Below are 71,637 nucleotides of genomic sequence, written 5' to 3'. Positions count from 1 at the left end.
GTGAGACAAGAATCCGTCAAAATCCTTGAGGAGAACACAGGCAGCAACCTCTTCAACCTCAGCCGCAGCAACTTCTTCCTAGAAACATTGCCAAAGGCAAGGGAAACAAGGGAAAAAATGAACTATTGTGATTTCATCAAATTCAAAAGCTTTTGCACAGCAAAGGAAAGTCAACAAAACGAAAAGACTACCAAATGAATGGGAGAAGATATTTGCAAATGATATATCAGATAAGGGGTTAGTATGCAAAATCTATAAAGAACTAATCAAACTCAACACCCAAAGAACAAGTAATCCAACCAAGAAATGGGCATAAGGCATGAACAGACATTTTTGTAAAGAAGACATCCAGATGGCCAACAGACACATGAAAAATTGCTCCACATCAGTCGGCATCAGGGAAATACAAATCAAAACCACAGTGAGATACCACCTCACACCAGTCAGAATGGCTAAAATTAACCAGTCAGGAAACAATAGATATTGGTGAGGATGTGGAGAAAGGGGAACTACACTGTTGGTGGAATGCAAGCTGGTGCAGCCACTCTGGAAAACAGTGTGGAGATGCCTGAAGAAATTAAAGATAGAGCTTCCCTATGACCCTGCAATTGCACTACTGGGTATTTACCCCAAAGACACAGATGTAGTGAAAAGAAGGGCCATCTGTACCCCAATGTTCATAGCAGCAATGGCCACAGTTGCCAAACTGTGGAAAGAGCCAAGATGCCCTTCAACAGACAAATGGATAAAGATACGGTCCATATATACGATGGAATATTATGTCTCCATCAGAAAGGATGAACACCCAACTTTTGTATCAACATGGATGGGACTGGAAGAGATTAGGCTGAGTGAAATAAGTCAAGCAGAGAAAGTCAGTTATCATATGGTTTCACTTATTTGTGGAGCATAAGGAATAATATGGAAGTCATGGGGAGATGGAGAGGAGAAGTGAGTTGGGGGATTGAAGGGGGTGAGGAACCATGGGAGACTGTGGACTCTGGGAAACAAACTGAGGGCTTTAGAGGGGAGGGGGATGGGAGGTTGGGTGAGCCTGGTGGTGGGTATTACGGAGGGACATATTGCATGGAGCACTGGGTGTGGTGCATAAACAATGAATTCTGCAACACTGAAAAGAAATTAAGAAAGAAAGAGAGGGAGGGAGAGAGAGACAGACAGAAAGGGGGAGGATATGGTATACATATATATAATAGAATACTATGCAGCCATCAAAAAATCATGATCTTGACATTTGTTGCAACAACGTGGATGGAACTGGAGGCTATTATGCTGAGCGAAATAAATCAATCAGAGAAAGACAATTATCATATCATCTCACTGATATGAGGAATTTGAGAGGCAGGGTGTGGATTAGTTGAGTGTAGGGAGAAAAAAATGAAAGATATGGGATCGGGACGGAGACAAACCAGAAGAGACTCATAATCTCAGGAAACAAACTGAGGGTTGCTGGAGGGATGGGGTGGGAGGAATGGGGTGGCTGGGGGTGGACACTGGGGAGGGCGTGTGCTATGGTGAGTGCTGTGAATTGTGTAAGACTGATGATTCACAGACCTGTCCCTCTGAAACAGATAATGCATTATATATTAATAAAAAAATAAAATAAAATTCCCCCCCTAAAAAAACACATGGAAAATATCTCGATCCCATTGTTATCATTAAAAATAAATGTTAAGAAAATGAATGTAGTCATTTATATAGTCATAGAAAGAAGACGAATGTTTTGTAAAGTTAAAACAAACAAACAAATGATGGGGGCCCTTGGCCGGCTCAGTCGCTACAGTGAGCAGCTTGATCTCAGGGCTGTGAGGTCGAACCCCATGTTGGGTGTAGACTCTACTTTAAAACAATAGATAAATCCAATAAATAAATAAAATATATATATTTTTTTAAATCCCATTCCTAGTGAGAGAGATAAAGAAAGCAAACACACAGAGGAGTTAACACTGGTTATTATTAGAATGGTGAGTTTAGGAAAGGATTTTTCTTTTTTTTCCATTTCCTCGATCACCTTCAGCTTGTCTCTACTAAATATATTGCTTTTAGTTTTCTAATTTAATTTTTGAATCAGTATTACAGGTGTAACATTCCAATATATTTAATAAGTAATAATCCCCAGTAAAATCCCCCTCCTGCTCCACCCCCACCTGGCCTTCCCAGGCCTTCCAGTCTCTTCCATATATTTATATATAAATGAAAGAGAATAAAGATGTACATAGGTTTCAAACAAGGAAAACCAGTCCACATGGCGAGAGTATCATCAAGGAAACAAGAAGGGAGCTAATACTCACTGGCAGACACTGAGTTTCTGCACAGAGGTATCTGCGTGTGAGCTGATGTGCTCATCCCTCCGCCAGTCACCACGAGCGCCACAGATCCCCGTGAGATGGGATCCAGGCTGGCAGACCACGTAGGGACATCACGGCAGCATGAAGCTTCGTGCCTGCCTTATGGACTTACCGAGACAACTGGACGGAGAAGACGTAACCAAACTAATACATCATGAGCCACGTCTTCCAAAGACTGCCAAAGCCAATCTGAGTCCAACCAAGAATTTCGTGACGCCCCGTGCCATTCTGCCATTGGAGCACAAACTTGCCTCGTCAGAACCCAGGAGCTGCCTAGAAGGAAGGGGAAAGACAAGTAGTGATTTGGCCCTTGTCCACGTGCCAGGGCACACAGTGAAGAACAAGCAAATCTGGAAGCCAGAGGAGGACGCTGAAGGCCAAGGAGCCAAGTATGCAGGAGTTGCCATGCAGCTCCCTAGCGGGCACGGGGCATGGTGTGATGGACTAGTCACGCCTGCGAGCGGGGGTGCGGAGGTCCTGGTTCCCACCGCGCACCATCATCCAGCCCCAGGCACCATCCAGCTGACCACCCTCCACGCTGGGAGCAGCCACCACGGGACACACAGCCAAATGTGCTGAACCGGGCAGCAGAGGCCACTTCACGGGCGCTCCACCCACACAAGTGACATCAGACTGCTCTCAGATGACACACAGGCTAAAGATTCTTTTTGAGTCCAGAGCATTCCATGAGCTAAGATTTCATTGGAAACTAGGTGACTAGGTCGCTTTCTCTGAAAAGCTGGTCAATATCTGTCCCATGTGAAAGTGTCCTTAAATTCTTTTAGGATGTCTGTTTCCGTTGAATGTATCTCCTATTTTCTGAGACTGATGGCACATGTCCTATTAAAATGGGAGTCCAGGGCTCCTGGGTGGCTCAGTGGGTTAAAGCCGCTGCCTTCGGCTCAGGTCACGATCCCAGGGTCCTGGGATCGAGTGCCGCGTCGGGCTCTCTGTTCAACAGGGAGTCTGCTTCCCTTCCTCTCTCTCTGCCTGCCTCTCTGCCTAGTTGTGATCTTTGTCTGTCAAATAAATAAATAAAATCTTTAAAAAAATAAAAATAATAAATAAAAAAATAAAATGGGAGTCCAGTCTGTCTGCTGGCACAGAGGATGAAGCCCAGATCATGCAGTGGGATGAGTGCACATGGCCACCAGCAGCATATCTCCATATCCCCTGGTGTGCACCAAGTCACACGAGTGTGCCCATATGCCTCAACACACACCTGCACACCCACACACCATACACACACTACCCACGAGCACATAACACAAACACACACACACACACAACCTCATGACATCATACATACTACTCTCTCTCTCTCTCTCACACACACACGCACACACACACACACAAACATACCACACATGCACACACACCACACCGCGCACACACACAAGGCAAACCATCACCTTTCACAGTTTACATGTCTTCCTCTCACACACAATCACAAACACAAAGGAGACAAACACTCTGTCTATTTTATCTCTGGTCTCTAGAGTCTCCTGGATCCTGATTCTATGTGACTGGCAGCAGCATGGTGTTTCCTTAGGAAATGTTGAAATCTGGGAGCTGCCACCTTCAAAATTAAAGGTGAGATTTCTCTCTCTACATAAGACCTAACACGAAGTCATATTTTCTCCGGCTTCTAGCTGTCCCATCTCCCAAATCCACTAGTCTCAGGCTATGTTTACTGCAGAGGAAAATGAGAAAATACGTAACCACAGCAGGGAATTGGGGTGACGGGCTAGAGGGCTCTCTCTTTGGATTTGAACCGTGGCCCTTGACCTGCAGCGCCAGGAGGCCTTGAGTGGGCTGAGGAATCTCCGTAAGCTTCAGTTTTCCCACTTGCAAATTCAGGATGATATTGGCAGTAACTTCCCCAACAGTTGTCAGAATTAAGTACTATAATGGGCTCCACCATAAGCTGGACATGTCCCTCGGGTTCAGTGAGTGCTAAATAAACGTTAGCTCTTTTTATTAGTTCCCAAAAGATATCAGGAACTGTAGACACCAGACGATAACCCCCCTGACTTCCATGTGGACATGAGCTGGAACAACTCCTGAAAGAAGACAGGTCACAGTCTCTTCAGCTAACGAAAAGTGATGCAGACGGTGCGTTCATGCTTTCTCCTGAAGAATGCCACATGTGGTAGAAACCTACATCTGGGGTCTGTGCCTGATTCGCCCTAATTACATTCTAGGGTCGTACCTGGCACAGCAGTAATACGAGCCAGACAAGGAGATCAAGGAAAGGAGCGTAGGATTGAAAACTTCACGGGGAATCCATGGAAACCCCCCGTCAAACTTTTCAACAATCGTCAAAGAAGACTTTAAGGCAAAAAATTCTCTCTTAATATTTCTTCATATTTGGGATGATTTTCAGTGCATCCCTTTCCTTTAAAATGGGGCTTAAAGAGAGAAAATTGATTCTTCTAAATTCATCCTAATCCTTTCTATAGTCAGAAAGAGAAGAGTGGCTTATGTTTTTACACATGGAGAAGTACTAGGAAGAGAAGAATCTTGCTCTCTGACTCTGGATGGTCTATCTTCAGTAACCTTACCGAGGCCATCATGTTTCTTCCATTAACAGGTAGAAGTGGCCCCGGGGAAATTTCCTGCCTTGATGAACAGTCACCCCTGGGGAGGCCACACAAAAAAAGGGAATTTCTACCCCCATCGTGATACTCCCAAGTTCATTTTTTCTTATCCCTATGAAGACTTGATCCCTTCGGGCAAATGATGTGGAGGAAGACAAGCTTCTAGAATGTAGCCTCAGATCTACACCAAGACAACATCCTTCCAGAAAACTTCAGGACAAATGCTGCCTGCTATGGTCTGAATGTTTGTGTACCCCCCAAAATTCATAAGTTGAAATCCTAACTCCCTGCAAATGATGGTATTAGGAGGTGGTCTTTGAGAGGTTCTTAGGCCATAAGCCCTCACGAATGGGATTAGTGCTGTCTTAGAAGAGACTTCACAGAGATCCCCAGCACCTTCCACCAAGTCCAGATGCCATGAAAAGGCATAGACTATGAACCTGCCTCTCATGCAGCCATGCTGGTGCCCCGATCTTGGACTTGCCAGCCTCAAGAACCGTGAGAATTCATTTCTGTAAGCCACCCAGTCCGTGGTCTTTAGGTATAGCAGCTTGAAGGGACTAAGTCACTTGCCAGTTAAAAGAGAGGCATCGAAGCTTCCTGGTTTAGGCTCATTTATGGATTTGTTCAAGTTGTTTCCCCACTGGGGAAGAACATGAGGAAGCCATGGGGTAAGTTTCAGCACCTGACCACCAACCTCTAGGCTGGATAAGGGCCCTGCACATGCACATGCATACCCACTCCAAGACCAGTAGAAACAAGAGAGTGAATCTGAACAGTCAGAAGAAGTAACCTCCAATCTCAGAGGGGAAACTTCAGATCAGAGCACAGGGAAGTGTGTCGAGGGCAGTTAGAATCGGATCTCATGCCAGGGTTTCATGACACCTTCCCCAACTGGCCTTGGCCTGGGACATATCTAAATTCCTCTACAGAAGGCCCTGTTGATGGGGACGGAGAGCCTGGCTCAGGTAACCTAGGTCCAACTAAGTTGGTCCGGGAACAACATGCACCAAAGGAGACCCACAGAGAGAACGTGAGCAGGAAGAGATAAGGAGAGGGCACAAACAGGGAGCTGGGAAGACCCAAACACTACTAGACGCTTGACCACACAGGGAGAAAGGAAGGAGACAGTGTAAGGACTTTCAGTCGTCCCTGGGCGCTGTCTGCAATCTAGCCTCCGTTCTTGGGGAAAACTTTTTAAAGTATTGGTCACATTTCACAACACATAGCAGAAGATTTGGTGGCAGGCCAATCTTCTCTGGCATTTCTGTAACTCTGACACAACTTTGTTAGAAAACCGCTTTTTTAAATTTGCTCTGTAATCCATGATTCACCTTCTGGAAGTGCAACATTTTCCAGAAATTTCAGTGTCTGATTGTTATCTCAAACACAGTTTTTACAGAGAAAGTGAGGTTTGCATTTGGCAAGCATATACAACCTCCACAAATTCTTTTCTTCTCCCACTCATGATAGAACTGCTGGATCTCAAATCCCTCATGCTGGTTCTGGCTACGTTATTAATGTGGAGAATGCTGTTCTAGCATTGTGTGCTCGAGAGGGAGCAGAGACTTTGAATAAAACAGGACCAAATGATTTGTCGTAAGAAGGAGAACTTAAGGGATATTCCAGAAAGACACAAGAGACTCGTCTTCAAGATGTTGTACTCTAATCCCGCCACCTAGTCTCACTCTGTCTCCTACCCCTCCCCATTCCCTGTACACTGAAATGAAATCAGCTCTTGGACTTATCACTTATGGTCCACAAAATCACCATTATCTCTATCCTTTCTTTGTGAGGATTCCATTCACCACTGAAACCTGGATGTCTCCTTAGAATACTTCTTCCCCAACAGCTCTCTCTTTTTTAAATATATATGTTTTATTTATTTATTTGACAGACAGAGAGATCACAAGTAGTCAAAAAGGCAGGCAGAGGGGGGGTGGAAGCAGGCTCCCCGCTGAGCAGGGATCCTGATTCAGGGTTCGATCTCAGAACCCTGAGACCATGACCTGAGCTGAAGGCAGAGGCTTAACCCACTGAGCCACCCAGGTGCCCCCCTCCCCACGACTCTCTTAAATACCGCCCTCCCAACCCCATAGACTGGATCTGAGGATGGGTGAACAGATGTCTTTCTTGCCCTTCCTTACAACTTGCAACCATTCTCCCTCATTCCTCCCCAAATCACCTAGCTTTGATTCCCACATGACCAGATGACAACCATACCATCCTCTATTCGGCTGTCACAGTCATCTGAGGACCCCTGGGACACTCCTCCTCATTCCATATTTAACTCCTGGCTCACTGTCACTTTCTCCAAATCTCTATTTTTAAAAACTCACCTTTCCAATTCCCTGATTCCTGAGTTTCATGACCTTCTGTCCTACAATGATCTTGTGCACAACACTACCTTAGTCACTCACTTTCATAGTCATCACCTAGACCTTGTCATGACCTATAGCTTCATTCCTACCAGAATCTAATGTCAACCATCCCATTTTTTCCAACCACCCCACTGCCTACCTCTGCACCTGACTCTCCTTAAAAACACACCTCCGTGAGTCCTTTGACCCCCAACCAAGGCCTACAATGCATAGATTCTTCTCAGGTTTCAGGAGTCCTGCTCAGTCATGTCTTTACTCTTCTCCTTCCCCAGGCTAGATGTCACAATCATTCATTATAACCATTCTCTTGCTTTCTCCTCCTTTTCTTTACATTCTGTTTGACAGACTGGCTTGGCAAAATTTTAAGCTTTGTTCAGTCGGGATCCCCACCTACTTTGTACCTGCTCCCACACAGCCACTTGGAGTAGAGGGAAAAGACACAATCATGTTGATGGTCACGTTCAATTCCTAACCACTAACTCCAAATGGAAACTTAACGTTGCTTGGCAATCACACTGTTTTCCCCTAGTCTGTTCAATTTTCCGCTCCCTGAGATGGTTGTTTTACTCCCTGCCCTCTTTCCTCAAACTTCCAACCCCTCTCCCTCATCTTCTCAGCTGATAATCTTGACTCGTACCTCACTGACAAAATAGAAGCCAGCATAAGGAAACTTCCACCAGTTGGTCCTACTGTGTCTACTTGTTGGCGTGACCACCCACATGGCTGCCTTGCCCTCCCCCGGTTGGTGTGGAGAAGAACTTCCCATGCTTCCGGTGAAAGCCGGCACCTCCCTGAGGAGGACTCTCCCATCCTCAGCGATGCTTGCCCACATAGCTCTCCACCTCCCTGTGTCATGAATCCCGGCGGCCATAGACTCTGCTGTTCTGTCACTTATCTTTGAAGAATTCTCAACTCCACCTTCTGCATTCTCTCTTTTCTTCATAGTAAAGTTCTATGAGAATTTTCCAAATTCACTGCTTCTAATTTTTCTCTTCCCATTATCTCTTGACCACACTCTAATCAGACTTTAGCTCTGACCACTCAACCAAAATGTCTCTTGTTGAGATCGCCACGTATTTCTACATTGCAAAATCCAGTAGGCAATGCTCACTTGTCTCCTCTCTCGAACCACTGGGGGCATCTGACACAGGAGCTCCCTTCCTCCTATGAGCTAATTTCTCTTCGCTTGGCTTCGAAGATGTGTCACGCACCTGGCCCTCTTCCTATGTCTCTACCCACTCCTCTTCTATTCATTCTTCTCTCTTTTGGAGGAATCCCAAGGCAGGTTGAGAAGGCTAAGAATATGGGGTGAACAGCCTCTTTGTGTCAAGGAAGCTTGGATTTGATTAATCAAGGCTGAACTGATCTGAGATAGAAGCACTCCCATGTTCATTGTGCATTATTCACAATAGCCAACATGTGATAGCAAGCCAAACACCTGCCAGTGGATGAATGGATTAAAAATGTGATGCATTTACACAATGGAATATTATCTGGCCATGAGAAGGAAGGCTATCCTCCCATTTGGGCCTTGAGTACATTATGCTAAGTGAGGTAAGCCAGAGAGAGGAAAAAAAGTGTTGTATGATATCACTTATATGTAATAAAGTCAAACCTGCAAAACACAGAGAGTAAAATGGTGGTTACCAGGTGATGTTGGGGGGTAAGGGTGATGGTATGTAGGGGTACAAACTTATAATGAGTATTAAGTAAGCCACAGAGATCTATGCACAGTATAGTGAAAGTAGATAACAATATTGTGCTCTGGTCATAACATGTAACAAACATTGCTACACTGGCAGTGATATTGTACAATATAAACAAAGCAAAGTTACATGCTATACATCTTAAACTTATACAACATTACCTGTTAGATTTATTCAATAAAAAAAGAGAATCAGAAAATAAATAAACAAAAATGTAGCAACTTCAAACAACCTCCCAGTTCAGATCTCGAAGTTGGTATGTGGTCTGTAATGAAACTGAATGGAGGATCTGTTAAGAATATGACCTCAGGGTCAACATTTTAAGCTAGGTCAAGCAAAGGATATTTTCATCTAGGTGCATAGCTTTTAATCCAGTGGTCCTTAAGAGCTTTCACATTCCATGACTGGATGAAAATCAGTTTATTGAACTTTGTGAAAGCATATTTAATATGGGGAGGGAAAGGAGAGACACGAAGGGGACAGACCAGTCCCAAAATGGCCACTCGGTTGAGTAACCTTTATGTGGTTGTAGAAGAAAGAGCCCCAGGGTTAAGAAGCAAGGTCTCACCAACAAGTGGGATTCCTTTGTTGTGGGGAGGGAGGATAGAGGCTAATATTACCTTAGCTTATCAAAGTGACCTTTTGGAAGAGGTTGAATATTTGACAGGCTCACAGAATGGGAAACACCCCTAGGAAAAGGGTAAAAAGGGGCAAAAGAGGTAGTAATTTGCCAGAACTGAAGAACTAGCCAGAGCAAAGACACAGACGGTAGCAGTCTTCTGAAGGAGGTCGGCCAACGTCAGACCAAGGTTACAGTGCCCAAGGCCGTGGAATGATTCACCATGGTTTATGTTCAGCCCCATGACCGAGCATGGTCTCACCAGACATGAAAATCTTGAAATACAGTTGGTCCTCATTATTCACAGATTCTGTGTTTGCAAAGTTGCCTACTTGCCCAAATTTACTTTTAACCTCCACATCAATTCTCCTGGACTTTTCACAGTCATTCATGGACATGTGTAGAGCAAAAAAGAGTGACTTGACGTGTGTGCTCCCAGATGAGGCTGAACAAGGTGACATGCGGTATCCCTATCTCAGTGCTCACACTGCAAACAGGTGGCCTTTGCAAGGTCTGGGTAGTGCTACACTGTTTGCATTTTTGTGTGTTTTGCGGGTGACTGCACTGTTTTAAGTGGCCCTCAGGCACAGGGCTGAAGTGCTAGTTGTCCTCAGTGCAGAATGGCTGTCATAGGCCTTACGGAGAGAATAAGCTTAGTTCAGCGCTGAGTTGCGCCTGTGAGCCACGAGCACAGTGTGAATGAGTCAAGAATACAGAATAAATACAGTGTCTTGAAACACATAAAAAACAAGGTTGTCAGTGGACAAAAAGGTGACCAGAGGCTCTCAGGACCTCACCCTGTATCTCCCCAATGAGCCATGGCTCAGTGTCAGCTGATTCAGAGTTCACAGCAACCTTACAACACACGATGACCTCAAAGGATGAGAATCAACTGTGTTTCCATATTCTCAAGTAAACGGCTCGTTGTCCTTGCACGCTGAGCTCCTCTGGGTGCCTTGGCTGCTCTGTATTCACTCACGCAATCCTTCTAGACCTACTTATTAATGGAGCCTCTACAACATGGCAGTCTACCAAAACGACTGGTTGATTTCCGTGCTTCCCTCCAGGAAATAAAGTCCCCCATGATCCACAACTCACCAAATGAACTTTTATTCAGTAAAAGTTGTGTCATTAACAAGTATCATTTCATTCCATTTCCCATAACATGCAAATAACATCTGCTTATGTTTTGAAAATTGGAAATCAAAGAGCATATTGGAAATACAGCCTGGTCTTTCAGGTCTTCAGTTTTCTTCTAAAGTCTTAATCACATGACTTACTTCCTTAAAATAAATCTCTTTCTCTATGTATTAAAAAAAATAGGAAAGAAAGCAATTGTAACCTTTAAAAAAAAAAGATTTTATTTATTTACTTGTCAGATAGAGAGAGAGCACAAGCAGGCAGAGCAGCAGGCAGAGGCAGAGAGAGAACCAGGCTCCCCACTGAGCAAGGAGCCCAGTGAGAGACTCGATCCCAGGACCCTCGGATCATGACCCGAGCCGAAGGCAGCAGCTTAACCGACTAAGCCGTCCAAGTGTCCCAGCAATTGTAATCTTATCATCCAGATGATCTCTTTAAAAATTTAGGTGTACATTTTTTAGACCAGGTATATTATTACAAACAATATCTACAAATGTCGTAGACACTTCATATGTAATTGGAGGGGTAAAAAGCACACATTGCAATTCTTTCATGAGGAAAATAATTGGTCTCCCAGCGATTTCCTCGAGTAAAGATCTGAAGTGTTGTTCATCTGCAGAGAATTTGAGAATCGGAAGGCAGGTATCCATCAAGTGCAAATTTCATAGAAATGCCAACAATTATCTAGAAGGAAGTTCTAGCCCCGTGACTCTTCCTGCCATGGGTCTGTCTCCACAGAGCCCTGAGTTTATATACTGTCATTGCTTGATTCTAACTTATCAGATAGCTGCAGGATGGCCGGTCTAGGGAGCATTCCCGAAAGGGAAAGGACCACTCAACCCTTGTCAGAACACCGCATCTTTGCTTTTGGCCCAGAGAACCGCTGCAAACTGTCTAGGACCTATGTGCCAAGGGAAGAAAACACTTCCCCGCCCTTCCCATGATAGCAGAGCTTCCATCGTGGGTGAAATTTTTCACAGCAGTGCTTTGAGTAGAGCTCAGCTTTCTGGGCAGGGGAAGAGCGGTTTCCTCTTGGACTGACATGGTTCTGTATTTACCTAACTATGCGGGCATCCGTGTTCCCGTACCTGATCTTTTCTAGATAACGAGCAAGCACTGATTGGACTCCTGATGCTTGTTTCCCGCTCCTTCCCATACAGTGACTTGCTCTCCAGGGTCCCCTCTGAGAAAATTATCTGCCTGGGAAACAAGTCAGCTACTTTACATTTCCCATCAGTCGTCATGACAATTTATAACCGTTGTATCTCTGATGGTGTAATAGAACGTATCAGAGCTGGAAGGAAGTTAAAGATTGAGGTTCATAAGTGAAAAATGTCAGAACACACACCAAAGACTAAAGAAGGAGGTGAGTTGTACAAGGCTATATTTCATGAAGTAAGGTCATATACGTGAATAAAACTCATCTTTTTTTTTTTTTTTTAACTTCTACTCTTGAGATCTTTATTCTATTCTGTACTTGCAGAAGATTATTTTTAAAAGAATCCCTGTTCAGGACACCTGGGTGGCCCAGTTGGTTAAGCGACTGCCTTCAGCTCAGGCCATGATCTTGGAGTCCTGGGATCGTGTCCCACATCTGCTCTCTGCTCGGCAGGGAGTCTGATTCCCCCTCTGACCCTCCCCCTTCTCATGCTCTCTCTCTGTCATTCTCTCTCTCTCTCTCAAATAAATAAATATAAATAAAAGCTTTGGAAAAAAAAATCCCTGTTCACAGAAAATTCCATCCATGAAATTTAGTGATTCTCAAAGGAAGAAGTGTCAAAATATTGAACTGGGACAAGACAGAATTTGAGATTTCTAATGTTAATTAAAAGGGAGACCTTTGGGGAAGCCTGGGTGACTCATTCGGTTAAGTGTCTGCCTTCAGCTCAGGTCATGATCCCGGGGTCCTGGGTTCAAGTCCCCCATCAGGTTCCCCTGCTCAGCAGAGAGCCTGCTTCTTCCTCTCCCTGAACCTGCCCTTCCCCGCCTTGTGGTCTCTCTCTCTCTCTCTCTCTGACAAATAAATAAATAAAACCTTAAAAAAAAAAAAAAAAAGGAGACATATGTTCCAAAAGACTGAAAAACATTGTTTCTGTAAGAGAACTCCAAGTATCAAAAAGATTCTTGGCAGGAATCTTCAGGTGCATGTGTGTTATGTTTATAAGGTCAGTGAATTTTGGTGTGGTGTTTCCCACTTAGCTATGAGTAAGAGCTGACAAGATTGAGGGATGATTGAGGGATAAGAGACCTCATCAGTAATCTGGGGATGTTTGGGCTGTAAAAAGACTGTTCAGTATTTGCTTGAAACAAAAGATACCATCACTGATGCATTCCAGTGAGACACAATGTGACTAATTCACACCTCCTATAAAGAAACCAGAGTTGCTCAGAATATTCTGGAGTTGGGGTGCTGGGGAAGGGAGTTCCCTTTGTAACCTGCCTCAAGAGGCTTTTGTCTGCTACATACTATTTCAACCATGCTTTAAGGTCTTAATTTTTTTTTTTTTTTACATTGAAACTGAAGATGGAACCGGCATCATTTCAGATATTTCTTTGTTTCAAAAATTACTTAATATTCTAGATTTCAGTCATATGTGAAATTTAAGAAACGAAACCAGCAACCAAAGAAAGAAAGAAACAAACAAACAAAAACAGACTCTTAACTACGGAGAATAAACTGGCCGTAACCTGGGGTGGGGGAGGGGAGGCCGGAGGGGGGCTGGGTGAAACAGGTGATGGGGATGAAGGAGGGCACGTGCTGTGATGAGGGTAAGGTATGGAACTGTTGGATCACTGTACTGCACACCTGAAACTAACATAACATCGTATGTTAACTATACTGGAAATAAAATTAAATTAAATTTATATTCTTAAATCAAATGTAATGTTATATCTACCTCTCAAGGCGGCTCTGCCAACTAATTGATTAGAATAGCCCTTCATAAATATTTATCATACAAATAGTTGTTATTACCATCTAAAGAGCACACCTTTATAGTCGTAATTCTTAGCTCCTAGGAAAATATCATAAATCACAGAGGAATTTGATTTTTTCTCCTGTCCTGCCGGTAGATTTCAATAGTCTCCCAAGGAAATGGCTTTCTGGAGAGAATGTGGTTGCAGAGATCCTGTAACCTGTAACTGCATTGCTCTGCTGCTCTCTCCCTACGTTCTTCTGAACACATTCCAGCTACAACTTTTGGGGCGATCCCTGGGTTTGAATAGAATTGTGTCAAGACAGCAAATCAGGCAATGGCTATAGTTGGGGTCACCTTCCCAAGGCCTCCGCCGAGCGAGCCCCCCAGCAGAGGATGGGCTAGAAAGCTTGCAAGGTGGAACTTCCCACCGTGGGAACCTCTGGACAACTCGAATGCACTGGGGCTGCCTTCCAAGTTGCTACAGGGATTCTTACTTTGCCCAGAATTCAGGAAATCTAGGAGAGCTGTCAGCTCCACAACACACAGTTCCCTCCCATCTCCTGCACCTTCCGCCCTCGGCTATCAGGGCCCGTGAGCCTTTTGGAAAAGGGCTCCTGCTTCCTACCAGGGACCTGCTGGATCTGACCCTCTAATATACCACCCGAATTTTTTTTTTAATTTTTTTATTTCTTTTCAGCGTAACAGTATTCATTGTTTTTGCACCACACCCAGTGTTCCATGCAATCCATGTCCTCCCTAATACCTACCACCTGGTTATACCATCAGAAATTTATCACTTCCTGAAGTGATTCTCAGGCACTCTAAAATTTGAAAAACATGCTTTACAGGTTCTTACAGCCAACTTCAAGGAAAAGTATGAACTCAGCCTGACAATAGATCCAAGTACAGCTTCATTAAGCTGGAAAATTGATTAGTGTTAACCTATTCTCTTCCTCGGTAGGACTCATTTTCTCCAGGGAGGCGACCCATGAGGACCTCAGGTCCCATAAGGTTCGCATACCTTCTCCTTAAGATGCTTACTTTCCTGTGCTCCCTTGGTTTTAGGTACTCTTGTCACTCAAATGCAGATTTTGAAAATGCAGCCACTTAACAGATGGCTGAATTAATTAATTAGCACCTATCATGAGCCTGGTCTCTGGTCAACAATAGTAAGTTAGAAACCTTCCCATCAAGGGTTCACACTTGAATCCCCTCTTCCTCACTTCCTCTGGCAACTGCTCAAGAACAAACACCTCATTCCCCACAGTGAAATTCTAGAGACTCCCTAGTCCACTGGGTTTTCTCTGTGTTCACTCAAGCTCTTGAAGTACCTCAGATGTTCCCCCAGAGGATATATGGGTGACAGATCAAGTAGGCTCTGTGTGACCACCTCCCATTCAACCATAACAGCTCTGACTCTCTCTACCTATGTTTTATATCATGGCCCCACGGAATTTCCATTAAGACAAGAAAGAAAAGTGGCAAACCATCACCCTAGAACATTCCCAAGTATTTCAAGTCTTCGTCTCCAGCAAAGACTTTCCGATGCCATATATGCCACTCATCCCTCTTGTCTTGTTTGGCATTTCTGGTTAATCAGAGGGAACACCTCCCATGGTGCTTACGCATTATAAACTCTCTCCCCACTAGCTAAGACTTGATTAAAGGCAAATGCCCTCAAGGGACCCAGAGGCAGTCAGAAACACTAATATTCAGCAGAACTACTGCCTTTGTATTTCACTTGGAAGACAATTTTGGAACCATGTCAAGTCAAACAAGGAACTTACTTGAAAATCTCAAAACTTAACTCTCCACCTCCCGAATTCTCTCTTTCATTTCAACCTATCCCAGGCTGATGTCTGTGCTCAGCAATTCCTCGAGCTGCGGGTCCACACCAGCTTCCCCTGAATTAAAAGATGTATCCGTTTTCAATGATACTGTTTACCTTCCCCATCAAGTGCAGCCTACTTCAAGTTCATCCGATTGTTCACAACCACTTAGAGGTTGAAAGAGAACAAAACATCCCTCTTTGTCATCTGTTCAGGATGGGCATTAATGCATATGGTTCTATCAACATACACATTTAGAGGCAAAAGACTCAAGCCCCCCTGAAGACCACATTTTAAGACAGAAGTAGGAGAGGGAACCATGTGGGGATGGAAGCACAGTTTTCTGAGGGGATAAAGTGATTTCCACGTCCCTGAGAAACAGTATAGCATCATAATCTGGCTGAGTGGGGCACATGGGTGGCTCAGTTGGTTAAGTGTCTGCCTTCGGCTCAGGTCAGGATCCCAGGGTCCTGGGATCGAGCCCCACATCGGGCTCTCTGCTCAGCGAGGAGTCTTCTTCTCCCTCTCCCTCGTCCTGCTGCTCCCCCTGCTTGGGCTCTCTTTCTCTCTGCCAAATAAATCAATAAAATCTTAAAAAATAATAATAATCTAGCTGGCCCTGTTTGTGCTCCACCCCTGCAATGCTCTGTAGGTCACAGCGGGTTATAAACACCTGCTTGGTCTTGGGGTAGTTCCTGTTGATGTAATTCTTAACAGATAACAGTTGGAGATCTGCCCCTATTATTTACTCCTCCTCTTGTAAATGAGGCAAACGGGGTAGAGAATTATAGAAAGGGCTATTTCTGGATGAGGCAGTTTACAGAGACATGGATTTATCCTTCCAGAATTCTCTCTGGACTTAGCCAACATCTCTGCGATAATTTGGAGAGGCTTTAAGTGTTCCCCACATTGCCATAGGGAATCTTTTCACTTAGGAGTTGAAAAAAGCAAAGGATTTCAGTCTCCATGACCTCCAAATGGATACAGCGGTCACTATGGGAATCCCAGAAAGGAAAGCTCAAACAAGGCCCAGACTCTCGTCTGTTTTGTGCGCTCAGACATCGTGTTGGACATCGCCAGCCTCATGTTCCAGATCTGTCTTTTGCAAGACAGATCTTGCAACTTCCCAAGATTGTAATATAGATCCAAGTTCCCAATTGCGAAGACATTCTCTACAACTCCAATACATGTGAGGAGAGTACAATAATCATCTTGTTACCGTTCCTGAGATCATTAAATAAAACTACTAAGTGTGCCTAGCCCAGACTGCAGAACTTGCTCAGATCCCCTGAAAGTTAGTAACAGCATTAGTAGAGCTTGGCTCCTCGGGAAAGACCTCGGTAAACCAGGGCATCTAGGAAGTGCGGCTGGAGAAAAAAGGCAACACGCCCCAGTGGAAACTGCTCACGTCCTCCATCTGATGCCTAAGCTCACATTTCCTCTCCTGTCCGAATAAAGGCACCTCCCTCAGCCAAAGGCACAGAGCAGCGCTGCACTGCGTTTTCTGGAAATGAGACAGGAAGGATATATTTCACAGAAGATTGCCTCTAAGACTCGGGAGTGGTTTACGTACACACAAGGACATGAAAGAAATCTTCGAAGATGACCTCCAAGAAGATAAGCCGTGTTTGCCTGTGTTCTGACATCAGACTGTCCCGTGCAGCGAGGTAGTTCTTTCACAGTTCCTGGACGGTGGCAGGCATGTAGGCACACGTGGAAGGTAAACACCCAAAGAATAGTACAAACACAGGTACGTCCTTCACCATCACATTGAGAAAACCACACCACACCCTAAGATGTATTGTGGTCAGGCCCCTTCAGGTCATTTACTCCGAATTTTGAAAGTGTGGAAAGTACCTCCAAGAACAATTAAAAGAAGGAATGCAGCAGGGTTGAAGATATGGTGGCAGCAAATCTCTGCTCGAACAAAACCCATTAACTGCTCCTGAGTCTCCCCGTACATGTCCGCAGGTTGCGCACTGCACACGTCCAGGGGGCACCATTCAAATTGATGCTGATGAAAAGGACACTCCCTGGAGCTGTTCAGTGTAGGAGCCTGCATGGTGGTGCAGAGCAGGCTCAGAAGAGCCTCTCCATCATTTCAGGGATGGAGCAGAAGGGAGGCGTGAGGAAGACAGAGGCTTTGTTAAAAATTGACTTTGTATCTTGGTTCCTGTATACACTCTGGGTACTTTTTTTTTTTTTTTTTTAGATTTTATTTATTCATTTGACAAAGAGAAAGCGAGCAGGCACAAGCAGCAGCAGCAGCAGAAGGAGGAGAAGCAGGCTCCCTGAGTTGGGCTTAATTCCAAGACCCTGGGACCATGACCTGAGCTAAAGGCAGACGCCCAACCGATGGAGCCACCCAGGTGCCCCTCACTTGGCACGATTACGGGTGAGTCACATAACCACTCTGAGTCTTGATTTCCTCTGTAAAAACGTGACAATAAAAGGGTCCTACAAGGTTGATGGGTTAAATGAGGACCATGTAGATAAAAGTGCCTGTCCCATGGAAGGGACTCAGAAATGACAATTATCAGTATTGTCTCCGACTGCCAAGCAGACATTGAAGGAAACAGGCACCCTCTGTTTTAAGGAGAGATAATTATAATAACAGCACTGAGTATTTAAGTAGTGTTTGACATATTACTATCAAAATAGCCTTTTTTTTTTTGTAGGCACTATGAATAGATCCACTTTATAGATCACCGTAAGTCACTTTCCCAAAGTCACCAAGTCAGGAAGTGAAAAGACAAAACTTCAAATCCCTGCTTTTTTTTTTTTTTTTACTGAAAGGTCAACGCCCCCCGTCTCCAAATGATTCAGCAAGAAACAAATGGGCTGGGGCGGGGGGCGGGGGGCGGGGGGTGGAGAGCATTTTGAAGGAGATTCCGTGAGCAGAGTAGGGTTAGCCCCTGAGCTGGTTTGGCAGCGGGTTTTATGAGCTCACTGACAGAGAGCTATTTCAGATGCCTCCTTTTTCCATCCGCCACCTTGGGACTGCTTTTGCGCAACCCAGGGACAAGAAGACAGAGCTCAGCTCTCCCAGGCCATGTGGACATTACGAGAAGAGAAGAACAGAAACGTGGAATCCAAAAGTTGGCTCCAGCCTTCATTCTATTTTGCCAGGAAACTTGTGTTGTTTTCTCCTCTTGATGAGAGGTGTGGGTGATGTGCCCAAACTGGAACCAGTTCAATTACAAACAAAAAGCCAGATTTCCAAGGGAGGTTACGATCTCTTCCCCTGGCCTGGCCCAGAGCTGGAATTACCACTCCACACCGAAAATAACACGCTTGTGGAAACCAAGGACTCGGACATCTAAGTGCTTGGGTTTTTCTCCTGCTGTGTAAAGCTTTGTATGTTGATTTTCCTTTCCTGCCTAAAATTGAGATTGTGGTGACTGCACACCTTTTTTTTTTTTTTTTTTAAACCACCTGAGCTACCCAGTACCCTCTGATATGCTTTTAACAAGGGAAGGAGGTTGCATAGAGAAAGCAAGTAGGAGAACGTTTGCCACAGAGTAGGTTGTCCATAAATTAGGAGTGCGTAATAATCCTAGATGTTTCTCTACTATACCTCATGCAGCGGAGTTCAAACACACGAGGCAAAACCTGATAGAAGCAAGAGAAGAGACACGCCTGCAATTATAAGCAGAGATTTCAAAACCCATTTTCAGTAATTAATAGAACAAGCGGAAGGAAGAAGAACAATAGAGGGCAGAACAGAGAATTTATGCCATTTTAACCGACCTTAGTGCCAACACCTACTCCCGAGCATGGCAGTGGCCTTGGAAGGAACAGCCCAGGTCCCCGGTGCAGGGAATCCAGGTCCAGACAAAGAATGGACTTCACTCACAAAGATCACTGTTATTTTGTTTCGGCCAGCCTTGAGGATGGGCCCCACAGACTGGCCTTTTTCTAGCCTAACTCAGAGCTCATGGCAGCGCTGAGCCAATGGCCCTGGGGTGAGTGAGGGGTGGGATTTGTCGCTCACGTTTAAGGTACATGTATCTGTCACTGCTGCTCACGGAGTCCAACAAGCCATCGACTAACCAAAAGCGTGGACGTCAGCTCACTAGAATTAGGAACGGTCAGAAAAAAAAGATGCTCTGGGGAATAGATGCTCTAGGGAATAAAGGCTCTGAAAAGTTCTGAAATTTTCCCGGGAACCTAAAGGTCATGCAGAAGCAGCCCAGGGCTGGGTGTGTGCTCAAGAAGCTTGGGAGGAGGCCCTAAGCATTCACCTCTGACTCACCTTCAGGCTCCGGGCAAGCGGGAAACGAAGGTGAAGGCTGGGTTGTAGGCTCGAGGCTCACGGGGTGTCCTCACAGGGTCTGCTTCAATGTCCCGGGCATTTGTCTACTTCCAGGCATTTTGGGCTTTGGAAGAACCATGAAACAAACTCAACAACGAGAGTCAGCAGGAACAACACGATCTGGGGAGGACAGGGAGGCTCCTTGACGGAGCTGTCATCCTATAATATGCTAAATGGCTGCTTTTCACAAAAATTACAAGCCAGGCAAAGAAACAATCAAGCATGGCTCATTCACAGGCAGCAAAAACAACAAAAAGATGCTCTTCCTAAGGCAACACAGTCTGTGGGCTGAGGAGACAGAGACTTTACTTATTTTTTAAAGATTTACTTATTTATTTGAGAGAGAAAGAGAGCAAGCAGGGTGTGGAGCACAGAGGGAGAGGGGGAGAGAGAATCGCAAGCAGACTCCGAGCTGAGCACGGAGCCCTGCATGGGGCTCAATCTCACGACCCTGAGATCATGACTCGAGCTGAAACCGAGAGTCAGATGCTTAACTGACTGAGCCACCCAGATGTCCCAATAAAAACTTTAAGTCAACCATCTTTAATATGCTTAAATATTTGTATATCACATGTCTGGTTAAGGGTCTAGTGTCCAGAATATATAAAGAACTCTTACAACTCAATAACAAAGACCACAAATAAAATGGCAAAGGACTTTATTTTGGTTTTGACTTTGTTTTTTTTTTTTTTGTTTTTTGGTTTTTTTTTGAGCAAAAACATTTTATTATTTTTTTCCAGTGGAAAATCTTAATTCATTTTTTAAAATTTTTTATTATTATGTTCAGTTAGCCAACATATAGTACATCACTAGTTTTTGATACAGTGTTCAACAATTCATTAGTTGTGTATAATACTCCAGGCTTATCACCATACATGGTCCCCTTAGTACCCATAACCCCGTTACCTAACCCCCCCATTCCCTTCTGTAACCCTCAGTTCATTTCCCAGAGTCCAGAGTCTCTCATGATCTGTCTCCCTCTCTGATTTCCTTCCATTCTGTAGGCAAAGGACGTAAATAGGCATTTCTTCAAAGAAGATATATAAATGACCCGTAAGCACAGGAGCAAATGCTTGACATCTTTAGTCATTAAGGAAATACAAATCAAACCACAGTAAAAGACCACTTTACACCCAAAATAATGGCTATAATTTTTTAGAAATGAAAACAACAGATAATGGGAAGATGTGAAGAAATTGGAACACCCATGCATTTCTGGTGGGAATGAGAAATAATATTTTGGAACACTATGGCGATTTCTCAATAGTTCAAATGTTACTGTATGGCCCAGTAATCCCATTCCTATTCATACCCAAGAGAAATGAGAAAATATGTCCCCACGAAAAAATCTGCATGAATGTTTATAGCAGCATTATTCACAACAGCAGCCAAAAGGGTGAATCGGTGCAAGTGTCCACCAACTGGTAAGTGGATAAACAAAACGTAGTATATCCCATGCAATGAAATATTATTTGACAATAAAAAGAAACAGGTACTGATCCGTGCTACAACTTAGATGAACCTTGGACATGTTATTTTACTTGAAAGAAGCCAGTTGAAAAAAGCTACACATTGTGCGGTCACACCCACATAGCCTGTGGCAACCACCTAAGATATGTTTATTGGATGTCCGGTGGTGACAACCGCTTGTAACTCCTAGACTGGTTGGCATCAAGGGCATTTCCTCCTTCCACCTAAAGGTAGAAAGGTATCACAGAACACTTGTGGTTTTGTTTTATTAGTTGTTGTTGTTGTTGTTTTTTTAAGATTTGTTTGAAAGAGAAAGAGACAGAGGTAGCAAGAGAGAGCATGAGCACGGAGGAGAGGGAGAAGCAGGCTCCCCACTGAGCAGCGAGCCTGATGTGGGGCTCGATTTCAGGACCCTGGGATCATGACCTGAGCCGAAGCCAGACGCTTAACCGACTGAGCCACCCAGGCGCCCCAGAACCCTTGTGTTTTAACCATGTTCTCTTTGCATACAAGAACCACAGTGGCATCTCAACAGCCAATAAGAGACATTTAATGGAAAGTCATGAAATGCAAAGGCAGGAACGATAGCAGGCTTAACACGTGGAACCTGGTGCGCAGATCCCTCAGGATCCAAATCAGCTGACAGCTCTCTTCTCTCTCCCTCCCCTCACTCTCTTTCCAGGGAGGTGTGCATCTCACCTCTCCTCGCTGAAAATCTGCTCATCCTTCCTTTATTCTGTAGACCAGCTTCCATGCCTCTCTATTCACATGGCACAAGATGGTAGGCCAACATGGTCATCTCGACCCCCTTGTCTACATATGGTAAATTCCTGAGTGAGGGTCTATGTATTCCTCTGTGAAAGTGATGTCCGACCCAGGTCCAGAAAGCTATAGCCACAATAAGGGGATCAAATAGTATAGCCTGACCTAGCCATGTACATGATGGTGGGGGAGGGGAGATCCTCAGAGAGGGGGGTTTCGATCTTGTAGGCTCTCAAATGGGTTCTCTTCCTTGTGAGGGTGTCTGCTTCCAATAGGTCAGGGTTACAAATGTACAAAGGATAGATCTTGGATTCTGTGTAGGTGTGTGTCCTTATGATGTTATTGTGACGTTCCCTCCTGCCATATTTTTCTCACGGCAAGTTGGTTCTAAAGCTAAAATTCATAAATGATTAATCATCATTGACACAGTCATCATCATTACTCAGCATAACTGATGTACAATAAACTACAGGCATTTAGAGTATGCAGTTTGATAAATATATTTATATATATAAATATTTATATATAAAAATATATATATATATATGAAACCAGTACTACAATCAAGATGGCAAACATAACCATCTTCCCCAGAAGTTTCCTTGCACCCCCTGGAGACGCATCTTTGAGGCCCACTCCCTCCCTTAAACAGCTACTGATCCACTTTCTGTCACAATGGATTCACTTGCATTTTCTGAAGTTTTGTGTAAATAGAACCACAGAGGACACACTCTTTTTGTCTGGCTTCCCCATTTATCACAATTGTTAGATTCGTCCTCGTTGTTGATGTACAAAGAGCCCCATTCCTCGTTGTTGGGTTCATTGTACCCCATGATGTTGAGGCTTTCTTCAACATTCTCAACACGGAGACTGTCAGGGTTCACAGGGATACAATAAAAGTTTACACTGATTACCGGCAAGTGTATGCAAGATAGATCTGAGCCAAGTGTGGAATAAAGGCTTCACTCGAGTTGCTAAAAATCAGCAGAGCTGATTATGTTGCGTTTGTGTGAGTGATTAACGAAGACTGTGGTTTGAATGATTTCTAGGCTATTCAGCAGGAGGCTCTGAAAACCCGAGGGTGGGAGGGAATCTGCGGGGAGGCGGGGGTGGGGGTGGGGGCACTGGTCTTAGTTTTCACCCAGCTGTGTGACCCAGGAGAAGTGACTTCCCATGCCTGAGCCTCAGTTTCCTTATTCACCAAATAGGGAAACTGGACAATGCTGTCTCAGCCTTAGCAGTTGTGGAATCTCCTTGGCTTGACAGTGTCGGCACATGAGCTCCCTTCCCTGGGCTCTGCTGCATCCCAGGCAGATCAACCCACGGCCAAGGTGGAGCCACTCTTGTCCATTTCACTGGGAACTCAACATGCCTGGTAGGGGGTGCGTTTTTTTCCACTTAGTGTCCAATTACACCAGGCTTCTTCTTTCAAAAGCCCTGTGCTGCCAAATTCGGCTTGTGTAGCCAGCTGCAGCTCTGGGCTTGGCATTCGTCCTTGGCACGGAGGAAAGGAAGAGCCCTCTTCTGGAGCATCTCAGATCTACATTGCTTCTGGCTGGCACAAACATGCCTGCCCGGGCTCCTTCTGCAAACTTGCTGTCCGGGGGCCAGCTTCCTCCGTCTCTGGGCACTCTGACGGCCCTCCCCTCCTGTATTCTCCCGAGACTTAGCAGGGAGGCAAAAACCAGGGGATGAAGAGGAAAGGATTCCCAGGAGAGGGGAGGATTCCCAGGAAAGGAGGTCAGCACGAGCCCTGCGGCAGGGCTGATGGAGGAAACAGTGAGGCAGAATCGCTGTGTGGAGATGGAGGGAGACAGGAGCCACGTTACCTCAGTACCTTCCTGACACACCCAAGGTCCATGTCATCACACTCTGCACACAGAACATCCACTCCTCCCTCAGCATCTTACTGATCTGCTTCCTTAGGTCTCCCCAGCAGCCTGAGGACCACAGCAACCCCCAACCCCCACCCATTTCACAGAGAGGGAAACTGATGTCCCGAGGGAGTGGATGGTTTCCCGCAAAATGGAAAATCAGGGAGCTCAACCAGAGCCTGTTCGGGCTCCAAACCCCCAAGCCTGCATGCCAGAGACACTGACTGAGCACTTTCCAAGGAGTCAAAGATCTGCAAGACGTGGCCTCTTCTTCAGGGACCTCTGTACCGTAGCAAAGGAGTAGAATGGTGTTTCCAAGAGAGGGGTCGAGGAAGGGCTGTAGGCACGAGAAAAGGAGCAAGAAGGCTCCCAGCTGCAGAGAGCGGGGAGAAACTCGCTTTTCCTCGGTGCTGCCCTTGCTGCCACCCCACCGAACAAGCCGCCCTTGAAAGCTGGGGAAGACAGACAGCTTAAGTTTCTCTTCTTGTTTTGAGTCATGATCAAAAAGTACAGAAAAAGGAAATAAGCAAAAGATATTTAGAGGGAGGAAATGCCCTTGGGCTTTTGTCTAAAAATTTCTGTTCACACTAACTTTGCTTTTTTTTTTTTTAAACTTTCAAACACCATTTAATGCATCCTAGTGAGAGACGGAGAGACACTGAACGACTGACTTTCTGGTCTGGTAGCCCAGGAAAGGGTTAACTCTGATGATCTCTGCAGTGGAGAAGAGCCTGTGTTGCTTTTCTGACAAAAGAGAGGCCCATTTCTTCCTGTCCACCTTCACCCACACTTGTTTTGGAGCGAGCTTATTATATCCCGTCTGCAATCACAATGCTTTTCGAACCACTTGTAACAAAAGTGCTACTACTCACATGTTCCTGCTCTGCGGGAAGCGGAGTGCTAAATTCTCCAAACATCTTTCTTATGGTTCACAATTCTACCACCCTGGTTTTCCAGATGAGAAAACTGAGTCGTAGGTTAAGTAACTGGTTTACACTCACAGAGTTGCTACGCCAGGGAGCCGGATGGAAGTCGAGCAGAACCTGGATTGGTCCCTCGTTGGAACCAGGACCACCGCTCTCTGCTGCCAATTACCTTCTTCCACGGTTTCTAATCGCATCACTCCTTTGCCTAAAATCTGTGGTGCTCTCCCCTCACCCTAAGGGACAGGCTTCCTGGAGAATACGAGCCGAGCTTCTCAGAATATCGTTTCCCATCGAGTTTTCTATTCATTCATCTGTGTAGTCATTATAAATCAACAAATAATAGCAAGCCCTGACATTGGCTTGGAAGCACTTTTACATACCATCTCCCAAAAGCCCTGAGCAGCGGCAGGTGAGCAAACAGGGTTAAGCAGGGACCGAGGTTTGTCAAGTAGCCAGACATTCCTCCCTTGTTCTCGAGAGCTCCGTGCTTCCTTCCTCCTTGGGAGCTGCCAGGTTCCTTCATTCCTCTCCGCCTGGCCCTGCTGTTGCTTCTCCCAGGACACCCCTTACCCTGCCTGGGGAACATATCCAAACCCTTCTGGGTTCCTTTCTTTCTTTCTTTTTTTAAGATTTTATTCCTTGGGGGGCCTCGGTGGCTCAGTGGGTTAAAGCCTCTGCCTTCGGCTCGGGTCATGATCCCAGGGTCCTGGGGTCGAGCCCTGCATCGGGCTCTCTTCTCGGCAGGGGGCCTGCTTCCTCCTCTCTCTCTCTCTCTGCCTGCCTCTCTGCCTACTTGAGATCTCTGTCTGTCAGAGATTTATTTGAAAGAGAGAGCACGAGCAGGGGCAGAGGGAGAAACAAACTCCCCACTGAGCAGGGAGCCTGATGGGGGACTTGATCCTAGGACCCCGGGATCATGACCTGAGCCAAAGGCAGGCACTTAACCGACTGAGCCACCCAGGCATCCAAACACTTTGTGGTTTCTATTACTCAAATGACCCACCTTTCCTGGGCCTCCCTTAACGACCTGAAAATACCCACCACTGGAGAACTGACTACATTGTTAGATGGATTTGCTGGCCGGATGATCTTTCTCGGCAGACTAGGACCTCCTCTAGAGCAGAGATTATGTGTTGTGAGATTATGTGACCTTAGTTAGGAAGCCAGGATGGACTAGTGATGGATGACGGGACCGCTGAAGAAAGACGGGATTCAGGGCAAAGCTGTGTTTCTGTGCTCCCAGGATTCATGCAACACTGAACCAGCCTTCACCAAGAACGACTACAGTATGAGTAAGGGCAAAGAGAAATGGTGAGCAGGGCAGAAACGGTAGCGTGTGGTGCGGGGGGGGGGGGCACTGAGTGGCTCAATAGGGTAAGTGTCCGACTCTTGGTTCAGGCTCCGGGCATGATCTCATGGGTCATGGGATGGAGCCCCGTGTCCAGCTCTGTGCCGGGTGGGGAGTTTACTGGAAGATTCTCTCCCTCTGCCCCTCACCCCTCTCACTCTCTCAAATAAATAAATACATAAATAAATATTTTTCAAAAAGGAAATGGTAGTGTGTGTGTGTGTGTGTGTAGAGACAGAAGAGGAATAGATCTATACTCTGTGTGTGTATATGTGTGTATGTGTGTGTAATGTATATGTATGTGTATGCATATGTGTCTTTGTGTGTATGTATATAGTGTGTGTGTAAATGTATGCCTGTGGACATATAATAGTGTGCAGATTTGTGTGTGGCCACAGTGTGTGTGTGGACGTAGACATCATGCCCTGTGTGTGTGCCGGAATGCCATGCAAGCAGAGATCTCAGGATTTGCTGCTACAAAGGTCACTCCTCGCACACAGCATAGACACTTTGTAACAAGAGAAATACCCTGAGGCTGGGCTCCCTGCTGGGCAAAGTGGGGGTGGGGGGTGGGGGGGGCGCCCTGGGAAAGAAGCTGGAGACTTAGGAAGGAAAGCAGTTTGGAGAAAAAGCACTAAGATCAAACAAGAGTGAAGAGACTGGTTAGCAAAAGCGATTACCCTTTAAAAAGAAAAAAGCTGGGTGGAGGGAAATCACTGGAATTGATCACTGGGAGGAGAGCAGTGAACCAGGAGCAGACTCTTCAGGAAGAGGCAGGGGTAGGATGTCTCGGGGTGAGGAGGGAGAGCCCGACAAACACAGACTTCTCTCTTTCCAACACCTTAGCCTTGAAAGGACAAGGGAGCAGTGTTCCAGAGTGTTCCAGGTCAGGCAGGATCAAAAATTCAAAACCGGGGCTATATTTGGGTCCCCGGGGAGGTGGGAGAGCTCAAGAGTGTAGACGGGAGGCTCAGGTCCCCCCAGGACATCCTGAAGCCCAAAGCACCCGCCGCAGCCAACTGTGGTCACGCAGACTCTCCCACGGGGACTCCGGGACCTGGGATCTGGGATGATCCACATTCACAGAGAGGACGCCAAGGCAGAGAGACTAAGTCACTTTTCCAGAGTCACTCAACTAGGTAAGGCCCAGAGTCAAGCTTCCCCCCAGGGCAGTCTGGCTGTATGTCCCCGCCAGTGTCCAGCGAGGGAGACGGAAAACAGAGATCTTGACCTGGGTTGTGCTTTCCTGCAGCCTGCCTGCTTACACTGCCTTTGAATCCAGGAAAATTCACATCCAGGTAATGACAGGTGGGGGTGGGGGGGTAGCCTCGGTCGGTGCCTGAGGGCAGCGGCAGTGGCTGGGGAGGAAGAGCAGACAGAAGCCAAATCTCCAGCAATTGTGGAGAGTTTCAAAAGCATCCAAAGACCTGAGTTCAAGAACTGGCTCCTCCTTCTAACATTCTAATAATGGAGAGCAAGTCACCTCACCTGTATGGGTACCAATTCTCCCTCTGTAATACAGGATGGTCATCGTAATGGTAATAATAGCAACCACCCGACCTCCCTTTGAGCTTAAGGAGCAAGAGGAACAATGTGTAAAAGCATCAGAGTGCATGCAAAAGTGAAGTATTTCACTCTCATTGTTTCGAGCTCTTCTGAAAAACCTCTCTTCCTCTCCACTCCCCTACCCTCGGCTGCCAAGGTATTAAAAAGTAATCAAACATCAACTGAGAGAAAGGGTTTCTGGGCCCAAATAATTTCCATGGGTACAATTGGCCAAAATGCAAAATTCCCTTACACACTGAGGCCACGGGAGACATTTTACAACATCTCTGAGAGCGAGCTGTGACAAACGGTCATTGTGGCAGATCTGTCGGCAGCCCAGAGCTGCTCAAGACAAGTAACACTTGCACCCCGTACTTCATACCTGTCCGTCCCCGCCCGTCACTTCTCCTGTCCTTCTTCTGCGCGGTATGTCACCCGTCCTACTCCGAGGCAGCAAGTTCCACTTGCCTCTGATGGCCTTTTTGCACATTCGCAAGTCAGGTCAGTGTAATCCATAAGACCCTGCTTGGAGCCTCTGCCCACCGAGGAGGCAGGGGCCTTTGTGAATAAACCCAAGGAGCACATGTATTGGGAGGGAACAGGAGACCATCTGCAGAGGAGCTGGGCATTGTGACTGCAACTTGTCAGAGATTGGGAGAGCTGGACACCCTTCCCGGGAATCTCACGGGGCAGAAACCCAGGTCCTTAGGCAAATGCTTCACCTTTAAACAGGATAATTCGATTCGCATATGAGCCTAAAACTACATGCAAAGTTGCCCTTCTTCATACTTGTCTGCCTAAATTGTCTTGATGTTTTATTTTACCCTATATAGCTCTGTTCCAAAGATAAAGTGAAAACAAACAGGCAGCAGCCGCTTGGGATGGGGTACGTGACAGGTGACAGGTGTGTGGTGGGTCACAGGGACATTGAGGGCAGTAAGTAATCTGGGAGAACATCTGGAACACAGTCTCCTTTTACAAATGAGGAACCAGGGACCTGGGGCCAAATGTCACTTTTTCTCCATTTAACAAAGGGGTATGCAATTTGCATGTATGTCTTTGCTTAAGAAAAGTGAAAACCCCAAAATCCCCAATTGCAGAGCTGTGTGCATGATGGTCACTACATGGATATGTAAGAAACCAGAGCTGACTCAGAATCTCTTTCTGTATCTATCAGCCCTTCTCATGCACACCCTGGACTCGCTGGTTTTGCAAAGCAAGGCACTCCGCTAATTCTAGTCCTTCCCCAACACCACTGCCCTCCAGTTAATCAAATGGTGGAGCAGGGTTAATCTCTCTAAAACTTTAGAAGGTAATTCTTTGAGTTGCTTGTTATGCAGAAATCAGCTGAAAACCATTCAGAACAATAGTGATTCTCCCTCTGTGGAATGGCTAGACCCAAACAAACAAACTAACTGACCCCTTCTGCCGCCTCTGTCTTGTCTCTCCTACAAAGGCCCCACAAAACCCCCCACCACCAGACTCCTCTCCTTCTGTGGCTGATGGAGGTCACCTGCCGCCCCAGCTCCCTCTTTCCATTTTAGTACTGATCGGTCTAAACGCCCAGGAAACAGCAGGCAGAACTTGTTTGGTTTACATTCTGTTCTTTCTTTCTTTTTTAAGTACAAATAATATTTCTTTCAATATAAATATATTGTTACATGAAAAAATAGAAAAAAGCATAACAATTGTGATCACTGTCCAGCAGGAACATGTTTGTTGCTAATAGAGTCAGAGATCCTACACTCCCTAAGAAGACGTTATTTTAGCCCATTTCTATGACACTTTGAAACACAGGACCTTCCTTGTCCTACAATCAAGTCCTTTTTGAGATGATTTAAATATGCCAGTGATGAGCGGCTAACATATCTGGGAACCAAGGCTATTGAAGTGAACTAGACTTTGACTCCAAGAATACAATTGCCAGATACAGAAACCATATAAATTAATCAGACTAAAAATACATCAGACTTTAGATCTCCAGCAGGTAATAAATTACTTACAAAACCAAAACAAGACACAACAGCTCAGGTGTGTTTCTTCTGATTCAAGTGTAAAGTGCCCTGAGGCAGTCCTGGGTCCGAGTGAGGGGAGGCACCCCCTGCGCCACCCCACCGCAGCCTGGGAGGGAGGCTGTGAGTCACTTGGCATGAGCGGACCGCAAAGTCCCCAGGAGTTTGTCCCAGTGCGTGAAGTAAGGAGCAAAGTTGCAGTTGAACTGCGAGTGGTGCAGGTCGTGGTGCCTCACGCCACCGTACCAACCGAAAGGCACGAGTCTGTGCGTGGACCAGGGGAAGTCGTAGCCGGAGTGGTCCTCCACCGACAGCCAGATGTTGAACACGTGGAACACCAGGACGGTAAGCGGGTGGCACTGGAGCAGCGTGACGTTCACCATGTCGAAGAAGCCCAAGGAGAGGAGCTCCCAGGCGCTCATGTACTGCGTGGCCAACGCGAACGAGGCTGCGTTCTGGTGGTGCATCTTGTGGAAGGTGCGGTAGAGCCATGGCACCTTGTGGTGCAGCACGTGCCACGCGAAGAACTCAGCATCAAAGAGCAGCAGGCAGCCCACGACGTGGCGCGCCAGCTGCAGCAGCTCGGGGGCTTCGCGGGGCCAGGGCGCCGGGCCGCGGGCCCAGTACAGCAGCGTCAAGGGGAGCACAAACACCACGTGCTGGTAGAGGGTCTGCCCCAAGCAGGGCAGCAGCTGTCGCGCCGTCGGCGAGAAGTCCGGGTGGATCTTGTAGCGCCGCAGCGCGGGCACCCAGGGGCACAGGACGTCCAGCACCACGAAGGGCAGGCAGAAGCCCACGTACGTGGTGATGGAAAATAGGACCGCGAACAAGGGCGACTGCGTGAGCGCCTCCCGGGCCCGCACTCGGTCCCAGAGCGGCTGCAGGAGCAGCTGGCCCGAGCTGCAGAGGATGGGGAGCTCGGAGGCGTTGTGGCTGCTCATGCTGAGGCTGTGCCGGGGCGGCTCAGGTCCCTCCGACTTTTCTCTGCGCTGCGCCCCGCCCCGAGTGATGTCAGCAGCCCTCTCGCTCCCCTTTCCCGGCCGGGCCCATCTTGCAAAAATAAACAACCCCACGGAGTCGCGCTTAGTTGCCAAAATGCGTATCTACAGCTGCGCCCGTAGCGGCTTTTTCCGGGCGCAACAGGCTTACTTATTAGCTTTTTCTATGCGAGCAGATGTATGTGCGATTTTTTTTTTTCAACTGACGTGCCGGGTACACTCGATACAATACGCAGATCTTCAGTGTAGTTTCTACCAATTTTGACAACTTAGTTCCTCTGTCATCATCACCCCCAGACAAGGTAGAGAATATTCCCGCCACCGCGCTGAAGAGCTCCTTGGCAATCAGGGCGCAATCGCTTGTATTTTTAAGTGCGTACGGAGAACTGCGTCCATGTGCTTTCCTAAAGAAGCAACCATCACTGCATTTTTAAAAACTTTTTAAAGCGACGTACTTTCCTGTATTTCGGATCCTTTCTGTCGGCACACCTCCTCTCGATCTAATGCGCTGCGGGCTGCACACGGACCCTCCCGCAGGGGGAACCTCGGGCGCCCGGGCGCGCGCGGCGGCGACCGGCGGACCCACCCGCACGGTTCCAGCGTCTCCGCGCGCAGCTCTCCCCGCCCGCTCGCCGCCGGCTCCGGATCCCACCGAGCGCGGACTCCCTCCGGGGGCGGCCGCTCGTTTCTTTGTCCGCTGCGCCCGCGGGGCCCAGAGCAGCGACTCCGACGAGGAGGCACGGGGACAGAGCTGGGACCGCGGACCGCGGCTGGGAGGCTTCAATTTAAAAAAAAAAAAAAAAAAAAAAAAAGAAGAAAGAAAAGTTCTGGATTTTACGATCTAGAGCCTGACCAGATCTGGCTGCAAAGCCGCCGCGTCCTCATTTGGAATGGAAGCGATGAAGGCAGTAAACCTCCCGCTTTGTTCCTCGGCGGCGCCCGGGTGCGCGCCTGCAGCCCGGCGGGACGCTGGGCCCAGAGCCGAGGAGGGCGCGCCTGCGCTGCGCTGCGCTGCGCTCCTCTCCGCCGGCTTCGCTAGACCGGCTGCCGCTGGTCTCAACCTGCGAACCTCCGACAGCCCCTGGCGCCGGGAGTGGCACTGCGCGGCCGGCCCCACCTCGGCGGCTCTCCGGGGGGCACCGGGCCGGAGAAGGTCGGTACTGCGCGAGCTCTGGGGCCACCCGGGACCGCGTAGAAAACCACCTCCGCCTTTGACCCGGGTGGCTGATACGCGACTCAAGAGTCCCCTAGAGGGTAAAAGTTGGGGACGAGCACTTGGAAGGCGGGACCACGCGGAACTAATTGTAGCTTCGCGTCCTGTGTCTGTGAGGTTGGGGTTCACTCACTCCCCGAGGCTTTGCATGTTGTCGCCCAACTGCCACCCCTCCCCACCCCTTACCCCTCCGAAGGAAAAGAAGAGTAGCCACCGCGGAAAGTTATTTCAAGCATTAAAATGGGAACATAACAACAACAACAACGTCTGCCAGGCATGAGCTAAGCGTTTCACTTGAAGTGATTTCCTCCAGGGTTGGGAACCCCAAGCTGTTAGCCCTGTGGCCTCACAGAAACAGAAGCCCGGTGCTCGGCACACCACCAGCTTGCAGGAAGACGCATATTATTTTAGCTTTGTGCTCCACATTTTATCTAAAGAACCAAGGAAGTTTACAACTAAAATCCAGTGAAATCGAGTAAAGAGAAATAAAAGATGGAACACCACATATTAGGAGGAGAGAAGAAATATGACAAATAGAGCACTAAGTGTGCTAAGTATATTATGATTATAAGGATATTATGATATTCTGCTTGTGTACTGATGAGACAGAGGTGCAGAAACAGCTGAGTTTCTTGACAGGCAATGCAGGCAGGGAAAGAGTGGATTTTCTAGTTGCTTGAACATCTAGATGGTAATGGAGCTGGGTACGATGCAGGCCCCTAGCCTCCCTTGCCATGAGTTTCTAGCACACAGACACCCTGTCGGTTCTAGGCTCTTCTTCAGCCTTGCCCTCCCCCAAGACTCTTCCCAATTCACCTTTAGGGCAATCCAGGAACTGCCTCCTTTCCCATTCCTTGTACTCAAGGCCTGCCCTTGAACTTTGCCCGGCTTTAAGAGAAGAGGAAGGGCTTGGTCTCCTCCGCTCTTGGACCCCTCAGTGCTCCAAAGGGACCGTCAGAGCTCACGTTCTCGGACTTACAGATGAACTCTGCTCAGAGGTGAAGTTATCACTCAGATTTGCCCTCAAAAGAAATGAAGTCAACCTTCACATTTCCATTCAGCACACGCTGTGCTCTCCCTTGTGGTCTCGGCTACATGCTTGGGTGCTTGGGACACTCGTGTGGATTTCTGAAGTGGGTGGCACGGGCAGACTTGCCGCACTTGGATTTGGCTCTGAGGTTGCTGTCAGGACCGCCCCCTTTGAGCCCCCAGCCCCAACCAACCCATTCTTTGCCTTCTTTGGTTCTTGCATCCTCGATCACAAAGCCTGTTAAAGTCCTCTCCGTGGGCCGGTGGCACAAAGCCCAGTGCAGCCAGACCCAGAAGCCTCTGCGGTCCCCTGCTCAGCCCAGGCTCTCTCCTCCTGCTCACAGCACTCTGCAGAACAGCTACTGGCTTCCCTGCCTTGCTTGCCCGCCCATCAGCTGCCCCGGGGGACAGAAGTCTGTGTCCCATGTACCAATGCAACCATCTCGGGAAAAGTAGTTAAATCTTATTGTCTGCTCCATGTCACAGGGAAGAAGCCGAAAAAGGAAACACAATGTCACGTGGAACAAAGACAGCATCACTTGGTGGACCTGAATGAGACTGAACCCTGTTTAGTCTTGAGTAAAGTGGTATCATTTCCTGAACTGGCAAAGGTGCACCTTTAAGCACTTCATGTATACAACATATGTTTAACAGCTTGCAAGATAAAGAGTTCTTTTTAGGGCACAGGTACTATCTTTTAGGATTTTTTTCCCCACAGTGCCAACTATCATACCTTGCATGTAGTGAGTATTCAAAAGATATCTGGGGGGCACCTGGGTGGCTCAGTGTGTTAAGCGTCTGCCTTCGGCTCAGGTCATGATCCCAGGGGTCCTGGGATTGAGCCCTGCATAGGACTCCCTGCTCTGTGGGAAGCCTGCTTCTCCCTCTCTCACTCCCCCTGCTTGTGCTCCCTCTCTGTGTGTCCCTCTGTCAAATAAGTAAATAAAATCTAAAAAAAAAAAAGAGGGGGCATCAAAGGTATCTGTGGACTCGATGCTTGTTTCTGAAGATACTAGCTCTAAACCGAAGCTAACAAAGTAGAATCCGCCCCCCGCCCCACCTAGAGCCCTGGCTGGTTTAGCTCCTTACCCATGGGGATGGCTTTCCACAGACGAGGGTATTTCCTGAGCTCTGGTGGTGCTAGGACTATTTCTTGTGCTTCTCCAGTTGACTTTGATTTCCTGTGTATCCTTTTTACCTGGCGTGCTTTCTGACAGGGCTGGAGGACAGGATTCTTGGCTTCTCCAGCTACCCCAGAGTTGAGATCGTTCTTATGAGTGCAGCCATTGAGTCCGTGTTTTTAACACCATCTTGCAGTGACTCGGGACTCCGCACTGAAGACTCTGGATACTACCCCGGCACCCACCAACAGAGCATGTACTTGCATTACCAGGGACATCCTCTCTTTCCCGATGTGAACTTGATGGTTTTTTCTTTCCCAAATTAGTCAAGATGTTCTTGGATCTATCTAACTGAAACAGATATCAGACATGAGAAGTATTATGATGCCTTACAGCTGTAACACGTAAGACTGGTAGAGGATAGAGTAATTCCAAAGACTGAAACAAAATCCCTTGAGCTCCTGGGTGGTTCAGTAGGTTGAGCTTCTATCTTCTGCTCAGGTCATGACCCCAGGGTCCTGGGATCGGCTTCCTGCTCAGTGGGGAGTCTGCTCCTCTCTCTCTCTCTCTGCCTGCTGCTCCCCCTGCTTGTACTCTCTCTCTCTGTCAGATAAATAAATAAAATGTCTAAAAATATTTAATCCCTTTTTGTAAAAATGAAACCTTCTTGTCAGAAAAGTCAGGACTAACTAGAGTTGAATAGAAAGTTACAGCCAAGGTGAAAGCAGAAGCTTTTGTCAGTTTCAAGGTAGATACCTGTGGAGGACTTTGGTGCTGGTGCGAGGGACTGAAGTTTCACTTAGAGGGAAGTTGCCAAAAAAGTCAGAAGACACGCCTTACCCACACCAAAACAGAAGACGCTGGTGAAGAATGTGGGAGATGTTAGCTCCCCCAGGAGATTCCTCGACGCTTCTTCCCTGTGACATGGAGCAGACAACAAGATTTTAACTACTTTCCCCGAGATGGTTGCATTGGTACATGGGTCACAGACTTCTGTCCCCCGGGGCAGCTGATGGGCGGGCAAGCAAGGCAGGGAAGCCAGTAGCTGTTCTGCAGAGTGCCGTGAGCAGGAGGAGAGAGCCTGGGCTGAGTAGGGGACAGCAGAGGCTTCTGGGTCTGGCTGCACTGGGCTTTGTGCCACCGGCCCACGGAGTGGACTTTAACAGTGGAGATGGTAAAAATCATCTCCACTAAAAGGCACCCAAGTGCCTGTAAAGAGAAAATACTGCACCTCATCAAAAGATTTGCTGCAAAAAAAAACAGGCCTTGTAAGAAGGTTTTGAAAGTCAGAAGGCACAGTGTAAAATGCACAATATATTTTAGTACCACTAAAACAAGTGGGCAGAATGAGTTTGGCTTGCTTAGTTGGGAATTGAACGTAAAATCTGCACCTAGCACTATGTGATATCATAAATACTCTTGAATGAATTACTGACAAGTTGTTTAAAAATCAGAGGGGAACCTGGGTGGCTTAGTCGTTACGTGTCTGCCTTCAGCTCTCTTCGTGATCTCAGGACTGAGCCCCCCATGCGGGTGGAGGTCCCTACTCAGCGGGAAGCCTGCTTCTCCCTATCCCACTCCCTCTGCTTCTACTCCCTCTCTTGCTGTTTGTCTCTCAAATGGATAATTAAAATCTGGAAAAAGGCACAAAAGCCCTGTGTTGGGCTCCTTGATCAGCAGGGGGTCTGTATCTCCCTTTCCTTCTGTCCCGTCCCCAGCTGTGCTTGCCCTTGTTCTCTCTCAAATAAACAAATAAAATCTTTTAAAAATAAATTAATAAAAATAAGTAAAAATCAGAATTATTGTCATCTAATGCTGCCTTTCGGGGGGGGCGCATTTTGTAAATATCTTCCTATATTAAAAACTAAATGGCAAAAGTTAAAACTACAGTATATCGGGGCGCCTGAGTGGCTCAGTGGGTTAAGCCATTGCCTTTGGCTCCGGTCATGGTCTCACGGTGCTGGGATGGATGAAGCCCCAGATCAGGCTCTCTGCTCAGCAGGGAGCCGGCTTCCCCTCCCCCTCTTTCTGCCTGCCTCTCTGCCTACTTGTGATTTCTCTGTCAAATAAATAAATAAAATGTGGGGCGCCTGGGTGGCTCAGTGGGTTAAGCCGCTGCCTTCGGCTCAGGTCATGATCTCAGGGTCCTGGGATCGAGCCCCGCATCGGGCTCTCTGCTCAGCGGGGAGCCTGCTTCCCTCTCTCTCTCTCTCTCTGCCTGCCTCTCTGCCTACTTGTGATCTCTGTCTGTCAAATAAATAAATAAAATCTTAAAATAAATAAATAAATAAAATGTTAAAAAAAACCCCTACAGTATATTTTGAAAGTTTACATTTAATAACAGTAACACCTCTAACACAAACATAAAATAATTTTCATCATTTGGAGATCGTATCAATAGTTTTGGTCCTTCATAAGCATGAGGCCTCATTTAAAGCCTCCCCTGCAGCCCCTTCCATGCTGAGGTTCTGACCACCCTTTTACCCATTAGGCAAATTTTTATCTTCACGTCACAGCTGGGGCACAGCTATTCTTTGAGGACATTTTTTGGATATTATGAATTAGGCCAGAATTGGTCATAATCCTGGATAGAAATGACCAGAAACATGATTGGCCTCACCGGTCCTCAAATTACCATCCAGCACTCAAGAATCAACAAAATTCTGTCTTTCCCAGAAGAGACCAGAGAAAGCCTCCTTAGAGAAAGAGAAGCTTTGGAGGCAAAGCCAAGAGTGCCCTCTGGTGGCGAATGGGAGAAATGACTTTGTTCTCAACTGTAACCTCACTTGGCAGCTTTGTGCCCCGCCTCCCAACCCAGGGACTGCGAGGTCTTAGAGTGCCAAGTTGGCAGTGTATTAATTAGTCTTTTTGTCCTAGGGATCTGTGGACATCTTTGTGGGCTGCTCAAAGGAATTTATATCAAACCAAGCTGAAGAATCAGAAGTCCTACCAACTCGCAACCGGACTTCTAATGAAAGGCACAAGCTCCTTAAGGCAAAGACAAAACAAGATTGTTTTGTTAAATAATAAAACGGGCACCTGGGTGGTTCAGTGGGTTAAGCGTCTGCCTTCGGCTTGGGTCATGATCCTGGGGTCCTGGGATCAAGCCCTGCATCGGGCTCCCCGCTCAGCGGGAGTCAGCTTGCTCTCTCCCTCCGCCCTTCTTCCTACCCCGGCTCGTGTTCTCTCTCGCATGCATGCTCTTTCTCTCTAATAAATAAAATCTTTAAAAAAACAATGAAATAAAACAATGATGAAACATTAACACAGCCTAGGGTTACAAGGATTTAAAGGACCTACGCGGCAATGTCAGGAACAAGAGGCCACCAACAAAGGCAAATGCGCAAGGGAACTGGACTGTACCAGGAACAGCCACATAACATCTTCACCTCTAGACTGGCCTCACACTGAAGAAAACTCCCCAGAGAAAAGTCCAGAAAGGAGGGAAGAGAGACATATGCCAGTAAGAGGCGGACTCTATAGAATGGACCCCTCTCCCCCTGCTCATCCGTGTCACCTCGTGTGTGAAAGATGGACTGACTCATTCTCAGGGGAGTCTGGGGGGTGCCGCTGTGGCATCAGCCCAAGCTAGAGACAGCAGGTCACCTGCGGCGCTGAAGGCATTCTCGGTGGGGCTGCTCTCTCCCCTAGTGCCAGAAAACAGCAAACGAAAACACCTACTCACTGTCCCTTTCTGTCTTCTCCTATCCAAGAATCTTTTACCTGGTTGGCCAACCCAGTTTGCTTTGGTCAAAGAAAGGCGGCTTCAGGGTACGGTGGGGGGACCTAAAGCCCGTGAGGAGAGTGGCACCTTCCCGGCATGTATACCCATCCTTTGCATCCAGCACACTCGGACCCTTGTCTGAGGGAGCCGTGAGAAAAAAGAGACTCTGCTTCAGTCCTTGGACCCTCCCGGATGTTCCGTGTGCATCTCACTGCATTCAGCTAACTGGGAAGGTCTCTCACTGTTCACACAGCTTGTGGGTCCGCATGTATTGACTGACTCACTACATTCCAGGCTTTGTGTTCAATTTGGGGCATACAGAAAGGGAGGAAGGTATATCTTCTCCCCTCAAGCTCAGAGAGTAGTGGGAGAGATCTCATTGGACACACCCCACTGCCCACCAAGATCTATGCTTTGGGGACCCTACGGCATGAATGACTTGTCTCTGCCTTCTTCAAGAAGGGAGTTAGAGGGACAGTCTCTGAATCCATGGTCCCACCTGCGGATGGGTCAGTCTCTGCTTGCTTTCCACACAGCATCACGAGCTCCTAGGACCAGTGTTTCCAACCGATCCCCCAAACCCCTTAGTTTGTGACCTCTCTCTCCTCACTATGGGAGGGGATCAAAGGGTCACGGGCAATAAAGGAGAACACAACATACACACAGTCCTTCAGGCCTAGGAAGCTACTGCGTTTTATTGAAAAGTTACTCAAATAAGACTCTTTAAATGTTACAAAGTAGTGTCACGCTGTCTGCATACATTAGCCAGTTCCCAGTATCGTTTATTACTGCAGCTAAAAGAGCTCTGTCAGAATCACATCAATTGTCATTCTGTCCATCCATCAGCACTGCAAAGAAATCGTGCATCAAGAAAAGCAGGTTCATGAATAAGGGCTTCCTGAACTCGGGACGCGAATCAACAGTATTGAAAATATGGACACATACAAAACCAAAAAACAGAAAGAATCCCTGAGCATTCATCTGAAAACATTCACACTCACATTTCTTCCATGTGAAAATGGTTAGGACACTCCTCCCAGACAGCCCCTGGGCTTCTGCTTCCCCCACGGGAGCACCGACCTAAGGCAGCAGTGAGCTACGGCAGCTAAGAGAATGCACTGATTTTGCAGAAAAGAGGGGTACTGTCTCCCCACATGACTTGTGTTCTCACCCACATGGACTGACAGCCCACCACCCAATTATAAGTTTATGAATTTAGATGGCTGCCTGCATCGGTCTTTGAGCTATTTAAAATATAGGGTTTGGGGTTTTTCTAAATGACTGTCATTTATTTTCTGAAGATTCCAGCAAACTACTTGGCTTTGTCTGAACAATTTAAACACTTGCTAAAAAATGACTTATCATGGTTAGGTTTCATAAAATTCATTCTAGAATCTTTCCAACTGGCCCAGCTGGGGTGTCACAGGATTAGACTCCGTGCCTAGCACGTGAAAGCATGAGAACTTGTCACGTAGCTCCCTAGTGACCACAAGGCCAGTGGGCTGCAGAGCCCTTTAAGGCAAAGAGGTAAAAACTGAGTGCACGGGGAGCTTTTTCAAATCAGTGTCAGGTCATTTACCAATTTACAATGGAAACTCCAACACCTGCCCGGCATGGCCTGTGTGACGGTAAGAAGGCAATGTTGTGTATGTTAAATTCTAAGGATGCCCAGAACTGTTAGGACCTTTTACAAGTCAGTGGTATTTTTAAAAAGCCTTCAAGAGGCCACCCTCGATGAGGCCATGATTAAACCAAAAACTAATCCTGGAGGCACTTGAAAAACATCAATCATAATTTGATCAGAGACAAAAATGCAGACAGCCTGGGAAAGACAGACAGCCCTTTCCGAGAAGGGAAGCGCACGCGCTGTAATGCACGGTCCCCTCCCGTGGCCTCTCACGGGTATTTCCTCATCAGATCCACTATGTCATTATAGAGCCGCCACGGGGCATCCAAGCCCCAGATAAAGTCCAGGTGCTCCCACTCCGGGATGAACTTGTTGTGCACCAAGTTGGTGATCTGCAACAGTAAGAAGCTGACGTCCTTGACGTCCGCCAGCGAGTCCTGGCCCCCGCTCCAGACGGCCGTGGGCACCGGCATGTCCTTCACGTTGTACAGCGGGGGATAAGTCTGTAATAAAACCAACAGACGGCTTCGTTGATGTTTTGATTTACAGAAACACAGCCAAATAATCCCTCGTTAGATGCTGGTTCCTAAATGTGACAGCGGGAGACCCAAGTTTTGAAAACCGTTCTCAGTTTACCTTTCAAGTTACTGTAAACCAGAACCGAAACAGTAAGAATGACAATAAGCATTGCACCTGTCACATGGGCGTCACGAGATGAAACAAAACAAAAACTGCCTCACACTTGAGAGCACCCAGGCACTCAGAATATGGTCCATTTCTTTGTACGTGGAAGGCAAGGCTTAAGGTGATGGAGTCTGGCCCGGCCCCCCCAGCTGCTGGAGAGCAGACAGAGGCTAGTCTGACTCAGGTCTGTGTTCCCAGCCATGACGAAGGACGTGGGACTGTGACAGTTGTTACAGAGTCAAGGAAAAGGACCAAGAGGGATGGTCCAGGCCTCAACACCAACCACAAAGCTTGGGTTGTTCTGGAAGACAGAGGGAAACCAACACCATCTGTTTGACCCTCCCCAGCATTTACTGCAGCACCCAAGCCCCCCAGCAGCCCTATGGCTCGAGCTGGCTTCCTTGGTGGCTTTTCAGAACGCAGTTGCATTCTAAAGACTTTCAAAGCCTTTACCTGGTTGTAATGGAAATAATTCCTGGCGCCGCTTCCCCAGTCAAAGGCTTGGAACTTCAGGGATTTAATAAACTACAAAGAAGATAATTTGGGAGAACATGTTATCTGATACAGAAGTTTGAAAGAGCCTCTCAGGGGCTTCTTAGTTAGCTGTATCCTCAGAAGCCCATTTTACACTGTACCCAGACTTACTATTTCCAAAGTGTAACTTAAAATAAAATGGCATTAGGGGGGTGGGTAGCACCTGGGCGGCTCAGTCTGTCAAGCATCCAACGCTTGACGTCGGCTTGGGTCATGATCTCAGGGTCCTGAGATCGAGCCCCACGTTGGGCTCCGTGCTCAGTGGGGAGCCTGCTTGAGATTCCCTCTCTCCTTCTCTCCCTCTCCCCACTCTCTCTCTCTCTCTCAATAAGTGAAAAATAAAATCTTCAAATCAATCAATAAATTTTTTATTTGGCACTGCAATCGTGATAGTGATGTCTGGTGACAGAGGGTAGGCACACTTGCGGGAACCACCGCGTAACGTAAAGACTCATGAAATCACTGTGTTGTACACCCGAAACCAGTGTAACACAGTGTGTCAACCAGACTGCAAGAAAATAAATACGAATTTTACTTCAACTGGAATGTAGCTACCATATGACATGATAAAGAAGCTACACACATGACTGTACTTGTTAAACTTCATGCTGACTTTTACTGAAATCTGAATCTTCAGCTTTTTCAAAGAGTTAACTATCTTATTTGGGAAAGAAATACATACTACATACGATGTATGGACTAAGACTTAGATGTAGGAGGGCATGTGATGGCAGGAGCACTGGGAGTCGAACTCAACTGAAGAATCGCTAAGTTCTACCTCTGAAACTAGTAACATTCTATATGTTAACTGATTGGATTTAGATTTAAAAATATACATATTTTTATACTGTCCTACAAAGAGTATTAAAGTTCATAAACTCTGTGGCTGAAAAAAGACATGGATTAATATGTATTTATATTAATTAATATATTGATGTCTGTATGAAAAATATTGATTATATATTAATATGTGTACATGGACTAACAAAACCACCAAATTATACTTATGTTAATCTGTGAATTAATATATTTGTTTATGATCCCCATCAGTTTCCACATATCCACACATCCAGCCAACCCAACAGCTCTAATGTGAGCCCAACTCCCCTTACTTTTTTGAAACAATATTTTTAAAAGGTGTCATTTTACAGGGAACTCCTGATTCAGATGCAGACAGTGACTGTCCCTCATTTGGCAACTGTTCTCCAAGACACCCACAGCATCTTGGTTTGGAACTTAAATGGTGAGTTATTTCATGTTTCAAAACAAGTCAGGGGGTGCCAGGGTGGCTCAACTGGTTAAGCGTCTGCCTTCAGCTCAGGTCATGATCCCAGGGCCCTGGGACTGAGGCGCCATCAAGCTCTCTGCTCAGCGGGGAGTCTGCTTCTCCCTCTGCCACTCCCCCTGCTTGTGCTCTCTCTTGCTGTCTCTCACTCCCTCTCTCAAATAAATAGAACCTTAAAGAAAGAAAAAAAATTGTAGGAAGGAAGTTCCTGTAAAAATATGTCCTGAGGTAGAAATAAGTCCCTTATACACCGTTAGGTGGGGGAAAGCAAGTTAGAATAATCAGAAGAAAATAATTTACTTAATCTATTTCTACAACAGTTCTTTGTACCTGCATGTTCAAGGAGCTCTTTCTGAAATGATCTGTGGCAAGAGGCAGACAGTGGGATGCAGAGACACTTCACAGCTCTGGGTACACATTTTCTATCTCTGGGTCTGGTTGCCGAGTCTTGTTTTTCATAATGGGAGAATTATTACCTTTTTCTTATACATAATTTCTAAATTTTCTAGAATGAACAAGCAGGCATTGCTTTTGTGGCGATGTGACGAAAACAATCAAAACATCATTTTAAAAGCAAGTGGCTCCCATTTACTCCCACGGCTGGTTTGGCTCTGGCGTGTCCCGATGGGTTCAGTCCTATCGTGTTCATGGCTTTGTAAGGACGTCGCAGCCTCCCTCCCAAAGCTGGATGAACTCGCCCAGAGTGCAAGGGCACAATGGGAGGAACCCAGGACTCTGGAGAAGGAAACCAGCTCCCATGGCTGAGCAGCCTGGCTTTGTGCAGGACAGGAAGGGCTTGCCTCTGGAGGGGCTGGCAGAGAAGTACACCTACCTGGCCCCAGTGAAGCATATTTTGCACAGAGGTTCCGGCAGGAGAGTGTGCTACATACACAGGCACTCTGGACTGCAAAAGAAACACGGTGAAATAAAGAATGGACACAGCATTAAGGAGGCATTGACACTAAACCTCTTTTGCACTTCAGAGCCACAATCTCAAATACGGGAGACTACAAGCAGGGGAAAGAGTTCTAGTTCTCTGATGACACGTACGCCCTATAAAAACCCATAGAGCCGCACACACACAGAACACGGACGAAGGACACAGAGCAACACGGTAACTGACTGTAGGGCTGAGCTGACGGGTCATTCTGACTTTGTTCTTCAAACTTTTCTGAATTTCCAACATTTCATGTAACAATCAGAAAAATTAACACTACTGTAAAAAACTCCCTAGAGCCTTCATTCTAGAATTTTAAAGCCTGCTTTCAAAATGCAACAGACAAACAACAAATATATTTAGAGATTCCAGCAAAGGGACGCCTGGGTGGCTCAGTAGGTTAAGCCTCTGCCTTCCACTCAGGTCATGATCTCAGGGTCCTGGGATCCAGCCCGAGATGGGCTCTCTGCTTAGCGGGGAGCCTGCTTCTCCCTCTCCTTCGGTCACTCCCCCTTGCTCCTGGTCACTCTCTCTCTCTCAAATAAGATTTGGGGGGTGGGGGAAGCATTAGAAACACGGGCATACTGCTGGCCGAGGGTCTACATTTTATAAAAAAGGTAAATAAAAGTATACACACATACACACACGCACACACATTTAAATACACTCATAGTCATCTCTTAAAAGAAACAGATCACTAGAACGATTACAAATACCAGGACTTAAATTATGACAAGTCTCCTCGTTCAGTAGGAAGTTGCTAACGGCAGGCCTGAGGAGAGCAGCAGACAGCTCCCCGGGCACCTGCTGGAGATCCGTCTGTGCCTCCTCAATGAGAGACCCGTGAGCTGTCTGAGGAGGTCGTCCCTGCTTCTCTCTCACACCGCCCAGCACAAACAAGCAGCTCCCCAGACAAACGCACTGAAAAGGAGAGCAGGTCTCAACATACCATGTTTAAGTTCTTCTCGTTAAATCCACAGAGAACAAAAAAGGTATTTCCACAGAGCTCCTTCAGAATGACGTGGTTGCAAATGTGTGTGCCCAGCCACTTCAAAAGCGTACTCTGGGGAAGAAATTCTTTGACCCCAAACAAGTCCTAAAACATAAAAGGGAACCCAAGAGTATCTCAGCACTTCATTCTGGCAGAAGGCTTCCCTGACCCACCCCTGAAGCAGAGACACACGCCAAGCGTCTCCGCATGTGACCCCAGAAAAGAAATGGCAACGGGAGGCAGACCGTCGCACTAGGACACGCAGGCCAAAGCCGATGTTAGAGCAGTGGTCGAAAGTCTCCGGTGAGAAGAGGCAGAAAGTCACATCTGTTCACAGCAGACTTTCCACCGTGGGAAAGGGCATTAATGACCACTCAGCCCAGGGCCATCCCCAAAGAGTGCCACAGACTGCTGGGTGGGTCGTGACTTCCAAGAACGAGTCGCAGCCAAGCCTGCTCCACCACGTGTCTGCATGGGGCAGATGTGGCCTGTCCTGCCCCCTGCTCTTGTCTTTTTCTTCTGACACTTTTTTTCTTGAGCTAGTGCGTGCGTAACACAAAATTTACCCTTTTGACCCTTTTTTTTTTTTTTTAAAGATTTTATTTATTTATTTGACAGAGAGAAATCACAAGTAGGCAGAGAGGCAGGCAGAGAGAGAGAGAGAGAGAGAGAGAGGAGGAAGCAGGCCCCCTGCTGAGCAGAGAGCCCGATGTGGGACTCGATCCCAGGATCCTGAGATCATGACCTGAGCCGAAGGCAGCAGCTTAACCCACTGAGCCACCCAGGCGCCCCCTTTTGACCCTTTTTTAAAGTATTCTATTCAGGGGCATTCGGACACTCAAATTCCTGTGCAACCGGCATCACTACCCATCTCCAGAGCTCTTCCAACACCTCAAGCTGAGACTCCGTTCCATTAAACAAGAACTCCTCATTCCTCCCCCACCAGCACTGCCTAGTCTTATAAATAAAGTTTTATTGACACAGACACACTCCTTTTCCTCTTCTTTGTCTCTGGCTCTTTTCACACGACAGTGGCAGAGTTCAGTACTTCCAACAGAGACCGTACGATCCACAAAGCCAAGAGTATTTACTCTACGGGCCTTTAAGGGAAGAAGTCTGCTGACTCCTGGGGTACGTGAAGCCATGACCAATGTGTTCTAGTATTTTGAGGCAATCACTATGCCTGCGAAGTTCTTCACACACTGGTGCATGGGAAACAGAAAAAAAGATTTTCCATATATTGAACCCAAACGGGTCCCCCTATAAGTCGCACTTCTGCGGATGCCTCCCCTGTGGAGGGACAAGCAGGAGTGAAAAATTAAAATGCCTCCCAAGGCAGGATGTCTAATGTCCCCCCACCCCAGGAAAAAACAAAGATCCATTGAGATCCTAATTCCCAGTATCTCATCATGGGACCTTATTTGGAGACAGGGTCTTTAAAGGGGTCATCACGGGAAGATGTGGTGATCAGGGTGGGCCCCACACAGTAGGGCAGGGGTCCTTAAAGAAAGGAGAAATCTGGGCAGAGACAGACACACACAGGGGCACGCACACACATGGAGATGAAGGCAGAAATGGGAGTGATGTTCTCACAAGCCAAGGAATGCCAACCCAGGCACCAGAAGCCAGGGACGAGGCGCGGGGCAGATGCCTCCTTGTAGCCCCAGCAGACTCATGTGGGCAGGCAGGAAACTGTGAATGTGTAAAACGGGCCTCCTGCCCAGAGTGAGGTTTTGGGAGCTGCTGAGAACCACAGGAACTGTAACTCACATGCCCAGCCTAAGGGCACAACTGCTTTGTGGTACACAGCAACCTTGATCCCCACCACCCCGCCCAAAATAAACATCAAGTTTTCAGCACCAGACACGCTTTATAAAGGGTGTGACTAATCTGAAGTTGTAACACTGTGTGGGCCATATTCAGCACTTCTTCGGGAAAATTCCGTCCACATACACACAGCCTGTCCTCTGTCGAGTCTTTCGACTACAAGACAGCCAACCAGTACCTGAAGACAGACCCTGGGTCCCCTGACTGTCTTCTCCTAACTAATCACAGGATGGGTAGCTGGGCAGAACTGAGGAATACCGAGTGCAGAGAGGGTCATACTGTGGGAAATGGCATCGGTATTTAAAACTCCTGGCTTTGAGTCTAGGTAACGGTCACATGTGATAAATGCAGACATTTGTGAGGTTCTCTCCTAAAAACAAGAGGACACTGCATCACCGACTTAGAGGGCAATAAGCCACCCTTTCCTCCTGACTGACCACGGACGTGAAGTTGACCTCAAGCTTCCCCACAGTGACCTGAATGCCACTGTGACCTTCTCCTGGGAACTCCATATGAGCAGGACAGTCCATGCAGGGAAAGTAAAATTCACCTTACGCACTTACAGGCCCGCTCAAATCAATCTTGATGCCTTTCTAATTTATAATCTTTGTGTTCTGAGAGTGAGGGCACTAAGCTTTTGTGGAGGCCACGTGGATTTCCCAGAGCATTTACTTTTTCCCTCTGTCACTGTCCTAGGATATTAGAAAACACCACCATCGGGGACAGTGACTCCCAAAGACCAGTCTGTTTGTTGACACTAGGATTCGATGTTGTGCTTTGTGAAAATGCAGGTGCTGGGCCCATCTCCAGATTCAGTGAGCTACCATCTCCAAGGTGGGGAGTTGGCGGGGGGGGGGGGGGGTCTGTAACTACTCAGCTACTAGAGCACAATCTCCAAGGATTAAATTACATCAGAAACCCTCCTATGACACAGCCATGCAGGTCTTCGGGAGGAAGGGCACAGGGACATGGCAAGGGCGAAGGAGCAACGACCTAGGGAAGTGATAGTCCCGGATTAATGAAGTACTCGTTACACGGCCTTCTAGAATGTGACGGTGTTTTATGCAGTAAGTGATAGCTCTCCCACCCTGAAAAATGCATCTGCAGAACCTGTTTCAATTCACACGCAAGGTCTATAGGAAAAGACCCACCCTGAGCCCTGTGTTCAACTCTGAGGAAGGAGTGAGAGCGACCCTGGTAATGGAAGGGGACGTTACTTGCAATCTCTGAATGGCTTATAATGAAAGCGGAAGCTTCTATGACCCGAGACATTAAAGGTAAGTTCGGTCAGAGAGGGCCACATCTCATCTGTGTGTCTGGACACCAGTGTGGAGAACCCACCTTACGGGAGGGTCAGATACTGAGGTCACAGGATGGTCTGTATTCCCTGTGAACTTGTCTTAAATGGCCGATATGTTTATGCTCCTGTATGGGAATTCATGAGTGCATATCAATGTACCATACATCAAACACTGATAGTGTGTGCATGATGGACCATCTGCCCTCAGCTGGTTCTCAACTTGTCCTCCTAAAAACTGCTTCCTCCTTCAACAGAGCTTGGGGGTTACGCCATTCTAGGGTTGAGTCTCAATGAGGTTACCGGCTTGTGTTAGGGGCCACATTATGAAATGTAATAGGAACAGTGTCTTCCGATAGCCCTCATTGTGGCCAGGGTCAGGCATGTGGGAACAGCACGCCCTCCCTCCCCCATCCCCTGCCTGCTCCCACCTGCCGGCTCACTGTGTGAGAAAGGGCAACTCCAGGAGTTTAAGCTACTTCTCCCGGACTTCCTTGTGCTCCCTTTGCATGGTGGGTGAAGAGTGCCGCCAAGTTAACAAGGAGAAGATGGTCTCTCTTGTAGAATTAGTGATACACCTTCCCTGACTCCCCAGGACCTGGAAGTAGGGATGAAGGGGGAAAATACACCCTGGGGAGAAGCAGCCCCACCGTGCCATCAGTAGTGAACCATAGAGGAGGAAGAACCCTTTAGAGGCCAATTCTTCAGATCTGAAAAGGTAGTTTGTGGGGCAAGAGAAGGGTCGGGGGGAGTCCAAGTACCTTCAAGAGAAATTCTGGCAATTTTCCTAATTTGGTTAGTGGGCTCGTAGAGAACTCGACTGAAGCCACAGGAGCCAGGGCAAAAAACATTTTAACCTTCTTGGCCAGCTTGGGAATCTGTGAAAATGCTATAAAACCTGTGGGAACAAAAGGAAGATAATAGGAATTTCATCCTGTAGGACTCTCTCAGGAAAGGCGGTCGTGCGTTTTGCCCTCTAGTGGCAGCCTAAGGACCATGCAAGCAACGTCCCTGCAACCAGGAGACAGAACACTCACACTGGGGCCTCTGAACTTTGTTTGCACAGAGTGTGATTAAACTAGTAAATCAAGTACTTGTTAAGTGCTCCATTCAATCTTCAACCTACATGTGCACTGGAAAAGAGCCAGAAGCTGTCCCTGTTCCCTTAGTCATGTTAGCTGAGCGAAGGAAAGTCTCTCCCTAAGGGGGCTGCCCACCCAGCCCCACCACCCCAGGAACAACGTCAGAGGCCTTCAGATCAGTTGCCAGTGACTCAAAAGGGACTTACACACTGAGAATGCTCTAGCGCTAAAATATTTTTTAGCCTCCTCTTGGGTCACTCCTTGCCTTGAACTTGGCCCTAGAGTGTCCCTGTAGAACGCATTAGGGCAAAGGCCACAAGTAGACAAGTCATGGGACAAGGATTACAAATGAAGAAAAATCCTTAACTCCACTCATAAGGAAGATACACCCATGGGTGCTGCCTTCTGTCTGTAGCCTCTCAAACCGGCTAAGTGTTCCAAGGCAGTAGGGGTGCAGACATGGAACCAAACACATTAGGATTCTTAGGAGCACACCTACCTTTCACTGACTGACTGTGCTTTTAGGAATGTATGGGAGGTTGTGTGCTAGAAACACAGACACTAATCTTAGCACATACTAAAAGAAGGAATTAAATAAATTATGGGACAGGTCCCTAGGCCTAATCAATGGAACTCTTATTTGCTAGAATTACAGGTAATTTTTATTTTCTTTAAACTTTGCTGAAAAAAATTTTTAAGTAGGCACCACACTGAGCATGGAGCCCAACACGGGGCTTGAACTCACGACCCTGACATCAAGACCTAAACTGAGCTGGACGCCTAGCTGACTGAGACACCCAGGTGCTCCCAAATTTTTTATTTTTGCATACAACGAACACACTTTCCTTTTATAATCAGTATAAATAAAAAATGCGTACGACTTTTAGCAACTATTTAGAAATGAAGCATAACATGGCATGTTTGCGGTTAGTCTGATTCCCCTTAAGAGTCAGTGTATTTTCTTATTTTCTGTTTAAAAGTCTCTGCACTTAGAACCCCCTTGTTTTCTGGCCTCTCACATCCCCACAGATAACCCAGGAAAATTCGTACTAGGTTGTGACTCCCATCAATTCCTTCTGTGTCAAGAGTACCATACACCTCATCCAGCCATTGATACAAAAGTCTGAATTTCCAGAGAAGGTGAATTATTACCCCCAATTCCCTGCCCTTCCCTATTAAGTATTCAAACACCTCTACGCAAACTAACAGTACTTTTTCACATTCCACTTCTAAGAACAGACGCAGACTCTGTATTACGTACTGACACATTCGGTCAAGCTCTAGTCTTTATCACATACGTACCTATCGTGGTGCCTTGAGAGTGACCCACATAATACACTTGTTCTTGGCCAGTTTTATTCAGAATGAAGTTAATCGAAGCTGGTAGGTCATAATTTGCCATTTCATCAAAACTGGAATCCACAAAAGGAAGGCTTTCATTAAGACGTCGCACGCAAACACAACTGTACGCAAACGGGAAGGGTGCGGTGGGACAAGTGCCCGAAAGAGGGGCCCCACGGGGAAAAGCAGCACTGAGCACAGGAGAAATTAACAGGACTGTGTAGACCCCTCACCACCATCCTCCTCTTTAAAAGCATCAGTTAGTTTTACCCATTCTCGAACATTTCTGTAAGTGAGGTCCAACGGTAGGCTATGCCCACACTGTTGTGTGGCCACTGGCCATTCATTGTGTAAACACACAGCACTCCATCTGTCCATTCGGTGCTGAAGGGACTTGGTAGTTTCGGACCTTCACTATTACAAATGGTGAGACAACACACATGTCATCGCACATGCCTTGGGAAAAGCTCCTGTTCTTGCATATCCTGTCCTTAGGGAAGCTGTGGTTCGGAAACAAGCCTGAAGGAGTCCACAGCTCTGACCTTCTCTGATACCAGGTACCAAGACCCCACCCTGGACCCACGCACAGGGGGCTGCTTGTCATTAGGAGATGCGCGAGCAGACTGTTACCGCCACGTGCAACACGCCAGGCTCTCTCCCTGCACCCTTGCCTCTGATTCTCCCGCCGACCTCATGAGACAGGTGTTTGTTCGCCCCTTTTACAAAAAAGAATACTGACACACAGAAGGCTTGTGCAACAAGTGCAAGGTCACTCGGGGAGTAAGAGGCAGAGCCAGAAGCAACAGAGAGGAGAGGACAATTTCTGGAAACAGAAAACAGTGCGTGTTGATGGAGGAAGGAAGAAGGTCCTAGGACACGATTTATCCAGCTGGTCCCACACAACCTGGAATGCCAAAATAACTAAAAATCCATAAATGAATCTGATTCTTAAAATGCAATTATTTACTGATAATTTACCTGACTGCGATTTACTAAATTTCTCACCAGGTTTAAAACCTTTCACGAGCCATCAGCTTCTCCTCTCCTACAATCTTGAGTTGCCCATCGATCTGCCCCCCACCCCGGAGGTGTCTGTGTTAAGGGTGCTAAAGAAACAGACCTGGTCATCATCAATTCAAACGTACCTGAAAGCCCAGAATTCAGTCTGGGAAGCTGAAAGAGTCTTGTGTTTCCGAGACCAGGTGTTCCCTCTGCTGTTCCCCATCCACACGTCAAAACCAGCGTCTGCCAGAATGAAGCCCAGGCTGCTGTTGGGCAGGTTTGTGATCCAGTTACTAGAGTCTGCCAGAAGGCCGTGCTGCAGGAACACCACTGGCTTAAGACCTGGAAAACAGCCATGTTTGCAGCACCTCACTGTAAGTGAGATCTTGCTGAGCAGATAATTCATAAAAGATCGCAAAGCACATAATGAGACAAAAACAAATCAAAATGTCGAGGTAGCAATGTACTCTCATATAACATCGGTCAAGAGTATCTTTCTAAACAGTGCTGCCAAAGTAGTAGTGAAAACAGACCATTCTGCATAACTAATAACCAGAAGCATTGACTTAACCTAGAAAATTGTTACTATAGGGCGCCTGGGTGGCTCAGTTGGTTAAGCGACTGCCTTCGGCTCAGGTCATGATCCTGGAGTCCCAAGATTGGGAGCACTGGGCTCCCAGCTCCCTGGGGAGTCCGTTTCTCTCTCTGACCTTCTCCCTTCTCCCTTCTCATGCTCTTTCACTCTCTCTCTCTCAAATAAATAAATAAAATCTTTAAAAAAAATTGTTACTATATTCTAATTGTTACTATATTCTTAAATGATGAAATGTTTCTATAATGTATTTGCTCCAGAAATTACATTTCTTACCATGTATCCTAACGAAATAAATCAAAAGACAGGAAAAGATTATATACAGGGGCACTTGGGAGGCTCAGTTGGGTGAGCATCTGCCTTCAGCTCAGGTCATGATCCTAGGGTCCTGGAGTCAGTCTCACCACCAGCTCCCTGCTCAGCCTAGAGTCTGCTTCTCCCTGTCCCTCTGCCCCTCCCCCCACTCATGCTCACTCTCTCAATAAAAAAAAATCTTTTTAAAAAAGATTATCACATATTCTTTTATTTACTTTTTACTTTTTATTCTTCTATTCACCTATACGGTGATGTAGTAGAAAAACAAAAAGAATCAGGAGCCAGAGACTCTTGACCAGAGGTCAGAGACATGACCTCTGCCTGTTTACATTACGTTAAGACCATTTAGTCATTTGTTAAACAAGCATTTACTAAACACCAACTATGTGCCAGGCATTTCCAGAACTGGGGACATGGCCTAGAACAAACACAGGAAGAAAACCATTCCCTGTCCCGGAGCTGTTAGACTGACCACGAGTGTTAGAGACAGACACACCTGGTTTGAACCTGTCCTCTCCAACTTTAGACACGTGCAAAACACTTCAACACCCTCCGAGACTGGTCATCCCCTGTAGCAGGGAAATGTCATGCGCACTTTATAAGGAGTAACGAGCTAGGAGATACGACATGAAAAGTTCTTAGCCAAGTGCCTGATACACAGTAAGAACTCAGTATACATTAGCTCGTTATCGTCACCCAGCCAGCTGAGTCTCCGTTCCATCAATAACTGTCAACAGAAATAAATGAGGTAATGAAGGGACGGACACACAGATCACAAAGTAAGAGCTCCCTTTGCCCTCCACCCGTTAGTTAGGACAGGGAGACGCTGGGGGCCGGGGAAGCTGACTGCTGAGTGGTCAAATAATTCACTGCAGTAATTCAGCCATCGACAACAACCCAAGGCCTGTGGCAGCCCAGAAAAGTTCATAACCCAGCCTGGAAGGGGAAAAAAAGCAAAGCACAAAGCAACAGACTACTCTCGACAGCAGCTGGACAGCGATGAGTTGCACAGTCAAGAAGGGGTGTAGAAATACCACGGAGAAATGGGAAGAAAGATCCATGCGGACAGATGGGAAGTGAACCGACCCATGTTTCCTCCTGTTTCTGTCCTACGATGGATTTGGTAACCAATGGATTGCTTTTCAAGGGACTGTCCCTCTGAAGCCCGTGGGCTCTCCCCACAACCCCAGGAGGCCCCGTCCAAACACTTCACAGCATGAACACCACCCCCAGTCATGCTGTGTGGACGCTGCTCCCCATGTCTGTAGAGCAGCAGGACAGCCTGCCAGGCAAAATCATGACTCGTGATTTTGTAATGACATCCAGCAGCCCCCTGCACGGCCGGGGCCACGTCTCCACCTTCCCCCAGGGGAGAGAGAATAGAAAGCAAAATCGATCAAGACTGGGGCAGCTTGGTGAGCACATTGTTGTCTTCAGTACTCATTCTGGTGCTACGTGACCAGGACCACCTGGTGAGAGAGTTCCTCAGATGAGGCCCTGGGGGACCCACGGCATCTGAGACTGGCTTAGCGAAGACCGTACTCCAATAGGGGGATAAGAGTCATCATAGAAAGTTCAGGTACACTTCAGTGATGCAGTAACAGTGACTGAGATTAATTCGTTTTGAAATCGTAGTTCATGAGATGTGTTTTAAGGATTGGGGGCTCCTCAGCAGAGCTGTCCTGTGGGGACAGTGACTAGAGGCATGATGGCTCAGGGTAACTGGGCAACGCCATGGGAAGGGCGCCGGGGAGCCCCACGGTGGTGTTCAGAACCCCCTCGGCATGGTAAGACCCTGTCTCTCCTCAACTGTGCTTTGGGGCCGTGCCAGGAGGAATAAGACTTGGTCTCAAAAGACCAGCAAGACAGGCCAATCCAGGCAACCCTCTGGCCACATCTGGGCATAACAGGCTGCCCAGGGCACAGATGGACAGGACCCCAGAGCACACACCGACAGCCCCCTGCAGCAGCCGGATACCATGTGGGGTCAGGGACCACTGGTAAAGGTCAGGGCCTTGTCTGACCTGGAGACATGAGGAACGCTGTGCAGACCACACCCTTCCAGTCTGGGCCAGCTTCCTTTCCTTTTAGAACCAAAGAGCCCCACTGGGCTTCCAGCAGCCATGATTCCATCAGACAGACAAAACATTAACAAAGCCCGGCCTGGGGTGGCAAAGTGGTGTGAGAAGGTTAGTGCCTTCCCTCTGACGATCGGTGACTGCAGAAGGACACTGCAGACAGATCTGCCCACATGCCTGCGGCTTCCCTCACCTGCTCCCACCAGGGGAAAGGAAGGAAGGTATCAAGTCATTCCTTCCCTTCCCGCAACCAGGCAAGAACTTAAGCACTTGCTGGACAAGAAGTTTCTCTCCGGGAGTCTCAGTCCTACCGCCATCCATATCTTTCAGTGAATTAGTCATATTCGATTTCTTCTCACCTTGCTGAGAGAAGCGGACTTAGGAGCAACTCGCCATTACGGTGCACTCGTAGGCTCTCAGGACCACGCCGAAAACAGAACAGGGCCCAGCGCCTGAGAGAAGTCAAGTACTCTACCCAAGGTTGAGCAAGAGCGGCTAAAAGGGGGAGACGGGATTCGAACCGGGAGTGTCTGATGCCAGGGTCCATGCTCTTCACCGCTTTGCCATAAAAAGAAGGTTACCAAGAGAGAAGTCATTCTGTAGCATACAGAGGCCCCTGGAGAAGGACAGGCTGAAGGGGGAAACTTATCTGGGAGGCAGCTAGACTGGGTGCTCGGAAGAAAGTAATCTCGGGTGGATGGAGGCACAGAGAAGGAGACAGGACGCGGTAGCCAGTCTCCCCGGCTCAGGGAGGGTGCCCAAGCCCTGGCCCAGGCCACACACTCCAGCACCTACGGCCTGCTCTGTCCGAGTGACAAACTAACACAATGGAACAAGGGCCGGCTCCTTGGCTGTGCCCCGAGCTGGCCTGCTGGTCTCAGACTAGCTCTGGGAGAGCCGGGGGCTGAGGAGAGGGCCTAGAAGCCCGTCAGCCCAGAGAGGGCCAAAAGTCACCTCAATAGCTCAGAGCCGGTGTGAGGAGTGTGCTGCATGACTTGGTCCAAATATGGGTGGAAGCAAGGAGGGGATTTCAGGCTCTGAAAACAGATGTGCTGAGCCCACAGTCTCAAGGAGGAAGCAGACTGTGCGTGGGAAAGACCCTCCTGCCTCCCAAGGCCCTGGCCTTCTCCACCAGGGCGCTGTGTGGCCAGGCGTCCACTGTGCTCCAACAGGGTGAAATCAGCTGAGTCCAAGAAGCACAAGGACAACAAAATGAGGTCACCAAGGTCAGGTGTTGGCATAAAACAAACCTTGGTTCTCACTAGTTGTGAACGCTTGTAAAATTTACTCAACCTCTTAAAGTCTAAGTGCTACTTTCCAAAGCAGGAATCGTGCCACAGTTGATACACAGTAAAGGTCAATGAATAATAGTCGCTCATAATCATAATAAATACACAAAGGTCATAAAATATTATCAGAACACAAGCACTGTGAAGAAAGATACAATCAAGGGCATCCCTTAGCCAGGATAACATAATCACGGTTACAGCAGGAGCATACTAAGTGCAGACTGTGTTAGGTGCCATGCCAAGCACCTTGCATGCATTATCACCAAACAACTGGGTGGTGGGCTAAAATACTGGACCCCCAGATGTGTCCACATCCTAATTCCCAGAACCTGTAACTGTATCAGCTTACATCGTAAAAGCGACTTTGCAGATGTAATTAAAGATTGTGAGACGGAGCGAGCACCCTGGATTAGCAGGGGTCCTTCTAAGTGGGAGCCAGGAGAGCCAGAGAGAACAAGAGAGGGCAAGAGAGAGAAAGACTGGTGGAAGATGCTTTGCTGCTGGCTTTGAAGGTGGGGCATGGGGTCAGAAGCCAAGGCGTGTGGGCAGCTTCAGGATGCTGGGAAAAGCAAGAAAACAGATTTTCCCCTAGAACCTCCAGAGGGAATGCAGCCCTACCAGTGTCTTTGTCTTAGGACCTCTGACCTTCAGAACTGTAAGACAATAGAGCTATAGTGTTTTGAGCCACAGTATGGCTAAGGAATCTCCCTATAGACAGCAACCCCGAACCAGAACAGACAGGTGGGAGTATGTCTTCGGGCCTAAGGAAGAGAGAGGCTGGGCTCCTTGCTGCTTTGGAAGGAGCCTGCATGACCTAAAACCTTCCAGAATAGCCTAGAAGGTAGGCTACGAGTCACCTATGGGCTCCCCCTACTCCTGCTCCTGTGCCACGGCAGATTAGAGACAGAGGGGCCACGAGGACATGCTTACAGCGCACACACTCTGCCGCCGTGTCGCATGGAGGAATGCAGAGTCAGAATCGCCCCTGGTTTCAGAGCCCCTGCAACCATCCACGGGACCGGACAATTGGAGCGAGCTTCTGACCCAGCAAAGTCAGCCCCCAACTGTGCACAAGCCCAAAGTCCGGGGCCAGCACCAACCATCCCTGAGACAGAATTCAGGTCACCAGAGACTTCTGAATCTTCCCCAGCTACTCACGCTAGACTGCAGCCAGCCTTCTAGCATCGGGTTAATTTCAGCGATTACCGATATTTGTCACAATGGCTCCCGATCACGGATCTGGTGCTGCGTTCCACATGGATTATGCTATCACAGCAGAGACGCGAACACCCACCCCCGTGCTACCCATAAGGGAACCGATGTCTGCAGGGAGAGGGTGCTTAAGTGACCTACACACTCACCCAAGCTCTTCTCATCCCAAAGTCACTGCTTTAACCCCTACTCCAAAAAACACCCGTGTCATTAAAGAATAACGTGGCAGGGGAAAGAGGTGTGCTTACAAGTATTCTGTGTGAACCCAGCCACTTCAAAGCAAGCCAAGCACCCTTCTCTAGAACTGGCTGCCTGCCAGACTCACCCGGAGCACTTCAACACCACACGTTTCTGGCCCAGCTCCCGACCTGGGGGACCAGGAACTCCAGGGGAAGAGCCGGCAAGGATGTATTCTCGGCAGGTTCCATCTGCTCTTCTGAGGCAGCCCACACACAGCTAGGTTCAAGGCGGCTTCATCCAAAGGGGAGCACGGCCGCCCTCAGCTCCACCAGCCTGGCCCCGAGAACACGCTGCCTAAATTGGCCAGAGAGAGGCCAGACCTGGAGATCCCTGGCTGACATGGGACAGGCTCCTGGAGGTCGTTGCAGAGCTCCTTCTCCAGGATTATGAAGAACAGACCTCCATTTATTCAAAGCAAGGGACAACGGAGTGAATTCCTGCCCTTAACGCTGGCTTGAGGCGTTGGCCTCCAAACACAGCCACAAGCTTGATCAGCAAATAGTAGTGGGAAGCCTTGGTCATAATGCTTAGAGTCACTGGAGAGAATGAGGAGGAGGAGCTCATCTCCAAAGCAGGTATTGCCAGGAATTTCCACGACAGAAGCCATGCACAGGTCACCTACACAGGGCACCTCCCACACCGTGGCTTTACTGGGGTACTGCCAGCATCCCCAGGGCTGCGTGGGTAGGAGCCTGGTCCTAAGCCCGCTGCCCTAGCACCGGCAAGCTCACCACGCCCTACAGCCCTGGTTTCCTCACCTGTAACAGGGATAGAGGTGTGTGTGAACTCACTTCCCCACCAAGGCCCCTCCCCAGGAAGCGCTCAGAAAGCCCGATCGCTCACATTCTGAGGTCGCCCTGCTGAAGAGGGGTGACCCTCTGCAGGAGGGGACACGACTGTGCTCAGATCTCAGGGCAGGCTGCAGAACCACCCCAACCTCCCCCGACCAGCCACAACCTCCGTGGTCACTGAACAATGTGAGGCCAGAGATCTGGGCCAAGTGAACCCTGGCAGCGTTCCCAGCACCCCATGCGGAGTCCGGCACGTGCTGCTGGCTCAGGGAGACTGTGGAACTAATGCCATAGCGAAGGAATGGGTGAAGTCAAGAAAGAAAGCACACCCCACCGTTCGCACTCTCCGGGGTGCCGCCTTATTAGCCTACTGTGTACTCAGAGGGCACAGGGCCTCTGACCCACTCCCCCCGCCTGACAGATGGAGACTCCGAGCCCAGAGAGAAGCTCTCACCCCAGCGCACACACGGCCGGCACGCCGTGGTGCCGGGAACCAAACTCAGGTGCACACAAAGCTGCCTTTGGGTTCTGCCTGTCCCTCGCCAGGCCACCGCCTGCCTGTGGGGGGCTTCGCACTGTGGTACCTTGCGTTCACGCAGTCTCACCGTTGGCCGGATGCCGGGAATTACCCAGCTACATCTGAACACTCCATGAGCAGAAGGAACGGAGAGGCCCAGAGATGCACGTGCGCCACGAGGCAGTGGCCAGGCACGGGGACTCTCAGCCCCAGACACAGTCACTCCTCTCTCGCTCCCTCTCCCTTCAGTGCCGTCTGTGCGCAGCCCACAAATCCTGACACAGACATCTTTCTCCTTTTCTTGCAGTGTAGACTATATTCCGCATCCACGCATTCGGGCTGCTACGACAGAAAACCACAGGCCGCACGGCTTCGGAACAAGAGAAATTCTATCCATGCTTTCGGAGGCTGCGAAGTCCAAGATGGAGGCTCTGGCTGATCTGGTGTCTTCTGGGGACCCCCTCCTGGCTCACAGACAGTTGTCTTTTCACTGTGTCCTCACAAAACGGGCAGGGGAGCTCCCTGGGGTCTCTTTCCTAGAAGGGCACGAATCCCATTCACCCAGAGTCACTTCCCAAAAGCCCCACCTCTGAACACCACCACATCGGGCGCTAGAATTCAACACAGGAATTCAGGGGGATATAAACATTCCATGATCACACCTTCCCTGTCGGAGGTGCTCACTACTGAGGAAGCAGACAAAGGAGACGACTGGCAGGTGTCTTTTCTTTTCCCATTAAAAACAGAAACTAGAGCTTCAAGTGTACCACACAAGATGTTTTATGGGTCTCCTTGCACCTAATTTTCACAGGACCCCATGAAATATGTGTTATTCTTCCTGGTTAGTAGATGAAGAGGTTAATTATGTAAACTGCCAAGGTCACACACCTGGTTATGGTAGTAGAGCAGGAACATAAACCCCAGGCCGGGGACGCAAACACGCTCCCTCACCATCTGCACACACACAAGGGGTCTGGCCTCAGATTCCATGCCCAGTGCAGGATGCCCCCACCTGCACCTGTGGCTGGCTCTGAGCTAGCAGGACCGAGTCCTCCACCAGCACCACTTGGCCATGGATGCCCTGCTCTGCCACGTCCCAGGAGGGCCCGGCCCCAGAGGAACTCTCGGAGACACCGAAGCCTTGGCTGCAGTGACGATCAAACATCAGAAGCTGCTTCGGCCTCAAAGAGCTTCCAGTCTAGTGAAGTAGAAATCACGTACCCCGTCACCTACATAATCTGTCATGACCTATGGTCTTCCTGCCCTCGGTGCTGGGAAGGACATACGCAGGGAGCCACGAGAACGAGTGCCTGGGGAGTGCTCCCTGAAGAAGTGACCAGGAGGCTGAGGAGGGTGGGGATTGAGAACTGGTAGGTGAGACCAGTTAACCGGGAGCAAGACGGGGAGGGTACAGGAGAGCAAGATGCTAAAAGGACACTCTCTTCCCCTTCTAGCCTGACTCTCTGCTCCTGCCCCAACCAGCACCGGGGAGGAGATAGCTGGAGGTCTCACTGGCTCATGCCGCTCTGGGAGGCAAAGGTCTGAATGGAGTCCACTACCTGGCGAGCCATCAGAGCCAAGCACAGCTCGATGGGAGTTCAGTTGGTCAGAGTCCACAAGCCAGGGCACCCAGTCATGACCCTACATCTGGCCAGTGTTGCTGGGAGGCAAGGAATTACGTGTCGGCCCACCCAGGGCTCTGGGAAGTCTGTTGGAACACAGTATTTACTCAGAGAGATGTTTCCTTCAGGAACTACGTAGAAGAGAAGAACAGAAAATCCAGAAATAGTCAGAATCCTGTAACAATCAAAGGAGAATACAAGTCAATGGTCTTTCTGTCCAAAGATCTAATTCATAAGCCAGACCGTGAATTTTCAGTTATGACCTAAAGAGCTCAAGGGGCAAACCGTCTTTGGGGTGTCTTTGCAGGGTGAAGTTCAAACTGCCTGAAGAGGATTACTCATGTCCCAGAACACCATTTCACTCATTAGGCCACCAGATACCTACCATAGATCCTATCAGACTTCGTATGTATCATATCTGCATGTATGCATGTATGTATGTATATCCACAATATGATATAAATAACCCACTGTAGATGCTTTGACAATTTTAATGAACAATACATTTCCCAGTTAGGCAAGAAGTCTGCCTTGTTGTAGTCGCTGTTCTATTTTAGGCAAGACAGTATGCATTTCCTTGTTTTACTTAACTAAAATAAAAATCTAATTATCATGGGATCAACTTGCTCAATACTTGTTACATAAGGTCGCATCCTCTAGTCCAAAGAACACTGGCTCTGGGATTAGACTGGCTGGGCTACTATTCTTTGCCTTAAAGCCAAAGTCTTTCTCTCTCACACAGTAAAACGAGGGTGTTCATTTAGCACACAGGCTCCAGAACCCAAGGACTATACCTTGGAATGCACAAGGAGGTACGTTAAAAATGCAAAACTCTCCGAACCCTCGGCTCACATGGGGCCTTGCGATCCTTCTAGTGCCACTAACATCCCATGACTTTCTGGAATAAGGCTGAGCATGTGAAAAGAGTACCACTTCCCTATTAAGGATGAATCTCTGAATTTCAATTCCCTTTTGGAGTCAGTACAGAGCGGGGGTAACTCAACACTTGACAGACGATGGCGTAACCCCAAGAAGTACACACACAGGTTCCACGGGCCGCTAAGAGCTTTCTGAAGAGGTGTTCCAAGCTGACCAGTTGGCAGGGGTCTGACCAGACAGGCAAATGATTGTCTAAATCAGCGTATCCTTTACCGGATCCATACACACTCTACACACATAGGGAATACATGTGTGTGCATAGGGTTTGGTGCCATTTCGCTCGAGAAATGGTGCTTGCTTTCATGCCATTAAGAACCCTGATTCTGAACTCTCTCAGTCAGCCTAGCCAGGCAGAGGGCACGGTGCTGCCAACTGTGCTGAGGGACACGTGGATGACAGACTGAGAGGAAGGACGGAAGTGAGACCCTCCCAAGGCAGAAGAAGGAAAGCACGTCCAGAGCGGTGTTAGTGAGGGGCTGGGGAGTTCAGAGGAACAACGTCTCCTTCCCGCTCAAGCAATCCAGGAGAGCCGCCAGTTAGGCTGGACCTGGTGGGGCGTAAAGAACGGTTTTTATGAAGGTGGTGGGCAGGGTGAGCGGCATCCGAGAGGCAGCTGTCGTCCGCTGAAGTCCAGGCGGCTCTGCAGAGCGGGAACGCCTCACTCGGATTTCCGAGTGCCCGAGACTCACTCTTTGAGACTCACTCCTACATCAGACACGACTTCAGCTACTTGTAGCTGGGCTGACGTGTCAGCTTAAACCCGGACAGACCATAAGCGATGAAGGCTCCTTCACTAATGAGTCCACCCGGCTGGCCACCGACAGGCCTGAGGTCTCCTCTGCCACGAGCAGACACAGACCCTGCAGACGTATCTGTCATCATCACCCTGCCGGAGCTCAAAGGTCTCTGCCCATCCCCAGGGGAGCCTCAGGGTTCTGTGGTGCAAACGGTCCAGACAACAGAGAAACAGAAGGTTCAGTAAAGGAAGGTCACTTCGTGTGTGAGGGCCCTGAGGATGGCTGAGTGGTCCTACCCTATAACGACCTCTGAGCTCGAAGAAGCTTCCTCCTGCAAAACTACAGAAGACTGAGGAGACCCGGGAGAGGAGGAGGAACCACGTGGCCAAACCCTGGGACCATAAAGGCCAAAGGTGATCTCTAAGTGAGGTGCTCAGTATGATGAGAGGACCAGGGCGACAGCCTCGAAGACACTACCCCACGGCTTCAACTCACGTCGCGCCGCATCGCTGGAGAGCACAGAAATGGAGAAAACTACTGAAAAGGGGTAAGTCTCCCCAGTAAATAAGGAAACAGTTCAAGGTACCCTGCAATGACCTGTAACCAGCAGAGATGCAGGGCATCATATGTGGGTGTAGCAAAAGCATTAGTGTCTTAAAGGACAATTTTTGTGTTGAAATTCTTCCCTTTTCTTTCTTTTTTTTTTTTTTTAAAGATTTTATTTATTTAACAGACAGAGATCACAAGTAGGCAGAGAGGCAGACAGAGAGGAGGAAGCAGGTTCCCTGCTGAGCAGAGAGCTCTATGTGGGGCTCGATCCCAGGACCCTGGGATCATGACCTGAGCCGAAGGCAGAGGCTTTAAACCACTGAGCCACCCAGGCACCCCAATTCTTCCCTTTTCTGATACACGGCAAACCTCCAAAACGAAAGTGGCTGAAGCCTCCTCTTCGGGGTGGTGAGCGGACTCCGCGCGTCCGGTGAAATGGTCCCGAGCGCTTAAGCCGGGCGGCGGCCCTGCCGAGTGAGCGTGCGCAGAGAGGCACTGGGGCCGCGTGACCCACGACCCGGCGGCCGAGGGAGGACCCGGGGGCTGCTCGAGGCCCCGAGGCGAGACCGATTCTGCAGCGTCCAGGGCAGGATCACTGGGAGGACTACGGTGTTCTTAGGAAGTCAGGGGAGGAGCACGAACGAGAGGAGGAGCTCCACGTTGGGTGTCAGGGACTCTTGGGAATTCTTTTTGTCTGTTCGGCTTCCGTGAGCCAAAGTAACAGCACTGACAAGGATACCTCCGCAGGGCACAGGGAGCAGGTGGGGACCTCTCGTGGCCACCGGAGTCAGAGAGCTTTCTGCCTGTGCTCTGCATTCTGGAGACCAAGGGTATCCCCGACCCTGCAGCGTGCATGCCTGCCAATGACAACAACAGAGTAGGGACTAGAAACCATAGAACCAAGGGACCAAGACTAAAAGGGACCTTGGGGATCATCCCAGCCAATCAACCTTGCTACAGGTGAAGATCCCAAGACACACAGAGGCGAAATCACGTGGGCGTCCGTGGCCGCGGAGGCAGATCTCACGTTGAGCCCTCTTGGTTCCTTCCTGCCACCGGGAGCACGTCCAGACTCGGGCTCACTTCCCCTACCTTGGGGAGCACAGTGCTTCCCCTGCAGGAGTACGGACGTTTGTCCCCACGTACGTTTGGCAGGCGGCATCCTCTGCTCTAACCATTGGGAGAGAGAAGCCTGGGGACTGGGATGGGGGTGGTGTTCTCTAAGCATGTTTTTACCAAACTTTTTTTTTTTTTTTTTAAGATTTTATGTATTTATTTGACAGAGAGAGACACAGCAAGAGAGAGAACACAAGCAGGGCTTCTTTTAACAGTGACTCACGTTACTAATTCTATGAGCCAATGAACCACTTTTAAGAGAAATGACATCTGTACATATTCTTCTATATATGGAATCTGAAATCAAAGATAATCTTCCTTTTTTTTTTTTTTTACTAAAAAAAAAAGGGAAGATCAGATGTTCACACTGGAATAAAGTATACATTATATGTGTTTGAGTAGGAAAAAAAGATAGAAGCCCTCACTACAGCTCACTACTCATTTTTACAACACTCAAGAAGGAGCTTAATAACATATGTGCAAACCATAAACATCTCAAGAATGAGGAAGGAAATTTCAAGAAGAGCACTGGCTATCTCAGCTTCTTCAGCATTATGAAATGCCTTCTTATAGTCAGGATTTTTTGGAGAAAAAATAGACAAAGCAGACTATATTAAGAAAAAAAAGAATGGGGTCCCTGGGTGGCTCAGTGGGTTAAGCGTCTGCCTTCAGCTCAGGTCATGATCTCAGGTTCCTTGGATCAAGTCCTGTGTCACGCTCTCTGCTTCAGCGGGGAGCCTGCTTCTCCCTCTCTCTCTGCCTGCCTCTCTGTCTACTTGTGATCTCTGTCTGTCAAATAAATAAATAAAATCTTAAAAAAAAAAAAAAGAAAAAAGAAAAGAAAGAATAACACTACAAAGCTCATGTTAACCATAGGCTTTTAGTTTGCTTTGAATAATAATTAGAGAAGAAATTGAAGCAAAAAGGCCCTTCTGCTCACATACAATGTTAGTTGAAGAACAGCTCGTCATCAAATTTCCTTCATGTCCATCTCAGTTTTCCAAGGAAAAGCTCCAGAAAGAGCAAATGGTAAAGAATAAGGTAAGTCTGGAGAGATGATTGAATGGGGATGAGATCCTTATTCGGACATATGTTTAACAATTTCAAGTAGTCTGTCTAGAAATTCACTAATCTGAACTGGAAACTGCAGTTTTGCTATGGGAAGATAAATGCACATCTCCAAAGCTTTACAAACTTTCATATATTGCTAGCGAGGCGAGAGCAACTACTAGAGCAAGACCGCATGGAAAGCAATTTACCAGTATCTATCAAAATCACAAATGTAAACAACATCCTCTGGCTCAAAAATTTCATTTCTGGAAGTGGATCTTATAAACAAACTTGTACCCATACAAGGTAATTTTCAGCAGCAAGATCTGTCTTCTACCAGAAGACTATAAACAGCCCAAATGCCCATCCCTAGGATCTCTGTTAAATAAGTCACGGTACAACTTTGCCACAGAACGCTCTGTGTCTGCAGAACTGAATGGTGAAGTCTTCTATGTACTGTATGGAAAGATCTCCAAAATATTAAGTAAAAACTTCAATGAACAAAAGAATATGCATTATACTCCAGCTTTTGCATTAAAACGGAAGCAGGGGAAAAGAATCACTGTGTTTATATTTGTTTCTAAAGAAATTTTTTTAGAGCTAAGAAATTCAAGAGATTTTGGAAGGATGCACACAGACCCAGGGAGGTGAACGGCGAGATGGGAGGGAAGATTTCACCGTACGGCTTTTTATTTCCTTTAAAGTTTTGAACTTTAAAGGAATACCTTGCCTATTCAATCAATTAATTTTCAACCACCAAAAGCTATCTCCTTAGTGCTCAAAACATTTCAGGAATAAGATGCTTTCTTACAACAAAGAAAGTGAATTCAGCATATCCTCAAATAAAACTGACCTCTGAATCCTTAAGCAAAATCTGAACTAAGACAACTCGTCCTTGGTTCTTTCCAAGAAGTATTTTTATAGACCTTGCATATGTGTGACACTTTTAGTACTTTGGCCTAAAAAATAACCCCATTTCAATGCTTCCAGGTTAAATCTCAACCTGGTCACAGACATGAAAACCAGCCAAATTCCAGCCACGCCGGTACTTCTCCGAGTGTGCCTGCCTCACCACGGAAACACCCATACCTTTGGCAGAATTGTTCTTTCTCCCATGAGGGATACGGTGAAGGCAAAGAATATATCCGTCTTCTGTCTCGATGAAGTGCTCCTCACTAGGGAAACCCCAGTGAACGATAATTTCACTCTATGGAGAGAAAGAATATTGGAAAATCTCTGGACAGAATGGGACAAGTTCTTCCCACATTAGCAGGCAAAGAAGACAAGATGTCAGCAGACATTCTCCAGGCTTTAAGAAAAGTTGTTACTGAAATTTTAGTGTGCTCCATCAAGCAGCACATTCCATCCAAGAATAAATCCCCACCTGTTTTATCCGTCTGTCCCACTGACAGGCGTGTGCTTACCCTTGGTTTCAACATTCGAGCATGTTAGACACCAAATGTGTCTGATTTCACCACTGCTTTGGGCCTCTCTGTTTCCATCCTGGCTTCACAAATAAACACAGTTCTTTTTTTCTTTCTTTTCTAAATATGCCAGCTAATATCACAATGTACCACTATCTTCATTTTAAGAGGTCCTGTCCTGGGAAACAGAGCATAGCACTAATCCATTTTCATCAATGAACTAATAAGCGAATGCTAACAGAGGACACTACTAGAATGCACAATGGCAAGGGAGAGCTGAAGAACGAGAAGAGAAGAGAAACAGGAAAGTATGATCAAATTCACTTCTCCAGTCCAAGGAGCAAGGGTTAATCGGGAGCTCGGTGGGATATGGAGAATTCGATTATCTAGATTTAATGTAAGTGAGTGCTCACTATCCTCTCTAGCCCAAGTATTTGGAAGAATTTAATTGTATCATTATTATAGTTTAAAAAAAAAAAACTTCAAAGGAGGGGGAGGAATAAAAGAAAAAAATTGGGGACGAGAAGTAAACCTTGACCTTAAGACCCTGATTATATTCTCTTGACTTACTATGGATTTATCTGCCTCTAAGAGGGCCTTGATTCTTCAGTGGGGTTACTGCCATCATCTGCTTCAAAGTAGCTATTTTGGGGGCATCTGAGTGCTCAGTCAGTTAAGTGTCCAACTCTTGATTTCAGTTCAGGTCATGACCTCAGGGTGGGGAGATCGAGCCCAGCATCCGTGTCCTCACCGGGGGTGGAATCTGCTTAAGATTCTTTCTCTCCCTCTCCCTGTGCTCCTCCCCACCATGCTCACTCTCTCACTCTCTCTCTAAAGGAAGTAATAATTTTAAAAAATAGTTACTTTCTTTAGTCATTTGCATTTTCCCAATATTTTATGCCTAAACGAGGTATTTCCTGGTTTTATAGTTTACCTACGATTAGTAACTTTGAAATTACTCAACAATTACTCAACAAATTATATTGCTTATTGGTTCCAACAAAAAATTTTTTCAGATTATTTTGGTTTTTGTATTGAACCGTGTTCCCTGGACATTGCTATCACACTCCTTGTTCAAGGTATTATAAAAGCAGCAGTTGGTGGTAACACTCTTGGCAAGTCTTGCTACATTTTTATCGTTCTTTCAACAAATTCAGTTAACTTAAAAATGAAATGAACTTATAAAATTTTCTTTTCCTGCATTAAGAAATATGTAGTTTTAACAGTTAAGAGCAGTTCATAAAATACACATTACCATTGTGTATATATACCACATCTTCTTTATCCATTCATCTCTTGGTGGACATCTAGGTTCTTTCCATAGTTTGGCTATTGTGGACATTGCTGCTATAAACATTCGGGTGCACGTGCCCCTTCGGATCACTACGTTTGTATCTTTAGGGTAAATACCCAGTAGTGCAATTGCTGGGTCATAGGGCAGTTCTATTTTCAACACTTTGAGGAACCTCCATGCTGTTTTCCAGAATGGTTGCACCAGCTTGCATTCCCACCAACAGTGTAGGAGGGTTTCCCTTTCTCCACATCCTCGCAATGGAATACTATGCAGCCATCAAAAGAAATGAAATCTTGCCATTTGCGACAACGTGGATGGAACTAGAGTGTATCATGCTTAGCGAAATAAGTCAAGCGGAGAAAGACAACTATCATATGATCTCCCTGATATGAGGAAGTGGTGATGCAACATGGGGGCTTAAGGGGGTAGGAGAAGAATAAATGAAACAAGATGGGATTGGGAGGGAGACAAACCATAAGTAACTCTTAATCTCACAAAACAAACTGAGGGTTGCTGGGGGGAGGGGGGTTGGGAGAAGGGGGGTGGGGTTATGGATATTGGGGAGGGTATGTGTTTTGGTGAGTGCTGTGAAGTGTATATACCTGGCGATTCACAGACCTGTACCCCTAGGGATAAAAATATATTATATGTTTATAAAAAATAAAAAATTTAAAATTAAAAAAAAAATACATATTAACTGGGGGAAAGTCAGCAAACTGAATCTAATATTCAGAGAACATGAAAAGTGCAATACTATCTAAAGAGATTAGTTTGTGGCTTCATGTAGCCCACGTAATGGAATTGCAAAAAATCCTCGACATCTGTCACAGAAGCATTTTAAAGATTTTATTTATTTATCTGACAGAGACAGAGAGATCACAAGTAGGCAGAGAGGCAGGCAAAGAGAAAGGACAGGAAGCAGGCTCCCCACTGAGAAGAGAGCCCGAGAGAGACACACACACGGGGCTTGATCCCAGGACCCTGAGATCATGACCTGAGCCGAGGGCAGAGGCCTTAACCCACTGAGCCATCCAGGCGCCCCATCACAGAAGCATTTTAAAAGCATCCTTGAGACTTTGAGAAACTTACCACATTCATATTTGTCTCCGGATCCAGATCCAGACTGTCTCCGGACACCTCGGAACGCAGGGTCCCAAGGACCAAACAGACCACCAATCCCAGGAGCTGCATTTTCCTTCTGTAGAAAATAGCCTAGTGTTATTTGGTCTGAATTTCACTACACAGATGATGTTGCTGTATGAACGCTCCCATAAAAAGTTCTGAACCAGGTTTAGGGCAAGTAAACCTCAGGTCAAGGGCAAATAGGAAACAGAGGACTCCAGCCACATCAGAAACAAACAAACAAAAAGTTATTTTTCGACTAGGAAATGCCCCCCACTTGCCACCACCAGTTTTCATGTGACCTCTGGAGCCCAGCATACCCACTCACCCTCTCACCATGAGGTTCTCCAAACTGTTCTGGAGAAAAAAATGGAGAAGAGGACTTAGAAGACAATAGCCTGAAAAAAAGAGGAAGATCCACAAAATTCCAGATCCTGTGAGCCGCCCACCTTTTCCCCTCTCACTGCAATTTAAACACTTTTAAGTTCTCATTTTTAAGCTGAGTATTAGTTCTTGCCTCCCACTGTCTATTTCTGTTCTTGTCCAGAATTACACATCAGGATTCATATTTGTCACCTAAATATTAGACTAAGTGAAGTAAGCCAGACTGAGAAGACAAATGCCATATGATTCCATATGTATGTGTGATCTAAAAAATGAATAAACAGGGGCGCCTGGGTAGCTCAGTGGTTGAAGCCTCTGCCTTCTGCTCAGGTCATGATCTCAGGTCCTGGGATTGAGCCCCACATTGGGCTGTCTGCTCAGCAAGGATCCTGCTTTCCCCTCTCTCTCTGCCTACCTCTCTGCCTACTTGTGATCTCTCTCTCTCTCTCTCTCTCTGTCAAATAAATATTTTTTAAAAATAAAAAATAATAAAAAATTAAAAATTAATACACAAACAAAAAGCAGAAACAAACCCATAAATAACAGACAACTGATGGCTGCCAGAGGGAAGCAAGTAGGGGAAAGGGCAAAATGGGTGAAGGGGAGTGGGAGGTACAGGCTTCCAGTTGTGAAATGAGTAAGTCACAGGGATGAAAGGCACAGCATAGGGAATAGAGTCAATGGTGTTGGAACAGAGGGTAGCTACACTTGTGGGGAACACAAGATAATACACAAAGACGTTGAACCACTATGTTGCACACTTGAAACTAACATAACATGTGTCAACTGTATTTCAGTTAAAAAAGAGTAATAATAAATTTTTTAAAATAAATAAAATAAATATGTCATCCAAGGAAAAGAGTGAAATGAAAGAAAGACTGAAAGAGAAACAAGATAGAAGACCACCCATTTCCCCTTCTGAGACCCTCCAACCACCAACAGAGATGATCTAGTTTCCACAAGTGAGGTGCAAAATCACAGCACAGCACAGACCTTGGGGCTGAATGTTAAAGGCAAAGCAAAGTGAGTCTCCCAAGGAATCTGGATGGTTAGAGGCAAGACTGGAGCTACAGCACAGGCATCCTGCATTCTTAAAAAATATAATCACTTAAAAAAAGATGCATGCATGTATACCCATACAAAGACTTGTATAAAAATGTTTATAACAGATTTGTGTGTAATAAACAAAAACTGGAAAAACCTGAATACCCCAAGTGGGCAAATGGAGATATATATAGATATATATATCTCAGCAATAAAAAGGAATGAACACACAATAACATGGATGAATATTAAAATAATTACAGTGAATGAAAGCCAGAACCCCCCAACAAAAGAATAAAATATATGATTCCATTTATATAGTACTCTGGAAAATGCAACCTAATCTCTATGGACAGAAAGCAGATCCCCGGCTGCCCAAGAAAAAGGGCAAGAGGAAAGGATTACAAGAGGATATGCACCAAGAATCTTTTGAGAGTGATGGACAGGTTAACTACATTGAAAGTATCGATGGTTTCGTGGGAGTATACAGACATCAAAATTTATACAAGTTTTCATTTAAAGTAAGTCTTGTTCTTGTATGTCAATACAATACGGCTGCTTTTCAGACTTGTGCCTGAGTATTCCACAAATCTTAAGAGATAGGTTCTCAGGAGATTACCATAGTGAATTCTGCCAGTGCAAGTCCTTTGGGCTTCTCCAAAGCCATGAGGAACCCTGAACATGTAGGCAGAAAGGAATGTAACCTTGACCTGCACTGTCAAAGCGAGCTCCCCTGGCCTTTGCTCACAAGCTTTTATCTCTCCGTGGTGGTTGGGGAGGGCTGTATACTCCCAGCCTGCCTTTTATCATAATTCAACCACCCCAGAGTCCTTTTTTACTAGGAAACAGGGAGTGGATTGAAAAGGGAAAAAGAAAGGTGGTGCCCAAAATTTAAAACGAAGAATCTTCTGGCAGCAGATGCTTCCCACTGGGTACGGATCCCACAGCACCTGGACCAGCTGTCTGCAGAGAAGCTCCAAGAGACTAGTAGCAGAAGATCCTTACCCGCATAGGTCACCCTGTTCATCTTTCCTTCCAACCAACTAGTCAAGTGATTCTCGGAAGGATGATGACTGAGAAGTGTACACGGAGAAAAAGCCCCGTTCCGGGCTGGAGTCTGTTTTTCTGGGCTCTCTTAGCCACTTCTAGTTCAGTTCTCCCTACAGTGTAACAATGCAAGAAGGTGCTGCGTTGGCTCTCCTTTCCCCCCAGCCCGAGGGCAGAGCAGGAGTCTGACTCAGCTTTGCATCCTTAAGGATCTCTAGAGGGGCCCTCACCTAGGAGATGCACGGGACAGATTTTGAAAAATGAGACAGGAGTCGGTCCAAAAGTTGGGTGGTTGAAGAAATGCAAAGCCCCAAAGCAGTCTCCCATTTTGCTTCCTAGTAATGAGTGTCAACGCCACCAACAATAATTGGGGCTCCCAGGAAACTCTCCTACGCTCCAGACACCCGGCAGCGCTTCCGACCTATGTTAACTCCCGCGGCATACCGGTGCAATACCGTTAAAGCCTTGTTTCGCGAAGCTGAGCTCACCCAGGTCGAGCACGGGAAGCAAAGGGCCAACTGGTAAGGGGGAGCTTAACCAGGGGAAGAAGGTGGCTGGGAATCAGGAATCCCGGGGGTCACCGCGATCCAAGGGCTCTGGGCGGCTTCGCGGATCGGCGACCGCTCCCGTCCAGGAAATCGGAGAGCTCCCACGGAAGGAAGGGCCACTTCGGGGAGCCCCGCGAAACCTGGACCACGCGGCCCGCAGGAGAGGCGCCCGCAGGTGCTCCAGGCGGGTTCCGTCAGGAGCCGAGCGCAGGGGGTCCCGCCTGGACGCAGAGGCTCGGGCGTGGAGGGCTGGGCGGGGGAGGGGGTGGCGCGGAGGCCCGAGCTGTTGCACCCGTACCCAGCGGCGCAGCCCGGCGACACTCACCCGCACCGGTCCTCCCGGGCCACTGTGCAGAGCCGCAGTGCCCGCTATTTGAGCTGGACACCTGAAGGGGCGGGGACCGTCGGACGCGGGGGCAGGTGTCCCTCCCGGCTCAGGCTGCGCGCGCCGCCAATCGGCATTGCGGGGCACCGGGAAGTGTCGCCGAGACCCCGCCCTACCCAGCGCCGCCACGGAGCATGCGCCTTGGGCGGGCCCCGGCGGGGCTGAGGATCCCTCTCCCCGCAGAGCTGATCCCCAGGGGCACCTGCTAGCGGTTGCTGAGGCTTTCTCCCGCATGATCCGTACCCTCTGCACCTGGCATAGAGCTCTGGGCTCTATTAGCGTTGTGCCTGATGCAAAGCGATCTTGATATACATTTTATTTTTATTTCTAAAATACCCAGTATTAAGAGACTAGGGCTATAGCAGCCAACCAATGTCCCTGTTCTCCTTACATTCCAGTGGGAACAGGCACACCACGAACAAATATATAACATAAAGTAATAGAAAGTGCTGTGAAGTACAATGAAACAGTAAAGGGACAATGAAGGAGGGCGTTGTTATGAGTGAGGTAATCAGAAAAGGACTCTGATGAATACAAACAGGAAACTGATTGAGAACCACGTGGATACTGGAGAAAGACCATTCTGGGGTGAGAAAATAGCATGTGCAAAGGCCCCAAAGCAGGAATGTCCTGGTAGGTTTTAGGAAGACCAGTGAGGTTGGTGTCACTAGAACAGAATGTGATGGTGGAGAGTACTAGAACATGAAATCCTGGAGGTACTTGGGTGCTTTGGAGGGGCAATTGTACAGACTTTGCTTTTTCTTCTGACCAAGAAGCCGGTGAGAGGTTTTCAACAGAAAGACAACATTCTCTGGTTTACAGTTTAGAAAGATCACTCT

At 47.4% G+C, this 71,637-nt stretch overlaps 2 protein-coding genes across 2 annotated transcripts; both read right to left on the bottom strand.

Moving 5' to 3' along the window:
* Nucleotides 1-28,777: 28,777 nt before the first annotated feature.
* Nucleotides 28,778-32,054, bottom strand: CH25H (cholesterol 25-hydroxylase). Its single transcript, XM_032312369.1, has one exon. It carries the CDS (start codon nucleotides 30,750-30,752, stop codon nucleotides 29,940-29,942), a length of 813 nt encoding a protein of 270 aa, XP_032168260.1. The 5' UTR covers nucleotides 30,753-32,054; the 3' UTR covers nucleotides 28,778-29,939.
* Nucleotides 32,055-38,561: 6,507 nt separating this feature from the next.
* Nucleotides 38,562-70,893, bottom strand: LIPA (lipase A, lysosomal acid type). The gene is made up of 10 exons (XM_032312368.1): nucleotides 70,739-70,893; nucleotides 67,358-67,466; nucleotides 64,640-64,757; nucleotides 50,647-50,845; nucleotides 49,463-49,572; nucleotides 47,840-47,976; nucleotides 43,913-44,059; nucleotides 42,859-42,930; nucleotides 40,661-40,732; nucleotides 38,562-40,026 (listed from the first exon to the last, which is right to left on the bottom strand). Exons 2-10 carry the CDS (start codon nucleotides 67,457-67,459, stop codon nucleotides 39,793-39,795), a joined length of 1,191 nt encoding a protein of 396 aa, XP_032168259.1. The 5' UTR covers nucleotides 67,460-67,466; nucleotides 70,739-70,893; the 3' UTR covers nucleotides 38,562-39,792.
* Between the last annotated feature and the right edge of the window lie 744 nt (nucleotides 70,894-71,637).

The sequence above is a fragment of the Mustela erminea genome, chromosome 14 (genome assembly GCF_009829155.1).
Source record: "Mustela erminea isolate mMusErm1 chromosome 14, mMusErm1.Pri, whole genome shotgun sequence".
In the NCBI taxonomy this organism is placed as follows: Eukaryota; Metazoa; Chordata; class Mammalia; order Carnivora; family Mustelidae; genus Mustela; species Mustela erminea.
Note: the sequence above shows the minus strand (reverse complement) of the source record. Positions and strands in the feature narration are given on the sequence as shown.

Excerpts from the sequence above, each read along its gene's own strand:
- LIPA (XM_032312368.1), bottom strand. The coding sequence starts at position 67,459 with ATGCAGCTCCTGGGATTGGTGGTCTGTTTGGTCCTTGGGACCCTGCGT. Across the intron at positions 50,846-64,639 it reads AAAGAACAATTCTGCCAAAG|GTCTTAAGCCAGTGGTGTTC; the intron begins GTATGGGTGTTT and ends GCTGTTTTCCAG. Across the intron at positions 40,027-40,660 it reads ATTATTTCCATTACAACCAG|ACTTATCCCCCGCTGTACAA; the intron begins GTAAAGGCTTTG and ends GTTTTATTACAG.
- CH25H (XM_032312369.1), bottom strand. The coding sequence starts at position 30,752 with ATGAGCAGCCACAACGCCTCCGAGCTCCCCATCCTCTGCAGCTCGGGC.